Raw genomic sequence first — 72,089 nt, forward strand, 5'->3', positions numbered from 1 at the left:
ACTAACCACGAGCATCTCGCTTTGAGTATTCGCGAGTTGCGCCGAGTCGTGAAATCAAAACAACACGATGTACCTTATGGGGGGGGGGGGTTCTTGTATTTGTTCTTGTATTTGTACGAGCTGTTGTTTGTTTATGTTACCGATGTTTACGGGGAGCGTTAGTGCAGCGGGTTAGCGAGGTGTACTATGAAGCCATAAATCCTGGTATAATTCCTGCTCATGGCCAACACCAGTGGCAATTATCTGAACCATTCCTGGACCTACCCTCGGCCTCAAATGAGTACTTGGTGCATTGTGAAAACATCAGCACTGGCAGAGACAAACCCCATATGCTGTGCTGGCCTGCATAAGTGCTCATAACGGCACTTACCCAACAGTCTGTTACATGGGGGGATCTTAGTCTTGGCGTGTATGTGAGAGTTTGTGGACTTTGCATGTTCTTCCCCTGTTGTGCACGCGTTTTCTCAGGGTTCCTAGCTTTCAAAAAAGAACAACCAATTCTAACAGTGAGATTTTACTTGCAAATTACTTAAACAGGGATTACACACCGTGGCAACATCGCCCCCTTCTGTGAAAGCTGGACAGGACCCTCCTGCAAAAGAGTGAGACTTCCCTGAATAAACAAATGTAGCACGGTAATCTTTGAAATAATAAAATAAACTATTCACCCCTAGAGTGGACAAGGTAGCGAGGGTGATTCTAGCAAGCGAGGGAGCTGTACTCGGACGGAACGGACGACGGCTCCCAGCCGACCTCTTCGCCTTTGTGGATCTTGTCATCGTTGGAGGCCGGTCTCAGCTCTGCGAGGATCGCCTCAAACGTGGGGCGCTCTAACGGCGCGTGGCTCCAGCAGTGGTGCATCACCTTGCGGCTGTGGGGCGAGGGGAGGGTGCGGTGAGGGTGCGAGGAAGGTGAATCGCGCACAAGCTCGGACTGCGCTTTCACCTCTTCCAGTGCGCGTTCGTTCTCAGAATGGTTGAATGAGTGCCGATGATGTTAATGACGTCACAGAGGGGGATGAAGGGGGTCAGGTGGCGAGGGGGGTGAGGGGGGGGTGAGTAGGGAGAGGGTCATGAAGGCATAAAATATCTACAGTATAGATTCACACAGTGGCGTCTAAATGCCACTGCATCTCCATATGTAGTGCAGAAACACTGGTCATGTTTATCTTGTAGAGAGAGAAGCAGTCTGTGGGTCTCTACAATGAGGGAAAAAGTATTTGATCCCTTGCTGATTTTGTACGTTTGCCCACTGACAAAGAAATGATCAGTCTATCATTTTAATGGTAGGTTTATTTGAACAGTGAGAGACAGAATAACAACAAAATCCAGAAAAACGCATGTCAAAAATGTTATAAATTGAGTTGCATTTTAATCAGGGAAATAAGTATTTGACCCCTCTGCAAAACATGACTTAGTACTTGGTGGCAAAACCCTTGTTAGCAATCACAGAGGTCAGACGTTTCTTGTAGTTGGCCACCAGGTTTGCACACATCTCAGGAGGGATTTTGTCCCACTCCTCTTTGCAGATCTTCTCCAAGTCATTAAGGTTTCGAGGCTGACGTTTGGCAACGCGAACCTTCAGCTCCCTCCACAGATTTTCTATGGGATTAAGGTCTGGAGACTGGCTAGGCCACTCCAGGACCTTAATGTGTTTCTTCTTGAGCCACTCCTTTGTTGCCTTGGCCGTGTGTTTTTGGTTATTGTCATGCTGGAATACGTATCCACGACCCATTTTCAATGCCCTGGCTGAGGGAAGGAGGTTGTCACCCAAGATTTGATGGTACATGGCCCCGTCCATCGTCCCTTTGATGCGGTGAAGTTGTCCTGTCCCCTTAGCAGAAAAACACCCCCAAAGCATAATGTTTCCACCTCCATGCTTGACGGTGGGAATTGTGTTCTTGGGGTCATAGGCAGCATTCCTCCTCCTCCAAACACAGCGAGTTGAGTTGATGCCATAGAGCTCCATTTTGGTCTCATCTGACCACAACACTTTCACCCAATTGTCCTCTGAATCATGCAGATGTTCATTGGCAGGGAAAAAAGTATTTGATCCCCTGCTGATTTTGTACGTTTGCCCACTGACAAAGAAATTATGAGTCTATATTTTTAATGGTAGGTTTATTTGAACAGTGACAGACAGAATAACAACAACAAAAAATCCAGAAAAATGCATGTCAAAAATGTTATAAATTGATTAGCATTTTAATGAGGGAAATAAGTATTTGACCCCCTCTCAATCAGAAAGATTTCTGGCTCCCAGGTGTCTTTTATACAGGTAACGAGCCGAGGTTAGGAGCACACTCTTGAAGGGAGTGCTCCTAATCTCAGCTTGTTACCTGTATAAAAGACACCTGTCCACAGAAGCAATCAATCAATCAGATTCCAAACTCTCCACCATGGCCAAGACCAAAGAGCTCTCCAAGGATGTCGGACAAGATTGTAGACCTACACAAGGCTGGAATGGGCTACAAGACCATTGCCAAGCAGCTTGGTGAGAAGGTGACAACAGTTGGTGCGATTATTCGCAAATGGAAGAAACACAAAAGAACTGTCAATCTCCCTTGGCCTGGGGCTCCATGCAAGATCTCACCTCGTGGAGTTGCAATTATCATGATAACGGTGAGGAATCAGCCCAGAACTACACGGGAGGATCTTGTCAATGATCTCAAGGCAGCTGGGACCATAGTCACCAAGAAAACAATTGAGATTAGGAGCACTCCCTTTAAGAGTGTGCTCCTAATCTCAGCTCGTTACCTGTATCAAAGACATCTGGGAGCCAGAAATCTTTCTGATTGAGAGGGGGTCAAATACTTATTTCCCTCATTAAAATGCAAATAAATTTAATAACATTTTTTGACATGCGTTTTTCTGGATTTTTTTGTCGTTATTCTGTCTCTCACTGTTCAAATAAACCTACCATTAAAATTATAGACTGATCATTTCTTTGTCAGTGGGCAAACGTACAAAATCAGCAGGGGATCGAATTCTTTTTTCACTCATTGTATGTGAGGAGTCTGTGGGTCGCAACAGCACGTACGGCTGGAAGTAGGACATTCCAGACTAAGAGGGTTCATAATGGCCTTGTCAACGAGACTGAACCAGCCAGCACAACTCACTGCCAATAACACATCACGTAATTCACCCTTAAGCAATTGTTCAATCAATTAATTGAATCACTACAATTAAAATCAAAGAATATCCCAGAACAAACACTTCGCACTCTCCTCCGTCAGCCACCTGCATCCACAATAGAAACGCATCAGTCCAGCAGTGGATAAAACCTGGTGTGGGAGGTATGGGGGGGGCGGCTTACACTTGCGGTGGACAGCAGGGGGGTGGCTGCATGCAGTAGCCATCGCAGATCAAGCGGTAGAGCTTGTCATCGACTGCCATGCGCCAGGGTAAGGGGCCTCTCCTACACCCACACACATCACACACCGAGCGGCACACACGTCACACCAAGGAGCACGCACATCACACACCGAGCAGGTTGCACAGGGCTCCTTTATCAAGACAAACGTGGAGCAGATTACAACTACAACTCTACGCCTGTCACAATGCCCCCCTCTCCCCCCCCCCCCCAGTTTATGGGGGGGCGCGGGCCTCACTCCCCCCTTCGCGTCAGCCCCTACTAATAAATGGTCCGGTTGCATTGTGAATGCACCACTCGAATGACGTGCAGTCCCGTGGCGCACTGTAACGGGCTCGTGATTTACTCACTAAAATTCAACGTAAAAAAATAAAAACGATCCCAAGACATTTAAAATAAAGTATGGCCATCGTGTGTCAGCATCACAGGCGAAAATTGGCATGTAAAAATAAACTTCACTGCGACTCACTCAATTGGGATTGCTCGCAGCAAACAGCACTTGACCTGCTTACAGGTTAGGTGCTGAATAACCGTGTGTCACACAGAGAACAGTTGCCACTGAGGGTGCCCTTTTCAAATGCTTGAGATGTGATTATCGCGTGTAAATGTGCACACTAAAATAACGAAAAAATTCTAAGCGAACTATTATCGTTTCAGGTGGCAGGGTGGTGCAGCGGTGATCTTTGACCCTCGCAACAAGAAGGGCCTTGGTTAATTATCCGACTGGCACTTTGCGGAGTTTTCTATGTTCTCCCCTTTGTTCTCTATGGGTTATCCAGTTTGCTCACATAGCTAGAAAACACACAATCACAATGTAACTGGGTATTGGCCAAGCATCCCAATGCTAAAGTTACCTGGAAATTACTTCATTGGGATGACACTCGGCAGTAGAGCCGGATGATGGCATTGCTGGGGCCCTATGCCATTGTTAAGCTTAAGAGGCCCCTTCTATGAATGCCTGTATATTTTTGTCAGCAGAATGAAAATAACTGCTTTGGAGAGTCTTTTTTTCTCACCGATCTTAATTTTTTTAAACAATTATGTTAAAACTCGAAACATCGTGTCCATTTCTTGTTTCGTATTTAGAGACCCCCCCCTCTCTTAATGCGAGGCTCTAAGCTGTAAGTGTAGCCGGTGTGAGCTCGCCTGTGATGAATCACATGTATAATTGTGCACTCTTATTTTCTATGGGTGGCCAGGATAATTTATTATTATTTAAGTGAATGCAATGGTGATCAGGGGATTGGATCCAGAGCCCCACGTACACAGTAGAGTACAAGGGAACGCCCACAATACAGATTTGAGCTGACCTCCGGATTGAGAAATTGAACTGTGTTGTGACGTGGAGGGTGTTTCTGATCGCTATTGCGACCGTCCTGTCCCGACGGGAGGAGAGAGGACAGGGTGGACCGGCTGCATGAGCTTACTCTCCGGCACTGCACAGCACAACATCGCCTCCCTACTGCAAAAATACTCGGCAGGACCCTCCTTAAAATAAAAGTCTTCGGAATCAGTGAGGCCTGTCCTTGGGAGGACAGGCGTAGTCTTGGTCGTCACAAGCGAACATTTGTTTCTCCACATTAATTTGTATCCCCGGGTTACCATCAGGGCTGGGCGCTGCAAGCTTAGCTTCTGAGATCTGATGAGACTGGTAGCCGTTTTGTAAAAGGTAATTTCGGCATCTGGAGCCCAAGCATGCAACAACTCTATGCAACTTCTTGGTTCTTTTGGTAAAGTCACGTAGAATGGAAATAAAATAATAAAAATAAAACATAATAAAAAATTAAATTCTCACGACGTTTCGGCCACAACACAAGTAGCCTTCTTCAGGTGAAGGAACAGAACTCTAGGACGACAGCGCTTCAATAACTGCTGCTAAGATTCGCAGCGTCTTTTAAGCTAGGTGGGAGAGGTAAAGCGCATTGACAAAGGAGTTTACATATCAAACAGGATAATTTAGCATTGAAATAGCTGTGTTAAAGTGTTGGATCAGCAGGGTGTTAAAGTCAGAAATTAGCATGTAACTGGGAGATTAGCATGATGTTAATGTGAGCGATTAGCATGCGACTGGTCACGGAAATAGCTATGTTAAGTCAAAGTTTCCATCTCAACAGAGGCATTTAGTATATGGACGCTAAAGGACTGCAACTACCCAACTATTATACAATTAACCGATGTGAAAAAAACTAAGTATAAACAACATCAATATAATAAATGTACTCAATATGTTCTTCAATACGTTGAGCTATAAACATAAAGTAACTGAGTATACACTACACTATATAATGAATACCATATAGTAAACGAATTAATAAAACTAAAATATAAACTACATCAATGTTATCAATAAACTCTATATACTCTCCAATCAGCTGAGCTACTAACAATAAGTCATTATACATTACAATGCCCTATGGCGAAAAAATGGGTGGCGGTTTTTTCCTTCTTTCCAACGTTAGCACCACGGAAAGCGACGAGCCTCGTTCAGACGGACGAGTCCATCCATGCTCGGAACGGAGGAGGGGGGAGAAACAGCCACGATGTGCTGCTCTGTCCTGTGTTGCGTTACAACCATGCCATAAACTAGACTACTATACATTGTAACGTTATACCTTCCAATATAAACTACATTGTATAATATCGTATACGCAGCCCAATGTAAGCTCTAACATTATGCATTATATTGATATGTCTTCAACTAAACTTTTTCCTACATTACACTACTATACACCGTAATATACACTACCATAGACAAACCCACCCTTGAATTACACAATGCGTTACTTTACACTACCCTATACTTTAGACTGTAAAATGTTAGACTTGTAATATTACACTATGTATTATTCTACCAACCCTACTGTATACCACAGTGCTGTATATTCACAATACAATTACGATACTATATATTGCCTTATGAATTATGTGAAACATTACAATGTTATACTATTTATTATATAACATGCTATAAACCATACCATTGACCGTCGTGTGAAGAGGCAGTGCCAGCGAATGGACTGCAGTCTGAATGTCACCATAAAATACAATCAATTAAAAACTGAAATTGTTTATAACGTCTTTCCAATGAAATTTTGATTTAAAGCTTTCGTGACTGCAGTAATTCATATGCTTAGTTCTTTCGGTAAAGTCACGTTGAAGGGAAACAACAAAATAATAAAATATATAAAACAATAAAAATTCTCACGACGTTTCGACCATAACACAAACCAATTCCTCGACCACATCAATTCCATACACCCAGCCATCAGATTCACCATGGAGGTCGAAAAAGATGGCAAGCTACCCTTTTTGGATGTCCTAATTAAAAGGAGACCTGATGGTTCAATGAGCCACTCTGTTGACAGGAAAGCTACGCATACGAATGCTTACTTAAAACCGGATTCCCACCACCATTCATGCCAGAAGAACTCCCTCATCAAGACTCTATACCATAGAGCCCAATGCATTTCCGACCAGGAACACATTGCCATCACTCCAGCCATGAAGAAGGATCCTCTTGAGGAGCCATTCAAAACCATCACCTTACCCTACATTGCGGGGGTCACAAAAAAAATCTCCAAAATCCTGAATAAACACAAGATCCAGGTCCGATTCAACACAGTACATAAAATCCGTGATCTGGTTCCGTCTGTAAAAGATGTGGTTCCAGACATACAGTACCCGGGCGTCTACAAACTAAGTTGCCTCTGTGGTAGCAGTTACATTGGAGAAACCAAACGACATATCTGGGACCGCATCCGTGAACATAAAGCAGACTTGAAACACGGTAGGACGAGCACCTCAGCCGTGGCAGATCACTTATAATTCAGTGGGCTCACATGACATTGACTTCTCCAAGACGGACGTTCTCTGCAAGCCATCTGGCTACCATGAGAGATTCGTTCATGAGGCCATCCACATATACAAACACAGAAACAATTTCAACCGAGAAGATGGATTCTGGCTTAGTAACCATTGGAAAGACGTTATAAACCATTTTGGTACTTAATAGATTGTATTTTATGGTGACTTTCAGATCGCAGTCCATTCGCTGCCACTGCCTCTTAATACCTTTCACACGACGGTCAATGGTATGGTTTATAGCAGGGGTGTCCAAACTTTTTTTCCCGAGGGCCACATACAGAAAAATATACGAAGGATTGGGCCACTCACTAGACGTGAGGTATACTGCCTCACTTCTCATGCACTAATATTGTCAAAATCAATCAAATGCAGGTAAATTACGTTTGATTATTGAACATGTTTGAAGAAAAAAAGCCTCCATCATAGCTCTTCATTAGTAGATATTAATTTTATTTTTTACAAAAAGGTTGGCAGGTAATTCTCTCAGTGACAGCCTCAGATTGGTTCTTAGGGTGCTGATCCCCCTTCATTGTCCATATGAAGGGAGAGACAAGAAGACAAATAGGGGATGTGGATATTTCAAGCTTATTACACAAATAAATTATTGGGCTTGTTAACACATCAACTAACGTTTGTTAAAACAATTGTCATCAACTTTAATTGACTGAATTTATAAAGTAATTGGGCTTATTAACAAATGAAAACGGTGTGTATATTTTTAACTCACCTGTAATGGGAATAATGTTATGCTCAGTGGGAGCAGTGATGCTGCACTTTGGTCTGAAGGATAGCTGGCAGGTCAGGAGTAAGTTTGGTGGTTGAGATGCGAAGGACGTCACGGAGATGGCTGTCGGTCGTTCTGGTTCTCAGCCTGCTTTTGTTTAGCGTTAACAGAGAGAATGTCTGCTCACTTATGTATGTTGAGCCGAACAGACTCATCATTCGTTTTGCATGGCGTCTCGTCGGAGGAAACTTGGCCTTTTCCAAACTCCGGTAGAAGTCAGGTAGGGAGAGAAGCTGATGCTGATTCTTCAGAGAATCATCACACTGAATTTCGATCAGTTCTAATTGCAGACTCTCCTCCACTTCTTTTGCATCCATTGAAAACGGAGCCGCAAACAGTGTGATTTCCTTCTCAATGACAGAAAAATCTTGGAAGCGCTGACTGAATTCTGTCATGAGAGATGTGATCACAGACACATATTCTCCCATTTTTGCAGAGAGCTTGGCATTTGGAAATGCGCATTGATTTCGGTCAGCGTGGGGAAGTGCGCTACATTGAAGTTGCGCAGTTGTGACTCGAAGAGACGGAGCTTCGCACGGAATGCTTTCATGTGCACATACAGCTGTGGTACCAGCTGCTCTTTGCCTTGTAGTCTCGTGAGATCAACTAAAAAAGCCAGGCCTGCCAACCATAAAGGGTCACTGATCTCATGGAGAGGTCTGCCCTTTTCTTTCAAAAACTTTTCGATATTTGATCTCAGGGAATAAAACCACTGCAGCACGGAACCGCGACTGAGCCAGCGCACTTGGGAATGGTAGAGTAGGTCCCCGTATTCAGCATCGACATCAGAGAGGAACGCTTGCAATTCTCTGTGGTAAAGCCCTCGGGCCATAATTTTTTGACATTTCACAACTGTGTTCATCACATCGCCAAGCTGGATTATCTTGGCACAGAGGGCTTCTTGGTAGATGATACAGTGCATTTTAACAGTCTCACCTCCGCTCTCCTGCACCTTGGCACTCACCATAGAAGCCATTCCTTTGTGCTCGCCTGTCATTGCTGGAGCCCCATCCATTGTAATTCCACACAGCTTGTCCCATTTAAGTCCAGCCTGGTTAATTGAATCTGATACAGCTTCAAAACATATCCTTCCCAGTTGTTGTCCCCTTTAGACTCCGAAGATCAAGCAGTTCCTCCGTAATGCAAAAATTCTCATCAACTCCCCGCAAAAAAATTAACAGCCGTGCAGTGTCCGTGGCATCTGTGCTCTCATCACATGCAATCGAGTAAAAATCGAAAGCACAAGCTTTATCTGACACTTGCTGTTTTAAGTTAGCCGACAAGTCTTCAATTCGCCGCACAACCTTATTTCTGGACATACTAACATCGTTAAAATCCTGCATTTTCTCCAGGCACATTCCCACGACTTTAGTGAGGCACTGTTTGATGAAGTCACCGTCTGAGAAAGGTTTCCCGTGTAGGGCAATGAGTTGAGCTACTTCATTGCTGGCTATTGTTGCATTTTCTTGAGCTTTGTTAGCACGGAAAAAAAAAACCCTGCTGCTGCGTTAGCAGGCTAGCTTGCCATTTGCTTTACCTTCTCTCTCCGCTCGGCGCCAGTGTAGGACGTGAAGATCTGATGTTTCGTTTCATAATGCCGTCGTACATTGTACTCTTTCATCACGGCAACACTCTCATTACAAATCAAACAAACACACTTCCCCTTGGTTTCTATGAAAAAACATTCATTTTTCCACCGAGTCTGAAATTTCCTGCACTCGCTTGCAATCTTGCGTCTCTTCGGTTCCGGCATTTCTGGTGACCCTGAGCAAATGTTTTCTTCGATTTCTTGCTTTGTGGAGACGCTGCCTTGTTCAAGACAATAGCGCCATCTAGTGTTTAAATTAAGAAATGCAATACAGTGGGCCATAGTCCATTATATTTTTAAACTTTGATACGGGCCAATTAAAAATGGATGGCGGGCCGCAGTTGGCCCGCGGGCCGTAGTTTGGACACCCCTGGTTTATAGCATGTTATATAATAATAAATAGTATAACATTGTAATGTTTAACATAATTCATAAGGCAATATATAGTATTGTAATTTTATAGTGAATATACAGCTGTGTGGTATACAGTAGGGTTGGTAGAATAATACATAGTGTAATATTACAAGTCTAATATTTTACAGTCTAAAGTATAGGGTAGTCTAAAGTAACGCATTGTGTAATTCAAGGGTGGGTTTGTCTATGGTAGTGTATATTACGGTGTATAGTTGTGTAATGTAGGAAAAAGTTTATTTGGAGACATCAATATAATGCATAATGTTAGAGCTTACATTGGGCTGTGTATACGATATTATACAATGTAGTTTAGATTGGAAGGTATAACATTACAATGTATAGTAGTCTAGTTTATGGCATGGTTGTAATGCAACACAGGACAGAGCAGCACATCGTGGCTGTTTCTCCCCCCTCCTCCGTTCCGAGCATGGATGGACTCGTCCGTCTGAACGAGGCTCGTCGCTCTCCGTGGTGCTAACGTTGGAAAGAAGGAAAAAACCGCCACCCATTTTTTTCGCCATATGGCATTGTAATGTATAACGACTTATTGTTAATAGCTCAGCTGATGGAGAGTATATAGAGTTTATTGATAACATTGATGTAAATTTTGATTTAAAGCTTTCGTGACTGCAGTAATTCATATTCTTAGTTTTTTCGGTAAAGTCACGTTGAAGAGAAACAACAAAATAACAAAATATATATAAAACAATAAAAAATTCTCACGACGTTTCGACCATAACTCAAACGGTCATCATCAGGTGTGTCGGTTTGCATAAATTTATTTTGAAAACGGCATATTTATTTATATATATAAAAGTAACGTTTGCGTCACGCGCAACGATGGCAGTTTGCCAGGACTAGTCCATCTATTTTTTGAAAAGAGGAGGGGGGAGACGAAATTTGTTTTTATGTAAGCTGTCTGAAAGGCACTGTAAGCGTGAACAATCAATCAAGAACTGAAATGATTTATCAAATCTTTCCAATGATTGCTAAGATAGAATCCATCTTCTCGGTTGAAATTGTCTCTGTGTTTGTATATGTGGATAGCCTCATGAACGAATCTCTCATGGAAGCCAGATGGCTTACAAAGAACCTCCGTCTTGGAAAAGTCAATGGCATGTGAGCCTACTGAATTAGAACAATGATCTGCCACGGCCGAGGTGTTGGTCCTACCGTGTTTAAGGTCTGCTTTATGTTCACGAATGCGGTCCGAGATATGGCGTTTGGTTTCTCCAATGTAACTACTACCACAGAGGCAACTTAGTTTGTAGACACCAGGGTATTGTATGTCCGGAATCACATCTTTTACAGACGGAACCAGATCACGGATTTTATGTAATGTGTTGAAACGGACCTGGATCTTGTGTTTATTCAAGATTTTGGAGATCTTTTTTGTGATCCCAGCAATGTAGGGTAAAGTGATGGTTTTGAAAGGCTCCTCAAGAGGGTTCTTCTTCATGGTTTGAGTGATAGCTTTGCGGATTGTATAGTCGGAGTAACCATTAGCCCTAAGAGCTTGGTGTACGTGCTTGAGTTCACTGCTTATGTGTTCCTGGTCGGATATGCATTGGGCTCTATGATACAGAGTCTTGATGAGAGAATTCTTCTGTGATGGATGGTGGTGGGAATCCGGTTTCAGATAAGCATCCGTATGGGTAGCTTTCCTGTAGACAGAGTGGCTCATTGAACCATCAGGTCTCTTTTTAATTAGGACATCCAAAAAAGGTATCTTGCCATCTATTTCGACTTCCATGGTAAATCTGATGGCTGGGTGTATGGAATTGATGTGGTCAAAGAATTTGTCTAGAGCAGGCCGGCCATGTGGCCAGATGACAAAAGTGTCATCCACGTACCTCTTCCATAAGGTTGGGCGCAGAGTGGCAGTCTGGATGGCGTCAGTCTCAAATTTCTCCATGAAAATGTTAGCTATAACTGGAGAAAGGGGGGAGCCCATTGGGGTGCCCTCAGTTTGTTTGTAGAAAGTTCCATTCCAAGTGAAGTATGTATTGGTTAAACAGTGTCTCACCAGGGGGGGTACCTCAGTGTTTAGTCCTTGATGAACCAAGTCTTCAATGATTGCAATGGTGTCAGGTACAGGAACCTTGGTGAATAAGGAAACTACATCAAAACTGACAAGCAGGTCGTCTGGGGACAGGGAAATACCCTTGATTGTTGATACCAGGTGAGTAGAATTTTGTACCGCAGAGGTGGTCTTTCCAGTGAAAGGACGCAGGATTTCAGACAAAAAACGAGCTAGTTTGTAGGTGGGGGAGCTGATAGTAGAGACTATGGGACGAAGAGGTGTATCAACTTTATGTATTTTTGGTAAGCCGTATAATCTTGGTGGCCTGGCAGCAGAAGGTTTCAACGAAAACTGTTTAGATTGATCAATTAATGTGGTTGAATCAGAAATTATTTTGTTGGTTTGTGTGACGAGGCTGTTGGTGGGATCTCTTTTTATTTTTGTATAACTACCATCGTCGAGTAATTCTTTAATTTTGTTGTTGTATTCTATTTTATCCATGATAACAGTAGCATTGCCTTTGTCAGCTGAGAGAACTACAATATCATTCCTCTTTTTTAATTTATATAATTCAAAACGCTCATCTTTGCTGAGGTTGCTAGCTGGCATCTTAGCGTTTTTGAGGGTTGCAGCGATTTCAGATCTTGCTACGTCTGCAGCGATGTGACCCAGGCCCCTGAGAGCAACGTCTACTTGGGCAATTATATCATTAACTGGTATGTGTTTAGGTGTGACTGCAAAGTTTAGACCTTTAGCTAAAACGGATTTCAGACCATCGGAAATAGAACTGTTACTGCGATTAATTACGACTTTATTAACGTCTAACTTTTTGGTGTGTGGGTCCGGTCTTTTGTTTAAGAGGAGGTTAAATTTGGAAATCAGGTTTTCCTTACATTTGGTCGACATAGTAGCAGCTGAAGAGGCAGTCACCAACAGCCTCGTCACACAAACCAACAAAATAATTTCTGATTCAACCACATTAATTGATCAATCTAAACAGTTTTCGTTGAAACCTTCTGCTGCCAGGCCACCAAGATTATACGGCTTACCAAAAATACATTAAGTTGATACACCTCTTCGTCCCATAGTCTCTACTATCAGCTCCCCCACCTACAAACTAGCTCGTTTTTTGTCTGAAATCCTGCGTCCTTTCACTGGAAAGACCACCTCTGCGGTACAAAATTCTACTCACCTGGTATCAACAATCAAGGGTATTTCCCTGTCCCCAGACGACCTGCTTGTCAGTTTTGATGTAGTTTCCTTATTCACCAAGGTTCCTGTACCTGACACCATTGCAATCATTGAAGACTTGGTTCATCAAGGACTAAACACTGAGGTACCCCCCCTGGTGAGACACTGTTTAACCAATACATACTTCACTTGGAATGGAACTTTCTACAAACAAACTGAGGGCACCCCAATGGGCTCCCCCCTTTCTCCAGTTATAGCTAACATTTTCATGGAGAAATTTGAGACTGACGCCATCCAGACTGCCACTCTGCGCCCAACCTTATGGAAGAGGTACGTGGATGACACTTTTGTCATCTGGCCACATGGCCGGCCTGCTCTAGACAAATTCTTTGACCACATCAATTCCATACACCCAGCCATCAGATTTACCATGGAAGTCGAAATAGATGGCAAGATACCTTTTTTGGATGTCCTAATTAAAAAGAGACCTGATGGTTCAATGAGCCACTCTGTCTACAGGAAAGCTACCCATACGGATGCTTATCTGAAACCGGATTCCCACCACCATCCATCACAGAAGAATTCTCTCATCAAGACTCTGTATCATAGAGCCCAATGCATATCCGACCAGGAACACATAAGCAGTGAACTCAAGCACGTACACCAAGCTCTTAGGGCTAATGGTTACTCCGACTATACAATCCGCAAAGCTATCACTCAAACCATGAAGAAGAACCCTCTTGAGGAGCCTTTCAAAACCATCACTTTACCCTACATTGCTGGGATCACAAAAAAGATCTCCAAAATCTTGAATAAACACAAGATCCAGGTCCGTTTCAACACATTACATAAAATCCGTGATCTGGTTCCGTCTGTAAAAGATGTGATTCCGGACATACAATACCCTGGTGTCTACAAACTAAGTTGCCTCTGTGGTAGTAGTTACATTGGAGAAACCAAACGCCATATCTCGGACCGCATTCGTGAACATAAAGCAGACCTTAAACACGGTAGGACCAACACCTCGGCCGTGGCAGATCATTGTTCTAATTCAGTAGGCTCACATGCCATTGACTTTTCCAAGACGGAGGTTCTTTGTAAGCCATCTGGCTTCCATGAGAGATTCGTTCATGAGGCTATCCACATATACAAACACAGAGACAATTTCAACCGAGAAGATGGATTCTATCTTAGCAATCATTGGAAAGATTTGATAAATCATTTCAGTTCTTGATTGATTGTTCACGCTTACAGTGCCTTTCAGACAGCTTACATAAAAACAAATTTCGTCTCCCCCCTCCTCTTTTCAAAAAATAGATGGACTAGTCCTGGCAAACTGCCATCGTTGCGCGTGACGCAAACGTTACTTTTATATATATAAATAAATATGCCGTTTTCAAAATAAATTTATGCAAACCGACACACCTGATGATGACCGTTTGAGTTATGGTCGAAACGTCGTGAGAATTTTTTATTGTTTTATATATATTTTGTTATTTTGTTGTTTCTCTTCAACGTGACTTTACCGAAAAAACTAAGAATATAACATTGATGTAGTTTGTATTTTAGTTTTTAGTAGTTTACTATATGGTATTCATTAGATAGTGTAGTGTATTCCCAGTTACTTTATGTTTATAGCTCAATTTATTGAAGAATATATTGAGTACATTTATTATATTGATGAAGTTTCTACTTAGTTTTTTTTCACATCGGTTTATTGTATGATAGTTGGGTAGTTGCAGTCCTTTAGCGTCCATATACTAAATGCCTCTGTTGAGATGGAAACTTTGACTTTAACATAGCTATTTCCGTGACCAGTCACATGCTAATCCCTCACATTAACATCATGCTAATCTCCCAGTTACATGCTAATTTCTGACTTTAACACCCTGCTGATCCAACACTTTAACGCAGCTATTTAAATGCTAAATTATCCTGTTTGATATGTAAACTCCTTTGTCAAGGCACTTTACCTCTCCCACCTAGTTTAAACGACACTGCGAATCTTAGCAGCAGTCATTGAAGTGCTGTCGTCCCGACAGTTCTGTTCCTTCACCTGAAGAAGGCTACTTATGTTGTGGCCGAAACGTCGTGAAAATTTTATTTTTTATTACGTTTTTTTTTCCATTCTACGTTACTTTACCGAAAGAACCAAGAAGATGAATCCCTGCAGTCACGAAAGCTTTAAATCTGAACTTTACGCAATTAAAAATCATAGTGTAAGATAAGACTACAATCGTTGTCTGCTGTGAGGATCTTCTGTACTCAGGGCCCCGAATGTTTGTGGCAAGTGAAAGTTTGTCTCAGCAAAATATAAGATTTCTCACAGTAGCATACCGTATGACCACACGTCGCTCTGCACCTTGTAGAGCCCATGGAACATGCTTTCTGAAGACATCCACTTTACAGGCAGAGGCACCTAATGGACATGACCGCATGGCCACAAGCACAACAACAATACGTTCAGTAAATTCAGTTCAGGCCGATGCATCGCGATTCGTCATACGTTTTGTGCGTCAGGCCATATTCATCTGGCCAAATTAGCGTCATCTAGCCCTCCACTACCCTGAAGGGTTAAATGTGTAGTGACATCACGGGATGGCACTGTGTAGTGCCGGGCCTAGAGAGGCACGGCGTGCGGTGTATTGACATCGCGGATACCACTCTGGTGTGGGTGTAGTACCGGCCCTAGAGGGGCTCGGTCAGCGCTGATTGATCCCGCTGGATGGCATCACGCTTGGCGTGCAGTGCCAACCCAACAGGATAGGGTGTGGGAGTGCCGACCGTAGGAAACGGGTTACTAAATGCCATGGCACTCTGGTTGACCCGAGAGGACACGTGACCGGTTAAGTCTACAAAGGGGCCCCAAGTGGGGGCTAGGGGTGGTCACGTGGTCGGGGTCCAGATCCTGCTGCTCGATGATTCTAGAAGGTGGTCGTGGCCAAGGGCGGAGCCAGCCACGCCACAGAGAATATAAGCTGGGTCCCCCAGAGGGACCGGCGTTGTTCATCCTGAAGAAACCTTTGTCTACGTTCTACCGAGTCTCCAACACATGGACTGGGACCCGAGCTGTGGTCCCGTTCTGTCGTAGCTAGTCATGTTGTAATTAGTGTAGTTAGCCTGGTGGTCACCACCACAGGTTATTCTGGGCCAGTTACCCCGTGTACCACATGGGGGGGGAGGAGGAAGGGGATTTGTGAAATTGCCCCATATTTTGAACTGTCGGCAGAGCAGGGAGATTGAATCCAATTGCCGACCTCTGGATTGCAAATCCAGGGTGGGAGAGCCATTGAACCACCGTGTGTGGCAGCACCCCCACTCTTTTTTTCTTAGAGGCTGTGCAAAATAAAATAAAAACATTGAGTACAATTAAAGTGATGGGCCTTCTATCCCGATGATGGTGATGACATTGGCGATACTGATAATGATGCTGATGATGCTAAGTAAGGTGAAGGACTCACATTGCCCTTCACCATGTAGTTGGGGTCAGTCTGGACGTCCCGTGCCAGCCCAAAGTCGCAAATCTTTGCGATGTGTCCATGCGTTACCAGCAATTTCCTCGCAGCCAGGTCGCGGTGGATGCACTAAAAAAAAGAAAAAAATTCCCTGTGTGGCCTTCAACAAACTTGGGGCAACTTCTGTGAAGGTCGGCCACGGTACACGACGGGGTGGGTGCCCAGCAACACGCCCGGCCGCCTTTGTCTCCCCAGTGTAGATGTTTACACACCGCACCAGGTACTCATTTGAGACTGAGTCCACCTGGGGAGGCCCAAGACCGGTTCAGATAATTGTCACTGATGTTGGCCGTGAGCGGGAATCGAACTCTGGCCGTTGGGTTCGTAGCACAGTGAACTAGCCACTGAGCGACCACTCGCTACCCAGACAGCCATATTAAGGGCAACAAAGACGTGCACCACAGACACAGTCAAATACAAAGACACAGTTAAACACGCACAGTCACAGAGACACAGTTAAACATACTCTTTGGTTCTTTCGGTAAAGTAACATAGGTATAAAATAAAACAAATCACGACGTTTCGGGCGCTAAACCCTGTTTGTTTGGTATGCTTCTCTCTCTGTGTCCCCTGTTGTATCTGTGTTAGTTCCCCCCTACTTGTGTGTCTGTATATACATCTGGGGTTATGTGTTTCCTCTCGTAAATTTAGCTCTTCTGTACCTAATGATGGCTGCTTGTGTTGCAACCGAAACGTCGTACGCTATTATGTTATTTTATTATTTCTTATTTATACGTGACTTTACCGAAAAAACAAAGAGTAATTCCTGCAGTCACAAAAGCTTCGAATCAAGTCTGAACCACCTCTACGGGGAGGTATGAGGTTTGTGTCTTTGTGTTGTCTCTGCTTGTGTATCTGCCTTTGTGTCTTGGCTTGGATTTGTGTCTCTGTGCTGTCTCTGCCTGTGTGTGGACCTTGGTGTTTCCGAGTGTGTGCTGCTGCACCCCCTTTGCTCCATGCATACCTCATGCTAAATTGTCCCATTGTCTCTCAGCCTTACCTTCTCTGCCTATTTAAGGCGACTTCACTGTGTGCGTGTCTGTGCTGGTTCACTCTACTTGGATGTCTATGTGTGTGTGCGCGGTCTGTATTTTAAATTTCATACTTAACTTGCAATTTAGCAATCTTTGAAATAGCGTAATCAACCAGACTATGCGTTAATTGTGTTTTGACCGACCGTCTGTGTTGCTTTATATGGTTTCCAAATTTTGCTAAACCCTGTTTGTTTGGTATGCTTCTCTCTCTGTGTCCCCTGTTGTATCTGTGTTAGTTCCCCCCTACTTGTGTGTATGTATATACATCTGGGTTTATGTGTTTCCTCTCTCTCGTAAATTTAGCTCTTCTGTACCTGATGATGGCTGCTTGTGTTGCAACCGAAACGTCGTATGCTATTATGTTATTTTATTATTTCTTATTTATACGTGACTTTACCGAAAAAAAAACAAAGAGTAATTCCTGCAGTCACGAAAGCTTTGAATCAAGTCTGTAGTGCCTCTTGTTAAACAGTGCTTTAGTTAAACAGGAAAATTAATAAATCCAGCAGGCATGACTTGAAAAGTAACAAATTTACATTTTGGGTGGCACTCTAAATCGTCCGGTAAATCGTGTCGCCAATTATAATGTCTGCGTTTATCTGCGCGTGTCTGTGTACCCCCAGTGGAGGAATACGTGCGCAGCTTGCTGGACAACCCTGAGTTGATTGACCGTCTGGCACTGGCCTCGGAGCAGGTGAGACTCCGTATGCGTGCATCAGCTCTGCCCCCCTCCTCATATTTATGGTGCGGGCCTGTACCCTTGTCCGACCCCTCACTTCCGCGTTGCATCCAGCTGCCTCACTGAAGAAAGGGACACTTGCCTTGCGCTGAGTACGACGTTTCGCTGGTTGTAATCGCCAGGGAAACGATATACTCGATTTGTAAGTGTTGTGGGTTTACTCTCCAATACACTGGCGTGCTGCAGTAGTAACTAATTGACACGTTTTGTTTTACGTAGCAAACCTTACTAATTGGCTGTACCGGGTTAACTACACACATTTACGCGCTCTTACCCAAAAAACCTTTATTATGGATAATATTGGTCGCGAAAGAATACGTGTTAAACAGCTCCCTTTTAGAACGTCTCATCCTCACCAGCAATGGTCAATCAATCAAATAAATCCTAGATTTATAACGTGGAATATTTAGCAAAAAGCAGAGACGGAAGGGTGAAACTCTATAGGTAGCTCTATGATATCCGCTTTTGTGGAACGTTCTCTAACACAGATGGCCGTACTTCTCTGAGATAAATCAGACTGGATCCTTCGTCTCGTTACGTGATGGCGGTTGCAAAATTGTTGTTGACGCGTGCATGTGCCGTGCGTGTGCTGTGTACGTGTGCAGGATGTGGTGGAGTCCCGGGTAATCTTCCCCGAACATCTCCCGCTGTCCCAGCTGCAGCAAGGTGTGCGCTCCGGCCGGTTTGTCCAGGGAACCTTCCTTGCGAGTCGTGAGAATTACCTGGAGGGGACTCTGAGGGTGCGAGGGGACGGTGACAGTGATAAAGAGGTACACGTTTCACAAGCCTGCGTCTGGAAGGAACAATGCTGTTCGATCGTATCTGTGTGAGTTTTAAAAACAAATTTATAATGAAGCAGTGGCATAGCGTTCTTGGCATGAGCAGTAGCTCTTAACCTTTACTGCAAGGCTGCAGTAAAGGTTAAGAGCTACTGGGCTAAAATATTTGTATTTTGAACGTCTTTTGCACCCTACGTAGGTGTCGTAGCCTGGCTCCTGCCGCCCCGGCCTGTGGGTCCTGGTGCAGTTGCACTGCCTGCACACTCGATAGCTACGCCACCACAACCACCGTATATACGTTATTGTGACTACTTTAATAATAGGGGTTTTCCCTTTTTTTCTGGCAACAAAACTGAAACCTTTTACAAGGAATCATGTGTGCATTAACCACAATACTTGTGGTCAAAATGCAAACAAAAAACACACTATGATAATCCATGATAAGGCGATCTAACCCAAAAACCTTCATTATGAATAATATTGGTCGCGAAAGCCTACATGTTAAACACACTATGATAATATATGCATTGTCCTTGAGACTGATTGGTCCACACCAGGGACGGCTTTCTTTTGAGCCTCGACCCAATTGGTGCGAGACCAGAGGATGCCAAAAGGCATACGCATATATTGCAAATATTATCAGTGTGTTTTTCTTTGCATTTTGACCACAAGTATTGTGGTTAATGCACACATGATTCCTTGTAAAAGGTTTCAGTTTTGTTGCCAGAAAAAAGGGGAAAAACCCTATTATATTTTGGTACTGGCAAAGCAGGTCTAATGATGGTTGTGACTACTTTGTTAACAAAATGAATGGTCTATTTCCACGTCCAAAATGTAACGTTAAATAACAATTAGGTACATTGGCCCTTTGTTGGAGAAAAAACTCAGTCCAGAAATCGCCCTGCTTGAACATATGTTACTGAAAAACATTGGTTTCAGAAGATTGATGGGCTCATAGTCCTACATTTTAAATTGTTTATTCGTGGTATTAAAACTCTTGTACAGTAAAACCTTGGATTGCGAGCATAATTCGTTCCGGAAACGTGTTTGTAATCCAAAGCACTCGTATATCAAAGCACTCGTATATCAGTTGTGATCACGTGACGCTCGGCAGTACAAAGCTGCTCGTATTGCAAGACCCTCGCTCGTTTATCAAATTCATATTCATTAAAAATTTTGCTCGTCTTGTAAAACACTCGCAGACCAAGTTACTCGCAATCCAAGGTTTTACTGTATATGCTGCTCTCTAACAGCACTTGGCCCAGCGGTCTGTTCAGGCTATACGGGGGATCTTTTTTGTCTCCGTGCAGGTGTTGATCCAGGGGCTGCAGCATTTAAACCGCGCGATGCACGACGACATCGTGTGCGTGGAGATGGTCCCCGAGGAGCGCTGGGTTGCCCCCTCCTCGCTGGTCCTGCACGATGAGGGCGTCGCAGGGGACGTTGCAGAAGAGAATGAGGAGGATGTGGTGAGTGGAGCTTCAACACTGCTGAACCAAAATCAAACCCAGACACCTGCAGTGTGCGTGTCTCTCTCCCCGTGGTCGCATGGATTTTTCTCCAGGTCCTCCGGCTTTTCCCTCCACAGTTACAATCTGACATGCACTTAGAGTATTTGGCTGCTATCAATTTCAAATGTGATAAGATACTTCATTGAACGATCATTTGTGGCCAGGTCACTTAAAAAGAGCTATGTAGCTCTCAGGGTCCTTACCTGGTAAAGTTAAAATAGTTTATAGTTTTTAAATAGTTTTAATATAGTTTAAACAAAGAATAACAACAAAGACTCAACCACTTCAAGAGAGACCTTAAACATAATGAACACCGTGTGACCAGACAACAATCCACATTAGAGATGCTGTTAGCTTGATTTTGCGTTTATTAAATGACTTTACCTTACATTACTTCAAAATCAAGTCAGGAGTGCTAATCATTTCGTTATTTTTTTGTATGTACGTAGGGGTTATTTGACCATACTTCGGTGCGGGTTGGTGAAGGGGGGGGCATAGATCAGGAGCATAGAAGGACAGGACAACAGTTCATTTTGCTGTACTGCGCTCTGCTGCCAGCCATTTTGGCGCAGAGCCTATACCACCTGTTATGCATATCCAGGCTCAACACGGCGTCGCTTCCACGGTCTGAGCTGGGTCACAGGGTGGCCTCTATATTGAAAAGTAATTTCTTTAGAACTGCTTTTTGTATTTAGATTGTTGTCCTTTCCGCGCACCTCCGATTAGCATGATTGGCTGTGTACGGTGCGAAATAAGTTCTACATGCATACATACCACAGTGACAAAATGCAAAACATAATAAAGTACAGCAATGAAGTTAATTGAAATTGGCACGAAAACACCCGTGGTTTATGAAAAGTCGACAATTTTTCACAAACATAAACAAGTGTTAGATATTAAATCGCATGTAGTGCAAGTTGGCTTGGGCAGATTATTTATAGACTGATCATTGCACAGTTATACTTATAAAAACGTTACGTAAACATTAAACACATATAGGGTGACTGATGTGCTAAGCAGGTAAGAGAAAATGTCAATCAGTGAAATCATAAAGAATCGAGAGATTAAGCATTACATTGTGAATTAGATGGGAGGGTAACCTTTGTTGTAGATAATATTGGTCGCAAAAGCCTACGCGGTTTTTTTTTTAACGTGTGGTATCTGATGGGTGTGTTCCGGTTGATTCTATCAATTGCCAGAACTGTTTTAACTTATCAATATTTACGGAGGACGCCTCACTGTGATCTTTTGTCATTTTAACAAAGCGTCAGTCTCATTATTGACATTGATGAGACACAGCATGAAACCACATCCGCAGGTTAAGCGCTATTGTTTTGGATTGCTCCTTCCCCTTCAAGCCAAATTGTATTGTGTTACGCAGTGAGTTGGAAAAAAAATATAGTTAATTCATTATTTCAGTGTGTGAGAGAGACGCTACTGTGGTGAGTGCTCATTTGAGTTTGCGTTGTCATCTCCCGGTGCTATCCCAGCTGCTGCTGCTGCTGTCGTCGCTCTTGCTTAGATTACGCAACACGATGTTTGTCCTTTGTTTTGGTCTCCAGCTGAAAGCCGAAAGTGGGAAGATGCGTCGGCCCACTGGCAAAGTGGTCGGCATCATCAAGCGGAACTCGAGGCCGCTGTGCGGCATGCTCATGCCCAGCCCAATCAAGGAGGTGGGCTGATCTGCATGTGTGTGTGTACGTGTGGGGAGCGGTAATGTAGCGGTTAGCGCGCTGCGCTACGAATCCTGGGACCCGAGTTGGATTATATTTATCGCTCATAACCAATAAACAGCGCCAAATGTCTGAACCTGTCTTGGGCCCTTCCCTAGGTCGACTCGGCCATAAATGAGTCTCTGATGTGGCATGTAAACATCAGCGCTGTGAAGACAAAGGCGGTCGGGCATGGTGCTGGCCGTACCCACCCCGTCGTTTGCCGTACCAGCTTGAATAGGTGTGTGCTGACGGCACTTGCCCAAACAGTTTGTTGAATGCCTTACTGGGGGCTCTTTGGGCGTGTTGCAGGCCACCCGCCACCTGTTCACGCCCGTGGACCGCCGCATGCCACGAGTGCGGGTGGAGACAAGACAAGCAGCGTCCCTGCAGGCCCACCGCATCGTGGTGGCCATCGATGGCTGGCTGCGACACTCCCGCTACCCGAACGTACGACTGCACCGTGACGCCCCGCACGCCGTGACACCTCATCCGTCCGTCCCGTGGTCGGCATCGTCGGGCTCATCCTTCTGTCTCTTGACGCACGGCCATGCGGCTCTGTATGCAATACAGCCGTCGAACCCAAAACACGAACGGTGACATGGTGAATTGGAAGTCAGGGTGGATGAGCTGGCACCACTGATTTTTTTGTTTGAAAGCATGGCAAACTCACCTGTGATTCAACCTAGGTTATTAAGGTGTTGTAAGTTGATAGTCTCAGCCCAGTCACCAATAACTGCACCAAAAACGATATTAAATTTGGTCGTGCACTTCGATTGTTTAATTTCCATCTCTGAGAAAACTACTGCTTTTGACTGCCATGTGATGAACATTACTTTGATTGGCAGAGTGGTTGGAAAAGCACTGCCCCCCTACAATTTGGACCGCATTTCACTTCATTGGATCTTAGAAGTAGCTCTGTTATGTGTGCTCCTGTGGGTCGTCCTTGACCACGAAGGGTGGTATAGATTGCTTGTCTTGTGTGATACCATTAACACAATGAGAAAAAAAATTGGGGAAAAGCTAAATATATTGTTAAGATGGATTATTTGGGTTGTATCTTTGTTTAAACAGATGCCGGTTAATATTCTACATCATGAACGTTAGGTACAAGGTTGGCATTGTGGTTGTGCTTTTCATACCTATTTGCCACTGCACAACCGAGCGGCACCATGGCTGGCACGGTTTAGTAGGCTGCAGGTTGTTTATTCATTGCAAAAGCGGATCCATGCCATGAACGGTCAATGCTTTGAACAAGTCTAGGCACGTGCAGATGACGCTGTGGTGCCACGTCCCCGTGGTGTACCGACTGCCGTCACCCAATTAACGTGTCGCTAGCCCCGCCCCTGGCCCTGCTCGGCCCCCGGATAGATTTGGATGCCTTGTGGGGCCAGCATATCACGGTTTGGTTCCGGTTCGACACGGCAAAAAGCCAGTGGGTGACCACAGACACCTCGAGAGATCTGCGCCGTCTGGGTTCCAATGTATCATTGGAAAAGGGATACCGGTGACGATTGGCCACGTATGTGCATATGCATGTTGAACTTCTTCCGTACCATACGTAGACAACCGTGCTAATCGTCGGTGTGCTTGTGCAGGGCCATTTTGCGCGCTCTCTGGGCGAATGTGGGGATAAGGAGACGGAGACAGAGGTGCTGCTGCTGGAGCACGACGTGCCACACCAGCCCTTCAGCCAGGCCGTACTTGCATGCCTGTCCCCTCCCACGTTCAGCATCACAGCAGAGGTACGCATGAGACGTGTGACGATATGTCAATTCATCGATTGAGTTCAATTCTTACGCCTGCGGTGTGTTGGTGTGTTTGGTCGTGCATGTGAGAATCCTTTACTTCAATGTTCTTTATTACAAGGCCCACGGGCCACTCGTAGCCTCTGGGTGGCCTTTGGTGTGGCCCATGACGTGTGGCCCCCGACAATAGACAAATGCGAAAACACCCCCCATCATCATCATCGTGCTGTCAAACCTCAATAGTTTCAAGATGTTTGGCCTGCGTAGAATACCTTCTAGAGGGCCTCTCTGGAGCTCTCCCTCCAGTCGAGGTCCTTCCGCTGCACTGGCATGAACGAGAAGCCACGGGGCTCTACACCTTTACCGCAGACCGTATATAGAAAAGCCGTCGACCTGAAAGAAAGTCGATGGCTCGGACACATCATCGTAAGAAGAGAGGAAATTCACATCGGAGGAAGGAAGGCGACGGACTTATGGAAGCACCAGGGCGGAGACCCGAGAGGCAGGCCTCGAGAGATGCGAATCAAAGTGGTGAGCCAGGATGTGGAGGACTCTGCAGTAGCCGTGGAGATGGTCCAGTACAGAAATGAATGGAGCAAGGGGACTACAAACTTTTTTCCTATAACGCTGTACTTGCGTTCCTGAAGAACACCGAATTGTCGAAAAATCGCATAATAAATAATATAGGGTAAAGCACAGTCCGCGATAACACGTGAGATGCGTACGCAGGCTTAACAAAGACTTGGGTACGTGAGTAGCATCTAGAAGCATCCAGAAGCATCCCGCCTTGTGTGATGCTACACCGAGGCAACCGTACAACCGCTTATTCTGCCTCGCACAACGCAGTTCTGTTCACTCGATCGCCTTTTATCCAATTCGCATCCATGTTATGAAAAAAATGTGTTCCCTAATGCATTCATCGCATTATATCTAATTCACGATATGAAAACACGCGGAGTTATAGGAGAATGGACTGTACTTTCAAAATATTCAGTCGCCTATTGAGAAGCTAGAACGCCATTAGAATGAAGTTGGTTTACCCATGTATGGCTCACCCTGTGTTTTGTTTGTTGTAAGGCAGCGTTTTGTTGAACCTGGTGCTGTGTGTGTCCCGTACAAGGACCAGGCTGGCAGGGAGGACCTCCGTGTGTTGTCCATCTGCAGTGTGGATCCTCCAGGCTGCACAGACATCGACGATGCCCAACACTGCAAACCGCTCGACAATGGGAACGCCGAGGTATTCATTTGGTGGTGGTAATCGTGGTCACGGTCGGGGTAATTCGTGCCTATTCCTTTCATGGTTTTGTCAATGCTAGCGGAGGTGACAAGGGGAGTTTAATGACACAATGATAAGTGCACTGCACATTCATCCTGTCAAGCTGGTTTAGTTCCAGTCATGGCTAACACCGGTACAGAGTGATATCTAAAAAAACTGCCCAAGTTCTCCCCTTCACCACCTGCATTGACCATCGTAATAAAGCAAGGTCAAATGACAATCGCGACCCATTATGGCATGGAGAAGCCCTCATCCTGCAGTGGATTGACAAAGGGGTGGACAATATTCCTGTTTTTAAGTTTCCAAACATTGTTGCCTTAGTGCCCGTATTCTTGGTCTCTGCTCGGCTCAGGACTGACTTCAACATGGCTCGGTTCTGGCTTGATCTGCTCCGTTGCCTCCAAAGAAGCATGAGTGGCTCAGCTGTGCCTTGGCTCACGCTCAGCTCACAGAAATTCTGAGCGTGGCTGGGAGCATGCAGGGATATACGAGGAGGCACAAGGGACACAGAGGCTCAGGGCTGGAACCATGCTTAGAGGCAGCTCGGGTTTTAAGAATTGCTTTGATGTGGCTTATTGAGAATTAGAATCAGAATATTTATACTGGAGGAATCCGATGAGCTATAAAGCTATTTTTCACATGTCCAGTAGAGGCGGGTAAGAACGTTACAACAGCAAACAGTACAAAAACATAATAGTAGTGCAAAGTACAAGAAAGACAAACAAATAACCCAAACACAAACAAATACAACGAAACCATCCCCATCCTACCAGGCAAAGCCCACTGAGGTATTGATTTATTTTTGATTAGTGACCTGGCCACAAATGAATAGCTGAACAAAGTGGCCCATCATTTGGACATTTATAGCAGCCAAAATAATAGAAATAATCTCAATGCATGTTGCGCGAGAGCCAAGCCTGAGCCAAGCCATGGCTAAGACCCCACTGGCCTAAGTGTCCACGTCACTGGCCGAATGCCTGGTTCACAATGAATGCACCAGGTGGTAATGGGTGTGCATTTCATTTCACATTATTGTGCTTTGGTTGGAGTGGCTATGGTGGAGGTTATGCATGCATGTGTAGTGAGCAACTTCCGACAGACGTCTAGTAGAAGGCGTCTTATTTATTAAAAGCACACAGGGCGATACACTTCGTAACGCGGCTACACCTAGGCTGTACAAACACGCAGCCCATCTCCGTCCTGCGTAGCTACGCTGGTTGGTTGACGAGCGTAGCGGCGGAGACAGAGCTGCTCTTGCAGAAGAACCAGCCACGTGGTCGAAGACGAAGAGATGACGACGGTAGCGACGCAACCAGGACCCAGACCCCACGCTAACAGCCCCGAAGTTCTGATTCGGTGCTCTTTATATCTGCCTGGAGTGGCCAAGCTCCACCTCTGGCCACGCCCCCATTCTAGAACCTTCTAGGCCCTTCGGGATGGTTCCCGGAGCTTCTCGACTGACTCCGCCGTTGACCTTTACCCCAGATACGCCCCTTCATAATAAGGTATTATGTAATGCAGCTATAACCTTAATTACCCTTACAGGCCGGCAGGTATCACCCTGTCATTACACATCCATGCATGTGAGGGTGGTGACGGTGTATTAATGTGTGTTCTAGGTTGGGGTACACATCGCCGATGTGAGCTACTTTATCCGGCCGGGGAATGCCTTGGATGAGGAGGCATCTCTGCGTGGTACCACAGTTTACCTGTGTGAGAAGGTGAGATGTGGATTTCTTCTTGCCACAATATCAAGTGTTTTACAACCCGCCGATTTCATCCTTTCATTCTTAACTTTACGACATGATGTAAAATATTATGATGTAATGATCATCGCGGTACCAGTTTCCCCACAACTGTAATTGTAGTTGACATTTTCACCACATTTTTTTGTGTGCTTTTCAGTACTTCCCGTATGAATAACAACAATGCTAAATATCTCTCATGATGTTTTAAACGAGGTGATTTTGTGGATTTCTTATCATATGATGTACCGTCACATCATGAGCGACAGGCTATCGGCGCAGTGTAACACTCGTGCCTTGCAGCAAGGAGACGCTGGGTTTGATTACTCAACTCTTGTGCCTTTTTGCTTGCTGTTTTGTTTGTTCTCCCCCCTGTTAGTGAATGGGTTTCCTCTGGATTAATCAGATTTCCTCTAAATAAAACCCATACAATCTTAACTGGCATTCGCGAAAACATCCCCTTGCTGAACAGTTACATGCAGGTGATTTAATCATGTGTGGGTTTGCTTGCAAAACACTCGTTGAGTTGGTGCATATGTATTTGCCAGATTGTGTTTATTGATAGAGAAGTGGTTGCGTTTATGTGTTTGTGCACCTGCAGAGGATTGATATGGTGCCAGAGTTATTGAGCTCAAACCTGTGTTCCTTGAGATCCAACGTCGACCGGTGAGATGCACCAACAACTGTGAACTCGCGAGTGCGCACATTGCAACCCATACTCAGCAGCTAACGTGCGTTGTTGCCAGGTGCACATGTAATCCCATGATGCGTGGTACTGCAAAGCTTTTGCAGTCGAACAATGGTTGCTACGTATATATTCCAGTTGAGTAATTTGTAACAACCCAAACCGGTATTTGGCCAAACATCCCGCTGCTGAAAGAATGACTCGACTACCAAAAACTTGGCAAGACCCTCCTGAAAAAGAGTCTCGAGACTTTGCGAGGCTTTCCTGAGTGAACACCCTGCACCACTCCAATGTCGACGACTCCGCCACTCGACGGTGAATGGCCACGATGCATGTGCTGTGCGCGTGCAGGCTGGCGTTCTCGTGCATATGGGAGATGACTCCAAAGGCTGAGATCGTGAGCACACGTTTTACCAAGAGCATCATCAATTCCAAGGTGATTCCCTCCCCCCCCCCACAGACGTTCAGTTTTTGTAAAACTCTCGTTTGCTTTCACGTTTATTGTATCAGTGCCTTGCTATGTTAGTGCAGTTGGGGTTTCCGGATGGCTGAGAGGTCAGAGCGTTGAGCTTGCACCTCTGGGTTCACAAGTGGAGCGAGATGAACCGGGTTCACAAGTGGTAGTATGTATGTTGAACTTCTTTTGCACCGTACCTAGCCAACTGTGCTAATCGGAGGTGCGAGGTAGGACATGAAAGTAGTGAGTTGATGGTCTCTGTCCAGTCAACAATCACTGCACAAAACACAGAACATGCCAATTCGTCACGAGTACAGCACACCGGTGTGTTGTACCAGTGACGAATTGGCCACGTTCTGTTTATGTGACAACCCTTACTAGTCGGCTGTGTCGGGTGGTGGCGGGTTTAACGACACATTTATGTATTTACACAATCTAACCCAAAAAACCTGTATTATGGATGATATTGGTCACGAAAGCCTACGTGTTAAACTCACTGCACAAAAGACCACCAAATTACATTGCACTAAATTTGGTTAAATTCCAGCTTTGAGAATTCAAAAAATATAAATTTTACTGTCTTTGGGTGAGCGTAACCCTCAGTGGTCATCGGGCGCCACGTAGACATCTGTTGAGTTCTGGCTTGGGCTTGGATCAGGCGTGGGCATTGTGTAATTGCGAGGACCCCATGGTTCACCCGTGGTGTGTTCATCGTATCCCCGCAGGCGTCTCTGACGTACACAGAGGCTCAGCTAATGATGGACGACGCCGGGCGGAAGGACCCGGTCACCAGCAGCTTGCGTGGCCTCAACTCCCTGGCCAAGATCCTCAAGCAGAGGCGCATTCAAAACGGGTAACTCATTGTCAAGATCCTCATCCCCTCCACCGCCTCTGGAGCGCTGAGCAGTATTAATGGGTGCACCACATTTAGTCGATCGGCAGGTCGCCTGTGGCGCGGTAAAGTGTGGTTACTCCCGTGTCGTCTAAGACATCCGGCCAGCGTGGAAGAGTAGGCTAAAATACATTGAGAGGGACTGTAAAAGGGTGTATCTCTAGAGGGGCCCCCTCTTATGGGAGCCCCCTTCCAGCAGTGGCTTGAGCAAGCAATTGCAAAGCTGCACCTGTAGGTTTTTTTGACCCCATGATGCATGAGGCTTGGGTGAATACCATGCACAAACAAGTGTTTTTTTTTCAGTAAAGTCACGTAGGTAAAACTATAAAATAAAATAACAACTAAATTAAATCACGACATTTCGGGCGCAACACAAGCGTCCTTCTTCAGGTGGGACAACCACAGCCAGAAACAATTGCTGAAGTGGGCAAAAAAGGGCTGTTGTAACAGGCTATATAGGTAAGAGAGTGGGGGGGAGCAAGGGGGGAGAGATAGAGAGGGGGGTGTGGGATAGGGGAAGTGGGGTGCTGCTAGAGGGATTAAAGGGGCGAGCACGGCAAAATGCCGGGGGGGGGGGGAGAAGTGAGCGGGGCTGGGAGTGGGAGGCTGAAGAAGCTGGAGATGCGGAAATGAAGGCAACAATAAAGAAGTTAAGGTTTTACCTGGTTAATAACATCCTTCTAGATTGGAGTGTTACAGGCTGCTGCGGGGCTACATTGTGGGCAATAGAGGACAATGCAGTGACATAAATTGTTTTACTCTACTTAATGCTCCCATGTCTGTGCTCCCCCACCTTTGCCAGCGCGTACTGACCACCACGGTTTAGTACGGTAAAACCACCCCACGACTCGCATGACATGGGGGTGGCCCTCATCCAGCAGTGGATTGACTTAACGAGCTCTGCATGTTCAACTCAAATATCTGAGTTTGTGAAGTGTCTTATATTAAGATTCTGTGTTGTTTTGGCTGGACATGATAATCGCTCATGTCCCTTCTCCACCCGTAGGGCATTGACTCTGGCATCCCCTGAGGTCCGATTCCACATGGACAGCGAAACCCATGACCCGATCGACCTGCAGACCAAGGAACTCAAGTGAGTCTCGTCAAGAAGACACCTCCCATGACTGCAATCCGACTGTTGTGCAGACCTCTCTATCAGAATCAAAATATATATTTCTACTGGAAGAATCCGATGAGCTATAAAGCTCTTTTTTCACAGATGTCCAGTTGGGGCAGGTCACAACGTTACAACAACAAACAATATAAGCACACGTTAGGATTGCAAAGTATTGGAAAGGTAAACAAATAACTTAAACAAATATACAAATAAAACTAAACTATTTTTATCTTTTTAAAACATCTTACCTGACCACAAATGATAGCTGAACAAAGTGGCTTATCACGTGGGAAATTTATTATCAGCAAAATAATCTAAGATAAAGATTCTTGACCCTTGTGATTGATGTGTTGTGGTGGCGGAAACTGGTGCGTGTACACAGGGAGACCAACTCGATGGTGGAGGAGTTCATGTTGCTCGCCAACATCTCCGTGGCAGAGCGCATCGTAGACGAATTCCCCGAGTGTGCGCTGCTTCGACGCCACCCGGCGCCTCCGCCTTCCAACTACGACATCTTGGTGAAGGCGGCGAAATCAAAGGTAGAGTTAGAACCCCTTTTAACGACCACCCTTGTTAACTAATCGCTTAACAACGGACCTCCATAGAGCTCAATGTGTAGGCTTAACCGACCATTTCCCTGTTAACGACGGGCTGTTGTAGGTACAGTAAATATGAATTAATGCCACGTAGAAGGGAAACAATAAAATAACAAGAATATAAAAAATTAAATTCTCACGACGTTTCGACTGCAACACAAGCAATCATCATCAGGTGTGAAAACCACAACAAGAAAATTTGAAAAAAGTGGCAGTTATTTTTAATGTTAGCACCACGGAGAGAGATTTGACAGTTTGTTCAGATGGACGAGTCCATCTATGTTCGGAAAAGAGGAGGGGGGAGACGAAAAATAATGGATGCGGTCTGAAAGCCACCTTGAGCGTGATCAATCAATTAAGACCCGAAATGGTTTATCAAATCTCTCTCCGTGGTGCTAACGTTAAAATAACCGCCACTTTTTTCAAATTTTCTTGTTGTGGTTTTCACACGTGATGATGATTGCTTGTGTTGCAGTCGAAACGTCGTGAGAATTTTATTGTTTTATATTTTTATTATTTTATTGTTTCCCTTCTACGTGAATTTACTGAAAGAACCAATAATATGAATTCCTGCAGTCATGAAAGCTTTAAATCAAAATGAATTCATGCATTTATTAACAGTGTTTATTTTAATATGATGTGTTTATAATGTTAGTATCTTTATGTATTCATATCCATTGTTTAAATATTATAAAGTACGTGTTTTGGGTGAACAAGGGAAACTTTCGATGCTCGTGTTCGTGGAACCAATTACCGTCTTTAAGAGGGGTTCTATCGTCTCTAGATTGCTGTTAACCTTCCTTCAATATCATCCTCCTCGCAAGGAATTCAGAGGTCGCCGGGTGGCTCAAATTTTTGTTTGAGGTCTTTTGGTTTAACCGGGTGAGAACTCAAGAGACCATAATAGTCTCATTTGCAAGGGTCACCTGGGTCACCCTATGACCCAGAGATTACAGCTGGGACCCTGGCTTCAAAATCCAGCAGCCGCATTGAACACACTGTGTTATCAAGTGTAGGGAGTTGAAGGACTCGGCTCGTTGCCCAGCTACTCCACAGAAATAAGCAACAAAAAACCATCACGATAAATGTAGTACTGTATTTAATTTTAGATAAATTCCAGCACTGAAATGTTGAAATATCAGGTCGACTTATTGTGATGAACATTGTGCTCAAAATGGGTGGGAATGTGCTACCCCCTACTGTGAAGCAGAGGTGCCTTGAAACGATGTCAGTATTGGCCTGAGCGAGCAATTGCAGGGCTGCACCTTTTACCTTTATCTTGAGATGTAGCCGTATAGGTTCCACTCGCCCTTAGAGGCAGAACAACTCAAAAGGTGTGACGAACCACAGACAACGCTGGAAGGCAGCCAGGCACTGTGCCAGATGTAGATTAATCCACTTGCTGTACTGCCTTCTCCTGGCAAGCCAGGTTATGGAAACCTGAATACCCACAGGAAGTGCGCTGAATAACGTTTTCTTTCCAATACACCACAACCCTTGCTGCTTCCCCAGCACTGAACTACAAGCCACGTGCGGGATAGTCACCTCACAAACGCCGGTGTGCCCGATTTTTTTGCGCAGAACATCGAGATCCAGGTGGACTCGGCTAAGGCGTTGGCCGAGTCCCTGGACCGGGCGGCGGTGCCGGGAGCGCCACCATACCTCAACACTCTGCTGCGCATCCTGGCCACGCGCTGCATGATGCAGGCCATCTACTTCTGCTCCGGCATGGAGCCCGACACCCACCACTACGGGCTCGCCACCGCCATCTACACCCACTTCACGTCGCCCATTCGACGGTGACGTGCTCTGGCGTCAGGCACACGCGTGAAATCGACCTTCGCGATTATTGAGGGGACTATGTTGTTGTCTTGGTGTGGTCTGGGACTGTGTTGCCTTTCCCAAGTTTAGGAATTTATTAATTAATTGATGTACTTATGCAATGTTAATTTGTCATTATGGCACACCTCCGATTAGCACGATTGGCTACGTACTTGTATATCTTTTTTCTATTATTTACTTTTAGTGATTTGTTTACCTTTCCTATTCTTAGCACTCCTATCATCTACCTACTGGACATCTGTCAAAAAGAGCTTTTATCGCGAATCGGATTTCTCCAGGATAAAGATTCAGATTTTGACTTATTTTTCTAAAAGGTCCTTTAAACGGGAAGTTTGGCCAATTCCTTAAATGGTTGTTTGGCTTGTGTTGGAGAAAAACTAGAGGATTCGGAGAACACCGACGCCTACAAGGAGGGTGACAGTGTTCCACGTGCAGAATCAAGAATCCATTGCCGTGTTGCAGCGGCGGCCAAAAGTGAATTGCAATTCTGCCATGGATCGCTAACGATTTTGTTGTGGATCTTAAATAAGAACACAGATATGAGCAGGCAGCAATTTGCGTTACATCTGATGACAAATAAAAAGTCCTCAACAAAGAATTAAATTCATACATTAACAAAGATAATTTCCACCAGCAGATGGTGCTAGAACGTGGTATGGCCAGAGTACAGTATTCTTTCAGGGTTAAATCCATCTGAGTCATTGTTTGCGTAGCTTTCTGGTGGATCGTGAAACCCGCTGAGATCCAACAGAATGAATCGCGGTGCTTGGTGGATTAATACCGCTGCTCCGTTGGCATCTCGTGGCCATACCGCAGCCTGTATCTACTGTAAATTTAATCTTCATATTAAATAGAGGCTACAACAAATGTGAATATTGTTGTTGTTGTCTCCCTGTACCGTTACAGATACTCGGATGTGATTGTGCACCGGCTGCTGGCCGTGTGCGTGGGCGCCGACCCACGTACCCGGCGCTCACCGACAAGCAGAAGCAGCAGCAGCTCTGCAACAACCTCAACTACCGCCACAAGATGGCGCAGTACGCCCAACGCTCGTCTGTAGCTTTCCACACGCAGGTGGGAGGCGGAAGTGTGGGCCACGTGGAGCTTGCACGGCGTGTGCTTAGGCACCTGATAATGAGTCCATTCGTCTCTTGAAAACCATTTTTAAGGTCACGAAAGCAGGCATCGTATTGTGCGTGTAGTAAGAATCAATTGTTTTCTATTCACACGCTTACGTGTGGTGGTGCCGTGGCTGTACTGGTTGGCTACACTTGACATTGCTTTTCAGCATTCTTCTGTGTTTGCTGAAAAACCTCGTCACTTGGCACATTTGCCCATGATGTGACAACTTTATTTGATTGGCTCTGTCAGGTGATGGAGGATTATAGTCAATACAATTGACATTGTACCTTCACGATTGAACTCAAAATAATCCCCATGACATGATGCCAATAGCACAACTGGAATAAATTAGCGGGGGGATGCGGAAAATTACCTTAAATTTTGTTAAGTAATTATGGGCTTGGTAAGTGATGCGCGTGTGTCTGCTCTTGGCCACGTAGCGGTGATTAACGGCTGTTGTTGTTGTGGTCTCAGTTGTTCTTCAAGAGCAAGGGAGTGGTGAGCGAAGAGGGCTTCGTGCTGTTTGTGCGCAAGAACGCCGTGGTGGTGCTCATTCCCAAGTACGGCTTGGAGGGGACGGTTTTCTTTGACTCCAAAGATCTCAAGCTCAACGTTACCTTCGACGAGGAGGTAGGGCATGTGTTCACTTAACCGGGAGGCATTGGCATTTCCCGAACGGCTGAATTCTGCATTTAAACCCAGGACTGGCTTAATGCACTGGGACCCAAGCCCCCTGACCATCTCTCTACGATTAGGTTTCTATCAGACACACAGACACTTGGTTTAAGGTGGAAGAATGCAGTGAGATACGAAGCTCCGTTTTTTTTGCCATTTGGCAGTGTGGACTATTACAGAGGAAGTTACACCGGTGGATACATTAGAGCCGGATGGCTCACAGGGCTATACCAAAATAAACTGAAACTGAATTAAATGATGTAAATGCGTTTCAAATATAAAACGGTCACAATTAAATTTGCTTTGGAAATAACTGCCATGACGGAGCCCGTATTGTCACGGAGAGGACATCACATTAAAAATACAGTAAAATCCCTCAGATCCGGAAGAATTATAGAGAAAATCTAATGCTTTCTGTAAACAATGAGAAACTCGAAGGGCAGAAAAGTACTTGTAGAATAAAAACAAATAAGGGAAATAGTAGTTGATGCAAAAAGTGATCTCTAGATGGCAAAAAGCACATTTGTGATCAGTGGATCCGGTCCTTTCCAGCATGCCTTGTATGCCGCATTACATTGTCACTCTGCGTGGATAATGCACACAGCCTAATTTGGACCAGAAGCTCAAAAGGGTCAACATTTGCAGCCATATTTTAGGTATGTTCTTAACTGCAATTGTACACTCCATATAACCTAAGGGGGGTTGCATCTACTCCTTAATGATGGCCAAATAAGGCTTTAAAATTCCTTGGCTGGCCCGCACATCACGATCCCTCGGTTGGTTTGGTCATTGCAGCCATCGGCTTCTCATGCCTGGTTTTCAGCTCGCGGTGAGGTGGCCCAAGCGGTATTGCATTCGCTGTGTGTTGTGGAGGTTTGCGTTTCAAACTCGGTGGCCACTCCGGTTAATACTGTGGTGTGTATTAAGCGTAAAATATTTACAGGCTATCCGCTTTAACAGTGGACGTTAAAATATCCTGTAACGTTATTCGTGTGCCAGCATCATGGTCCAAGGTTGGCAAATTACATACAAATTACTTATTTGGGGAGCACATATTAATCATTCGCCTCCTTTTACAAAAACGTAGCAGTGACCTTGAATGCAAACGTTTTGAGAATCAGTGAGGCTTTTCTGAGTGACCCTTGTAATTGTATGAATAATAACGTTGGGTTCACGTCAATCCGTACTTGTATGCAGGGCACTTGGCAGAGAGCAGTCAGCGGTAGTGTAGCGGTTAGCGTTCTGTGCTACAATCCTGGCGACTTGGGTTCGATTCCTTCGCACGGTCAACACCAGTGATGATTATCTGAACCGGTCCTGGGCCTTCCCTAGGTTGACTCGGAACTCAATTGAATGCCTGGTGCGGTGTGTAAACATCGCCACTGGGGAGACAAAGGCGGCCGGGCATGGCGCTGGCAAACCACCCCCTTGTGTGCCGTGCCGGCCTTCATCTGTGCTCCTCGCCAACAGCACTTGCCCCAACAGTCTGTTAAGGCTACATTAGAGATGTCTTTGTGTTTTGTGTAGGGCCTCACACTGTGCGTGGAGGGCATCGCGCTGAACATGTTCGACCGCGTGCGCGTGTCGCTGGATTCGTCCAACCTGCAGCACCAGCGGATCCGCATGCACCTCGTCCGCCCGGAGGTACTCACCGTGCGGCGCGACGCGCAACCTCGGAATACTACCGATTTGTATTGTGACCATGCTGCTGTTGCTGCTTGCTGCGCCAGCAGTAGTGCACAAAAAACAAACGCTCGCCGCATCGGAACGTCAGCGGGCCGAAAATTAATGGCACAAGCCACAGCATAGTGCCGGTCTTCATCACGTGTTGCGATCGAAACGTCGTGGGTTTTTTGCTTTTATTTTAATTTATTTTTATTTTATTGTTGTTATTTTCTATCTACGTGACTTTACCTGAAAGAACCAAGAATATAGTAAGGATTGTACCCTGGTCGCCACGGATGAAGAGGCCGAGCGGGCTCGGTTCAACTGTTGCCAGGTACCTCCACCACTCAGCTCGCAGCACACACACACAGTGTCCACTATGTAAAAATCAGGCTAAACTAAACCTTTCTAGAAGTTACTAAAATAATGCTATAAAAACAATGCAACAGTGATCATGAGACATGTGATTGAAAGTTAACAATAGCGACATATATAACATATATTACTAAACCTAGCATCCTTCGCTAGCTGCTTGAGTCAATCCATAATAGCAGGAGTAACAATTATGTATGTTGATTAACTGCGAATAACCCAATCAATAACAGATATCCATTGTAATTTACATCAATACATTACCCCCCCTCCCCCCCGTCTTCGTATCGGATCTGCTTACAAGCGACGACGTCACATTTATCCCCCGTCTACGTCTATTAAAGACCGAAACAGGGGAAGGATTTCACCACAACTCTGGCTGTCACCTGACGAGGCGGGTTGTTGTTGTAGTTACAGGCGAAAGGTCACGGTACTTGAATTGTAAATGTTGTGGGTTTACTCTCCAACACACCGATGTGCTGAATTAGTCACTAATTGGCATGTTTTGTTTACGTGACAAACTTGACTAAGATTTACGCGAGCTAACCCAAACAAACAAAAACACCCTCTAATAAGTAAATATTTGTATTAATTCCATGAATGGACCTTGGCCTGGGACTGTGGGGATTGAGAAGTTATGGATGCAGCTTCTGTTTGTGCTGCCATCAGAATGACCAACAAATAAATAAATAATACACACGGATTGGTGACTACAGTACTAGACCCCCAGTGCTTTTATATTTAAAAGTGTATGTGCTTTGTGGTTGCTTTATTGCGCGTGTGTACGTACTGTGTAACACTTGTTTGAACGCAGGTGATGGGGTTGTCCATGTTGGGTGTCATTACAGCCAAAAACAAGCAGCAGTACGAAGACCAGGACGCCGTGGCCGACCATGAGGACGGAAATTGGCCTCGCCCGGTTACAACGTACGACAGCAGTACAGGTTTCCCTCCACACATGCACACACCTACGAGTTTCCCACTACAGATTACTTCATTGGGATGACACTCGGCAGCAGAGCCGGATGATGGCATTGCTGGGGCCCTATGCCATTGTCAAGTTTAAGAGGCCCCTTCTATGAATGCCTGTATATTTTTGTCAGCAGAATGAAAATAACTGCTTTGGAGAGTCTTTTTTTCTCACCGATCTTTATTTATTAAGCAATTATGTTAAAACTCGAAACCTCGTGTCCATTTCTTGTTTCGTATTTAGAGATCCCCCCCTCTCTTAATGCGAGGCCCTAAGCTGCAAGTGTGGCCGGTCTGAGCTCGCCTGTGATGAATCACACGTATAATTGTGCACTCTAATTTTCTATGGGTGGCCAGGAGAATTTATTATTATTTAAGTGAATGCAATGGTGATCAGGGGATTGGATCCAGAGCCCCACGTACACAGTAGAGTACAAGGGAACGCCCACAATACAGATTTGAGCTGACCTGCGGATTGAGAAATTGAACTGTTTTGTGACGTGGAGGGTGTTTCTGACCGCTATTATGACCGACCCGTCCCTACGGGAGGAGAGAGGACAGGGTGGACCGGCTGCATGAGCTTACTCTCCGGCACTGCACAGCACAACATCGCCTCCCTACTGCAAAAATACTCGGCAGGACCCTCCTGAAAATGAAAGTCTTCGGAATCAGTGAGGCCTGTCCTTGGGAGGACAGGCGTAGTCTTGGTCGTCACAAGCGAACATTTGTTTCTCCACATGAATTTGTATCCCCGGGTTACCATCAGGGCTGGGCGCTGCAAGCTTAGCTTCTGAGATCTGATGAGACTGGCCGTTTTTTAAAAGGTAATTTCGGCATCTGGAGCCCAAGCATGCAACAACTTTATGCAACTTCTTGGTTATTTTGATAAAGTCACGTAGAATGGAAATAAAATAATAAAAATAAAACATAATAAAAAATAAAATTCTCACGACGTTTCTGCCAAAACACAAGTAGCCTTCTTCAGGTGAAGGAACAGAACTGTCGGGACAACAGCGCTTCAATAACTGCTGCTAAGATTCCCAGCGTCTTTTAAGCTAGGTGGGAGAGGTAAAGCGCCTTGACAAAGGAGTTTACATATCAAACAGGAGAATTTAGCATTGAAATAGCTGTGTTAAAGTGTTGGATCATCAGGGTGTTAAAGTCAGAAATAAGCATGTAACTGGGAGATTAGCATGATGTTAATGTGAGGGATTAGCATGTGACTGGTCACGGAAATAGCTATGTTAAAGTCAAAGTTTACATCTCAACAGAGGCGTTTAGTATATGGACGCTAAAGGACTGCAACTACCCAACTATCATACAATAAACCGATGTGAAAAAAATAAGTATAAACAACATCAATATAATAAATGTACTCAATATGTTCTTCAATACGTTGAGCTATAAACATAAAGTAACTGAGTATACACTACACTATATAATGAATACCATATAGTAAACGAATTAATAAAACTAAAATATAAACTACATCAATGTTATTAATAAACTCTATATACTCTCCAATCAGCTGAGCTACTAACAATAAGTCATTATACATTACAATGCCATATGGCGAAAAAAAGGGTGGCGGTTTTTTCCTTCTTTCCAACGTTAGCACCACGGAGAGCGACGAGCCTCGTTCAGACGGACGAGTCCATCCATGCTCGGAACGGAGGAGGGGGGAGAAACAGCCACGATGTGCTGCTCTGTCCTGTGTTGCGTTACAACCATGCCATAAACTAGACTACTATACATTGTAACGTTATACCTTCCAATCTAAACTACATTGTATAATATCGTATACACAGCCCAATGTAAGCTCGAACATTATGCAGTATATTTATATGTCTTCAACTAAACTTTTTCCTACATTACACGACTATACACCGTAATATACACTACCATAGACAAACCCACCCTTGAATTATAAAATGTGTTACTTTACACTACCCTATACTTTAGACTGTAAAATGTTAGACTTGTAATATTACACTATGTATTATTCTACCAACCCTACTGTATACCACACTGCTGTATATTCACAATACAATTATGATACTATATATTGCCTTATGAATTATGTTAAACATTACAATGTTATACTATTTATTATTATGTAACATGCTATAAACCATACCATTGACCGTCGTGTGAAGAGGCAGTGCCAGCGAATGGACTGCAGTCTGAATGTCACCATAAAATACAATCAATTAAGAACTGAAATTGTTTATAACGTCTTTCCAATGAAATTTTGATTTAAAGCTTTCGTGACTGCAGTAATTAATATGCTTAGTTCTTTCGGTAAAGTCACGTTGAAGGGAAACAACAAAATAATAAAATATATATAAAACAATAAAAATTCTCACGACGTTTCGACCATAACACAAACCAATTCCTCAACCACATCAATTCCATACACCCAGCCATCAGATTCACCATGGAGGTCGAAAAAGATGGCAAGCTACCCTTTTTGGATGTCCTAATTAAAAGGAGACCTGATGGTTCAATGAGCCACTCTGTCCACAGGAAAGCTACGCATACGAATGCTTACTTAAAACTGGATTCCCACCACCATCCATGTCAGAAGAACTCCCTCATCAAGACTCTATAGCATAGAGCCCAATGCATTTCCGACCAGGAACACATTGCCAGTGAACTTAAGCACGTACACCAAGCTCTCAAGGCTAATGGTTACTCCGACTACACAATCCGCAAAGCCATCACTCCAGCCATGAAGAAGGATCCTCTTGAGGAGCCATTCAAAACCATCACCTTACCCTACATTGCGGGGGTCACAAAAAAGATCTCCAAAATCCTGAATAAACACAAGATCCAGGTCCGATTCAACACAGTACATACAATCCGTGATCTGGTTCCGTCTGTAAAAGATGTGGTTCCAGACATACAGTACCCGGGCGTCTACAAACTAAGTTGCCTCTGTGGTAGCAGTTACATTGGAGAAACCAAACGACATATCTGGGACCGCATCCGTGAATATAAAGCAGACTTGAAACACGGTAGGACGAGCACCTCAGCCGTGGCAGATCACTGTTATAATTCAGTGGGCTCACATGACATTGACTTCTCCAAGACGGACGTTCTCTGCAAGCCATCCGGCTACCATGAGAGATTCGTTCATGAGGCCATCCACATATACAAACACAGAAACAATTTCAACCGAGAAGATGGATTCTGGCTTAGTAACCATTGGAAAGATGTTATAAACCATTTTGGTACTTAATTGATTGTATTTTATGGTGACTTTCAGATCGCAGCCCATTCGCTGCCACTGCCTCTTAATACCTTTCACACGACGGTCAATGGTATGGTTTATAGCAGGGGTGTCCAAACTTTTTTTCCCGAGGGCCACATACAGAAAAATATACGAAGGATTGGGCCACTCACTAGACGTGAGGTATACTGCCTCACTTCTCATGCACTAATATTGTCAAAATCAATCAAATGCAGGTAAATTACGTTTGATTATTGAACATGTTTGAAGAAAAAAAGCCTCCATCATAGCTCTTCATTAGTAGATTTTAATTTTATTTTTTACAAAAAGGTTGGCAGGTAATTCTCTCAGTGACAGCCTCAGATTGGTTCTTAGGGTGCTGATCCCCCTTCATTGTCCATATGAAGGGAGAGACAAGAAGACAAATAGGGGATGTGGATATTTCAAGCTTATTACACAAATAAATTATTGGGCTTGTTAACACATCAACTAACGTTTGTTAAAAAAATTGTCATCAACTTTAATTGACTGAATTTATGAAGTAATTGGGCTTATTAACAAATGAAAACGGTGTGTATATTTTTAACTCACCTGTAATGGGAATAATGTTACGCTCAGTGGGAGCAGTGATGCTGCGCTTTGGTCTGAAGGATAGCTGGCAGGTCAGGAGTAAGTTTGGTGGTTGAGATGCGAAGGACGTCACGGAGATGGCTGTCGGTCGTTCTGGTTCTCAGCCTGCTTTTGTTCAGCGTTAACAGAGAGAATGTCTGCTCACATATGTATGTTGAGCCGAACAGACTCATCATTCGTTTTGCATGGCGTCTCGTCAGAGGAAACTTGGCCTTTTCCAAACTCAGGTAGGGAGAGAAGCTGATGCTGATTCTTCAGAGAATCATCACACTGAATTTCGATCAGTTCTAATTGCAGACTCTCCTCCACTTCTTTTGCATCCATTGAAAACGGAGCCGCAAACAGTGTGATTTCCTTCTCAATGACAGAAAAATCTTGGAAGCGCTGACTGAATTCTGTCATGAGAGATGTGATCACAGACACATATTCTCCCATTTTTGCAGAGAGCTTGGCATTTGGAAATGCGCATTGATTTCGGTCAGCGTGGGGAAGTGCGCTACATTGAAGTTGCGCAGTTGTGACTCGAAGAGACGGAGCTTCGCACGGAATGCTTTCATGTGCACATACAGCTGTGGTACCAGCTGCTCTTTGCCTTGTAGTCTCTTGTTCGGGGTGTTGAGATGATCAGTGAGATCAACTAAAAAAGCCAGGCCTGCCAACCATAAAGGGTCAATGATCTCATGGAGAGGTCTGCCCTTTTCTTTCAAAAATTTGTCGATATTTGATCTCAGGGAATAACACCACTGCAGCACGGAGCCGCGACTGAGCCAGCGCACTTGAGAATGGTAGAGTAGGTCCCCGTATTCAGCATCGACATCAGAGAGGAACGCTTGCAATTCTCTGTGGTAAAGCCCTCGGGCCATACTTTTTTGACATTTTTCACAACTGTGTTCATCACATCGCCAAGCTGGATTATCTTGGCACAGAGGGCTTCTTGGTAGATGATACAGTGCATTTTAACAGTCTCACCTCCGCTCTCCTGCACCTTGGCACTCACTATAGAAGCCATTCCTTTGCGCTCGCCTGTCATTGCTGGAGCCCCATCCGTTGTAATTCCACACAGCTTGTCCCATTTAAGTCCAGCCTGGTTAATTGAATCTGACACAGCTTCAAAACATATCCTTCCCAGCTGTTGTCCCCTTTAGACTCCGAAGATCAAGCAGTTCCTCCGTAATGCAAAAATTCTCATCAACTCCCCGCAAAAAAATTAACAGCCGTGCAGTGTCCGTGGCATCTGTGCTCTCATCACATGCAATCGAGTAAAAATCGAAAGCACAAGCTTTATCTGACACTTGCTGTTTTAAGTTAGCCGACAAGTCTTCAATTCGCCGCACAACCTTATTTCTGGACAACACTAACATCGTTAAAATCCTGCAATTTCTCCAGGCACATTCCCACGACTTTAGTGAGGCACTGTTTGATGAAGTCACCGTCTGAGAAAGGTTTCCCGTGTAGGGCAATGAGTTGAGTTACTTCATTGCTGGCTATTGTTGCATTTTCTTGAGCTTTGTTAGCACGGAAAAAAAACCCTGCTGCTGCGTTAGCAGGCTAGCTTGCCATTTGCTTTACCTTCTCTCTCCGCTCGGCGCCAGTGTAGGACGTGAAGGTCTGATGTTTCGTTTCATAATGCCGTCGTACATTGTACTCTTTCATCACGGCAACACTCTCATTACAAATCAAACAAACACACTTCCCCTTGGTTTCTATGAAAAAAAAATCATTTTTCCACCGAGTCTGAAATTTTCTGCACTCGCTTGCAATCTTGCGTCTCTTCGGTTCCGGCATTTCTGGTGACCCTGAGCAAATGTTTTCTACGATTGCTTGCTTTGTGGAGACGCTGCCTTGTTCAAGACAATAGCGCTGTCTAGTGTTTAAATTAAGAAATGCAATACAGTGGGCCATAGTCCATTATATTTTTAAACTTTGATACGGGCCAATTAAAAATGGATGGCGGGCCGCAGTTGGCCCGCGGGCCGTAGTTTGGACACCCCTGGTTTATAGCATGTTATATAATAATAAATAGTATAACATTGTAATGTTTAACATAATTCATAAGGCAATATATAGTATTGTAATTTTATAGTGAATATACAGCTGTGTGGTATACAGTAGGGTTGGTAGAATAATACATAGTGTAATATTACAAGTCTAATATTTTACAGTCTAAAGTATAGGGTAGTCTAAAGTAACGCATTGTATAATTCAAGGGTGGGTTTGTCTATGGTAGTGTATATTACGGTGTATAGTTGTGTAATGTAGGAAAACGTTTATTTGGAGACATATCAATATAATGCATAATGTTAGAGCGTACATTGGGCTGTGTATACGATATTATACAATGTAGTTTAGATTGGAAGGTATAACATTACAATGTATAGTAGTCTAGTTTATGGCATGGTTGTAACGCAACAGGACAGAGCAGCACATCGTGGCTGTTTCTCCCCCCTCCTCCGTTCCGAGCATGGATGGACTTGTCCGTCTGAACGAGGCTCGTCGCTCTCCGTGGTGCTAACGTTGGAAAGAAGGAAAAAACCGCCACCCATTTTTTTCGCCATATGGCATTGTAATGTATAACGACTTATTGTTAGTAGCTCAGCTGATGGAGAGAATATAGAGTTTATTGATAACATTGATGTAGTTTGTATTTTAGTTTTTTTATTAGTTTACTATATGGTATTCATTAGATAGTGTAGTGTATACCCAGTTACTTTATGTTTATAGCTCAATTTATTGAAGAATATATTGAGTACATTTATTATATTGATGAAGTTTCTACTTAGTTTTTTTTCACATCGGTTTATTGTATGATAGTTGGGTAGTTGCAGTCCTTTAGCGTCCATATACTAAATGCCTTTGTTGAGATGGAAAATTTGACTTTAACATAGCTATTTCCGTGACCAGTCACATGCTAATCCCTCACATTACCATCATGCTAATCTCCCAGTTACATGCTAATTTCTGACTTTAACACCCTGCTGATCCAACACTTTAACGCAGCTATTTCAATGCTAAATTATCCTGTTTGATATGTAAACTCCTTTGTCAAGGCGCTTTACCTCTCCCACCTAGTTTAAACGACACTGCGAATCTTAGCAGCAGTCATTGAAGTGCTGTCGTCCCGACAGTTCTGTTCCTTCACCTGATGAAGGCCACTTGTGTTGTGGCCGAAACGTCGTGAGAATATTATTGTGTTATTTTATTTTATCAATTTATTATTTTATTCTCATTCTACGTGACTTTACCGAAAGAACCAAAGAAGATTAACAAAGATAATTTCCACCAGCAGATGGTGCTAGAACGTGGTATGTCCAGAGTACAGTATTCTATCACAGCGTTAAATCTATCTGAGTCATTGTTTGCGTAGCTTTCTGGTGGATCGTGAAACCCGCTGAGATCCACCAGAATGAATCGCGGTGCTTGGTGGATTAATACCGCTGCTCCGTTGGCATCTCGTGGCCATACCGCAGCCTGTATCTACTGTAAATTTAATCTTCATATTAAATAGAGGCTACAACAAATGTGAATATTGTTGTTGTCTCCCTGTACCGTTACAGATACTCGGATGTGATTGTGCACCGGCTGCTGGCCGTGTGCGTGGGCGCCGACCCCACGTACCCGGCGCTCACCGACAAGCAGAAGCAGCAGCAGCTCTGCAACAACCTCAACTACCGCCACAAGATGGCGCAGTACGCCCAACGCTCGTCTGTAGCTTTCCACACGCAGGTGGGAGGCGGAAGTGTGGGCCACGTGGAGCTTGCACGGCGTGTGCTTAGGCACCTGATAATGCGTCCATTCGTCTCTTGAAAACCATTTTTAAGGTCACGAAAGCAGGCATCGTATTGTGCGTGTAGTAAGAATCAATTGTTTTCTATTCGCACGCTTACGTGTGGTGGTGCTGTGGCTGTACTGGTTGGCTACACTTGACATTGCTTTTCAGCATTCTTCTGTGTTTGCTGAAAAACCTCGTCACTTGGCACATTTGCCCATGATGTGACAACTTTATTTGATTGGCTCTGTCAGGTGATGGAGGATTATAGTCAATACAATTGACATTGTACCTTCACGATTGAACTCAAAATAATCCCCATGACATGATGCCAATAGCACAACTGGAATAAATTAGCAGGGGGATGCAGGAAAATTACCTTAAATTTTGTTAAATAATTATGGGCTTGGTAAGTGATGCGCGTGTGTCTGCTCTTTGCCACGTAGCAGTGATTAACGGCTGTTGTTGTTGTGGTCTCAGTTGTTCTTCAAGACTAAGAGAGTGGTGAGCGAAGAGGGCTTCGTGCTGTTTGCGTGCAAAAACGCCGTGGTGGTGCTCATTCCCAAGTACGGCTTGGAGGGGACGGTTTTCTTTGACTCCAAAGATCTCAAGCTCAACGTTACCTTCGACGAGGAGGTAGGGCATGTGTTCACTTAACCGGGAGACATTGGCATTTCCTGAACGGCTGAATTCTGCATTTAAACCCAGGACTGGCTTAATGCACTGGGACCCAAGCCCCCTGACCATCTCTCTACGATTAGGTTTCTATCAGACACACAGACACTTGGTTTAAGGTGGAAGAACGCAGTGAGATACGAAGCTCCGTTTTTTTTGCCATTTGGCAGTGTGGACTATTACAGAGGAAGTTACACCGGTGGATACATTAGAGCCGGATGGCTCACAGGGCTATACCAAAATAAACTGAAACTGAATTCAATGATGTAAATGCGTTTCAAATATAAAACTGTCACAATTAAATTTGCTTTGGAAATAACTGCCATGACGGAGCCCGTATTGTCACGGAGAGGACATCACATTAAAAATACAGTAAAATCCTTCAGATCCGGAAGAATTATAGAGAAAATCTAATGCTTTCTGTAAACAATGAGAAACTCGAAGGGCAGAAAAGTACTTGTAGAATAAAAACAAATGAGGGAAATAGTAGTTGATGCAAAAAGTGATCTCTAGATGGCAAAAAGCACATTTGTCATCAGTGGATCCGGTCCTTTCCAGCATGCCTTGCATGCCGCATTACATTGTCACTCTGCGTGGATAATGCACACAGCCTAATTTGGACCAGAAGCTCAAAAGGGTCAACATTTGCAGCCATATTTTAGGTATGTTCTTAACTGCAATTGTGCACTCCATATAACCTAAGGGGGGTTGCATCTACTCCTTAATGATGGCCAAATAAGGCTTTAAAATTCCTTGGCTGGCCCGCACATCACGATCCCTCGGTTGGTTTGGTCATTGCAGCCATCGGCTTCTCATGCCTGATTTTCAGCTCGCGGTGAGGTGGCCCAAGCGGTATTGCATTCGCTGTGTGTTGTGGAGATTTGTGTTTCAAACTCGGTGGCCACTCCGGTTAATACTGTGGTGTGTCTTCTTTGGTTCTTTCGGTAAAGTCACGTAGAATGAGAATAAAATAATAAATTGATAAAATAAAATAGCACAATAATATTCTCACGACGTTTCGGCCACAACACAAGCGGCCTTCATCAGGTGAAGGGACGAGACTGTGTTGTGGCCGAAACGTCGTGAGAATATTATTGTGTTATTTTATTTTATCAATTTATTATTTTATTCTCATTCTACGTGACTTTACCGAAAGAACCAAAGAAGATGAATCCTTGCAGTCACGAAATCTTTAAATCGAAACTGTGGTGTGTATTAAGCGTAAAATATTTACAGGCTATCCGCTTTAACAGTGGACGTTAAAAGATCCTGTAACGTTATTCGTGTGCCAGCCTCATGGTCCAAGGTTGGCAAATTACATGCAAATTACTTATTTGGGGAGCACATATCAATCGTTCGCCTCCTTTTACAAAGACGTAGCAGTGACCTTGAATGCAAACGTTTTGAGAATCAGTGAGGCTTTTCTGAGTGACCCATGTAATAGTATGAATAATAACGTTGGGTTTACGTCAATCCGTGCTTGTGTGCAGGGCACTTGGCAGAGAGCAGTCAGCGGTAGTGTAGCGGTTAGCGCTCTGCGCTACGATCCCGGCGACTTGGGTTCGATTCCTTCGCACGGTCAACACCAGTGATGATTATCTGAACCGGTCCTGGGCCTCGCCTAGGTTGACTCGGAACTCAATTGAATACCTGCTGCGGTGTGTAAACATCGCCACTGGGGAGACAAAGGCGGCCGGGCATGGCGCTGGCAACCCACCCCCTTGTGTGCCGTGCCGGCCTTCATCTGTGCTCCTCGCCAACAGCACTTGCCCCAACAGTCTGTTAAGGCTACATTGGAGATATGTCTTTGTGTTTTGTGTAGGGCCCCACGCTGTGCGTGGAGGGCATCGCGCTGAACATGTTCGACCGCGTGTGCATGCGCGTGTCGCTGGATTCGTCCAACCTGCAGCACCAGCGGATCCGCATGCACCTCGTCCGCCCGGAGGTACTCACCGTGCGGCGCGACGCGCAACCTCGGAATACCACCGATTTGTATTGTGACCATGCTGCTGTTGCTGCTTGCTGCGCCAGCAGTAGTGCACAAAAAACAAACGCTCGCCGCATCGGAACGTCAGCGGGCCGAAAATTAATGGCACAAGCCACAGCATAGTGCTTGTTGCCATGCAACCCAAACTGTGGGACCGTATAGTAAACCCATAGAGACACAGAGATACATAGGAGATACAGAGAGACCCATTATGATTTTTAGAGATTCATAGAGACTCATACAGATACATAGCAGTGCATTAAAAACAAGCTCCTGTACGATTGTGGCCATGCAACCCAAACTATGGACTACATTTTACACCACTGTAGTCTGCGCTCCTTGAATGGAGGGGGTGGCAAGATGACACAAACTCTCTCCTGAGGCTCTCCCGTAGCTATCAGACCCATACATTGGCATTTAGCCCCTGAACGTAATACCCTTATAACACAGGAATAAAATATAAACTCCGGTCTTGGATGGAAAAAATATATGTATAGCTAGCATTTTGAGCTGCAGTCTGTTGTCCTATACCTCCTGTAACTGGCAAATTGGATATAACGCGATGATGAATGTATGAAGGAACGCATTTTTTGTATAACGCGGATCCAAACTGGATATAACTCGGTTGAATGAATGGAACTACGTCGCGCGAGTAGGAATAAGCGGTCGTAACGGCTGCCTCGGCGTAGCATCACACAAGGCGGGATGCTGCTGGATGCTTCTAGATGCTACCCACGTTCCTTAGTCTTTGTTCAGCCTGTGTTACGCATCTCACGCGTTATTGCGGACTGCGCTTTACCCCATATAATATATTATTTATTATAACACGATTTTTCCAAAACGCGGTGTTCTTGAGGTACGCAACTACCGTATTATAGAACAGACTGTATATCCAAAGACTATGGGACACTATCCCTACCTATATCAGTTGTGACTGTCCGTGTGTTTAAATCCAGCTTGAAAACATCGTTATTAATTGGCTTTTCCTGGATTCTGATTGGTTATTACTGTGAGAGGAATCATTATGATTAGCTTTTATTGCATTTTGCATGCTGTGTAAAGTGTCAGTATCACTGTCATTATTGTTATTATCGGCTTTTACTTTATTTCTATTGGCTTGTATCTATACTTGAGTAGTTTTTTAATGTCCAGTGCTTTTTTGAGATATTTCGATATGCAAGGTGCTGTATAAAATAGATTTTTATTATGGCCCTAGTTCATTGCACAAGAAGGGCCATTATCTGAAACGTGACCTATTTAAATGATGAATGCGAGTTCTCAAGATACCAAGCTAAGTCAAGGTGTGGGAGCCTTGGTAGATATCAGATTTCTTAACAAAACTCCATGAGTCTGTTCTGCATGGGTTTCCTCCGGGTTCTCTGGTTTCCTCCCATATCTAAAAATAAGCATGCGTTGAAACTGGTATTAAGGTAGTTTACGTATCGCCATGGGCGGCAGGGTGGCACATTGGTAAACCCTTGTGTCTTGCAGCAAGAAAACTGGGTTTGATTCCCAACTAGAGTGTGTTACTGTGTGGAGTTGTCATCTTCTCTCCCCGTGTTCCTCAAAAGTCTTCAGACTTGGCGAAGTTTTTCAGTGTTAATAAGTGTAATGATAACGTATCACATTTGTTGGAAATACTCGCATATGTGTGTGTGAGAGCATTGGTGTAGTGGTTAGCACGCTGCGCTATGAACCCGGCAACCCAATTCCCACTCACCGCCAACACCAATGAGGATTATCTGAACTGCTGTTTTGCCTACCCAAGGTCAACTCTTTCTTAAATGAGTACCTGGTGCAGTGTGTAAACATCAGCACTGGGGAGAGGTGTTGGCCACTTACCCCCTCGTGGGCCATGCCGCCTAACAGCAGCACAGTCTGTTAAAGGCTTATTTGGGTGACTATCTTTGTTGTACGTTTGTGCCATTTGTGTGTCCGCTGTCACAGATTCCAGGCTACAACCCTGCGGAGTCCACCCCATGGGGCTCGCCTTCTCCCCGGCCTAAGAAACCCAGACAGCACTAGTGTATCGTGGATGCGGTGTCAACAAGATGTCGGAGGAGGTGCATGAGTGGGCACACACTCTGGGTTTTACATCTGTAGAGTTAATTAAGTGTACATTGTGCTCGCAAGCAGAGGTGAACAATTTAAAAAAAAAGCAGTGGCGGTTATGAGAAATGTTTCCCTGAAGTAACAGACGGTTTGCACTCTGAACTTGCAATCCAGAGTTCACCGGTTCTTCGTTCTCCTGGCGCAGCGGTTCAAATGGTAGCGCATTTTTTTTTTAGAATGTTTACCTTGCCAACCAGTACAATCAGCCAATTAAGGTGTATACGCGTCAAGATGTATGAAAGGTTTAGGATATCTTATGCCCCACTTCTTTGCCAGCCAAGACACTGACCCCCTTGTGATGAAGGTGATTTCACAAAAATATTGGTTACTGAATCGGTGGTGTGTATTGACTAACGCAGCAGTGTCCAACCCACAAAGCACTGTGATCCATTCTGGTATATCTCAACATGTTCCGTGATCTACCAGCAATATATGACCAACAGTTACCTGGATGGATTTAACCGACTAATAGAACACTGTAGACATGCCAAGTGCTAGTGCGATCTATTGGTTTAAAATATATATTATTAATCCATTAATTCTTAGTCGGGGATTTTGTTTTGCCATCTGCTATAACAAGAATTGCTTTATATTAGAGGTGTTTATTCCTATTTGTCCTGAGATCCACAATCAAAATCTTTTGCGATCATCCACCCATGGATCGCGATTCACATATCGGCTACCACTGATCTAACAGTTGAAAACCAGTTTAACACGTAGGCTTTCGCGACCAATATCCATAACACTGGTTTTTTGGGTTATATCGCGTAATAAATATTTAAATGTGTCAGTAAACCCGCCACCACCCGACACAGCCAATTCGAAAGGTTTGTCACATTAACAGAACATGCCAATTCGTTACTAGTAACATCACACCGGTGTCTTGGAGAGCAAAGCCCCAACATTTACAATCTGAGTACAATGTTTCACCAGTAATTACAACCAGCTTCATCAGGCGACAGCCAGATTCGTGGAGAATCCTCGTTCCTTAATGCGCATGCATAATGTGTGTTGATTAACATATAAATAACCCAATCGGCAATGGATACCCATAGTCATATGCATTCATTGATTCCCCTCCCAATTCGCGAAAGAAGTGCTCACAAGTGATGGCTGTCGCCTGATGAAGCTAGTTAGTGCTGGCGAAATGTTGTACTTAGATTGTAAATGGTGTGGCTTTGCTCTCCAACACACTGGTGGACTGTACTAGTAACGAATTGACATGTTCTGTTTACGTGACAAACCTTACTAATTGGCTGTCGGGTGGTGGTGGGTTTAACAACACATTTATATATTTAAACGATCTAACACATAAAACGTGTATTATAGTTAAAAACCTACAATTGTGCCAGGTTTGGCCTGTCGCAGTGGGCCATTAGGGTGGCCACTCGGAGGGCAAAGCTCTGGGGAATCCGAGCAAGAGCTTCGAAGTATGATTGTGCACGGTGACACCCGCAGGGGTCTCGTGATGGATGGCAAATGGAAGATTTTTTATCGCGAGAGGATTCCCTGCAAGGGATGTTAGGTTACTTATTCTTGTGAGGATGCCATTTACTGTATGAAGGGGCAGCGGTCAGCTGCATAGAACAGAGTATAAAATTCCCCGAGCTGTTGCTGTTTAAATCGTCCGTTTAACGGAGAATTTCACCTCAGGTTTTTTTACACAGCTGCCCCACCCCTCATCGGACTCTGTGCAATCACACAAGGAATGTTTTTGGAAAAAATGTCGGTGTCAGAAAATTTTAAGGTTTAATCGTTTACAAATGCGCATTTCGTTACAGCTTCTCTTGTCCTTTAGACGTGCAAAGATAATTTCTGACAAAATATTGACACGTTTTCAAATTTTTTCGTAAATGGTCGTAACTTTACTCACGTATATACAGTACTTGGGCAATAATTCTGAGCTCCTGGAGTAATGGTAAAGATTTAAGCGAGTTGATGTCTTTGCGACTTTGTGTAAATGTGTTTAACATTTTTTAGCTGAATCGTATATTTACAAGCATGTACACATGAGTTATACGCGTTTATATACAAAATTAAACCGATTTATTTTCCATGCATCTTCTGTTATTTTGGTTACTTTAAGTTACGTTTTCCACTGCTGGATGAACATCTCGCCACGTGATGTTGGATGTCAGGTTTAGTTTGACCATACTTCACCATGCTGGTCACTGTTGGATGATAATAATGTCCACTTGCAATGCACCACTGCGCAGTATTCACTTGCCTTCGAATCGAGTCCTGCACCGCCGTTTCACATGCAAATTTGATTCTCAATCCCTGGGCCACCTTGCTCCTGATTAGCATGCGATTTGCCACATTTCGATCTCGGAGGTGATTAAATGCGCCGGCTTCCAGGCTTGTTGAGCCGCTTGGAGCCCAATTAACGAAAATTGTTGCCAAAGCAAAAGCGTGAGCTCGAATGTTTGTCCGTGTTCTTTTCAAACCACCAGTCGAACGCCGGCCTCTGCCCACTCCGACCATGCGGAGGCCCTGGCCGTCGGGGAGGCCCTCATGGTGCCTCACGGCAAACGTGGGGCCCGGGTGGGCGCGTCGACGGTTGATCGCGTACAGGCGGTGCAACTCCCACAAATTAAACATCACACCTTGCTGATCTCGTGTCCAGGAGCATAAACGATCATCACGCAAACTCTGGTCATCCTCGCAGCAGCAGCTCTTGGCCATCGAACAAAGACGATCACCGCTTCCTTCCGATATTAGAAGCCACGAGCTATGAACGACTCGGAGGTTCGAGCAACCACAGCCGGGTGGGAAGGCAGCAGCAGCCCAGGCGGTGAGCCAGCTCCAAAATCCCCCAAGCACTGAAGTTCTCGATTTAGTACATTGAAAAACACGACGGTAAGTGAAACAACGTAAATCGAAACCAATTTTGCCATTCACTTGAGGGGCCGTCCATGAATGACGTCACGCAATTTTTGACCTCTCGTCACTCGGCGTCGCAAAAAGTCAGACCCCCCCCTCAAATATGACGTCACACAGGTCTGCCCCCCCCCCAAAACCATATTTCCATTTTGAAAATAAAACATGCTTCAACTATTGTCATTGTAGTGCGTGGCGCTGCACTAATGTTGTAGGAGTGTTATAACAATTAGTGTTATAACAATTCTATACTTAAAGTTGCGCATTTTGATGTGACGTCACATTTCTCAAACCCCCCCCCTCCCCCTCGTCACACATCGTCACAAATGTCTGACCCCCCCCCCCCCCAAGGTGCATGACCGCGTTACCGTGTTCATTCTGTGAAGGGATGAGGAAAAGGAAGAGGGAAAAGCATCCAGCGTCGCTGCATGCAGGCAAGGTGTTTATCACACAGTGGTCAAAATATAAAAATACATATATGTAGTGGGTTCCACGGAGACTGGAGACGTCTTTAGAGGCAATGCAGTTTATTGGTAACTATGAACAGAACTCCCCTTAACTCCCACTATCTAGGGAGGTACAGCCTCCGGGCTAGCGTGCCCTCGCACTGATCAAACCTGGCTCTCAGCCCTCTGGCTATCTGTGCCCTAGGGGAGGCTAACTGACCCGACCCAGCCAAGGTACGGGTCCTGACCACTGGTCCGCGCTCGGCCCCGACCCTTATAAGGATGTCGGGTCCTAGGGTCCTAGCTAGGCTGGTCTTCTGTTCTTCCTCTTCGGAACACTGCCCCGAGCTGTCCCAGAGGTGCCCCTTTAATACACCTCTCGGGGGCTCTCCGCCCCCGGTACCGCCCCCTCTCTAGAACCTTCCAGGGGGCTCTGGAAGAACCCCCCAACCCCTCACCTGGGGCCTGCCTCTCTCTGTCCTTCCCCAGCTCAGGGTGGCACCCCCTATGGGCTTGTGCCCGCAACTGCAGGTAAGTATACCGACGGTATAGGATGTGCATTTATTACGCTACATCTATGCGAGAGAGGTTGTGGACAAGAGTCTGCTCTGCGGGAAGCAAGCATTGCCATACGAATGAGATGAGCTCGCGTTCGATGCGGGCAGTCTTGAGGACGACCGTCGACAGGCACGCGTGGAGGCACGCCGTGGTCACAGCGCAGCGCCGACTCGTGTAGGTGGTGATGGCTCAGTTGTAGAGAGGAATGCCGGAGCTTCGAGCAGATGTAGCCGAATGTAGGATAGAGCATCTTGAGGAGCGTTGCCCTCGACCCCCTCCGGGAGGCCGTATGGTTTACTTGGCACTCCCATCCCTTAGAGTCCAGTCTGATGTAAGCCTCCTCAGGTTCCAGCAGCCTGGCTTCGTAGGTCTTCATTGCACCGCTCTGCTCGTCTAGCATAGTCTGAAGGGTCATATGTGGCTGCCTCCTGAATCTTCAACCTCCTGCAAACCTTACTCGACATCTCGTTGAGGACCCGAAGAAGGGCAGTATTCTCTTTGTTTTTTTTTTACAAAAGGGCTTGTAAGAGCTCTCGTTCCTCCCACCGGGATCTCTGGTGTCAACTTGAACGGGGGGGGGGGGGGGGGGGAGACAAAGCTATGGCTTTTTTCCCAGGGGATCTGTCTTCCATGGAGCACAAAGATACAGGCGGAAGGTCCCTTTGGCCTAGCCATGAGGTCAGGCTCGAGTTGCTTACTGAGGACCCTACACCTAAGGAGGCTGTGGATCGCCCTAGGAAGCTCCAAAGTAGAAAACCAGCTTTCCAAGGCCCCCTATAAAGTGCCTGAGGCCAGGTAGAAAAATAAGAAAACTATCAAACAGGAAAGCGAGTGGTTATGTTGGGTCGAAAAAGGTAATGTTCTAATGTAGGGGTTGGAGCGGTCATTGCTGCTTACTCGGCCATGACGTCACTGCAACTCGTTTGATTTACACTTTTAAAATACAAAAATCACGACGTGTACTGAACATATTATTCCGAATCGGTTTTACCACCACTACCACCATGACACAGTGGCAAGGCTGGCACATCGCAGTGCAGCTGCTAGGCTGAATCATATGAATAAATATAATAAAATCTATAAATATCCTTTATGTACCCAGGAGAGCCACATTGAGTCTCGAGACTCATTATTAGCTCCGTGCTGCATTAAGATGTTTGGACAATTTCAAGCATCAGGGTTCGGCACGTAGGAGGAAACCGGAGAAACGTGCAGATGTTGTGAAGCTGGCTTGGTAGTAGAAGTCAGTCCAGAACATTTGGCCCCACACCTATCACTGTAACGAATCAGTGTTCTACGGTGGCATTCTAAGCGAGGACTGATTGTATTAAAATCTACTTTGATCTACTAATCGTAATGTATCAATAATGTTAACGTGTAACATGCCCCACGGTTTTTCTTAATCTGGAAGGAGAGAACAACGGATGATCTGTGTGCTGATGATGTTGGTGATGATCTCGTAATGGCTGTTCACTTCGAGGAGTGGGAGAGTCTGATGGTGAACCTGGATCGTGCCAATAAGAGGTAGGGCCTTACCATTCGCCCTACCAAATAAATCAAAGCAGTACCTGCCTTGATATTTTGTATGTCTTCAAGGACTCCACCCCCTCAACTCCGCATGATAGGTAGTTGTGGAAAGAGTGGAGGTATTCCCATATCTGGGCAGTTGTTCATGACCAGCTCCAATTTCAGAGCGAAGGTCTTACTCTGAATTCGTTCAATGGCATATCCTTTTTTCAGCTGCATAGCGCTGTATAAAAGTTACATGGCCTATCACTTCATAAAAAGCTCTGGTTCTTTTCTGCCAAACTTGTCCTCTCCCTCCCAGCTATAACCTCCCGAAAGCAACATGTGACCTTTGTTTTGGCGTGACAAACACCAGTGAAAGCAAAACACCGAAAGTGTAATGACTACACGTAATGCAAGAATCTCAGTTGTATTGAATCTCAGTTGTATTTCTCAACGGGTATTGAATATGAAGTCCCAGGAGGGGGTGTCGATGCATCTTCCAACAGCATCCCTGGTGGTGCTGGGGAATGTTGGTGGGAAAAGCCATTAGGCTGATGTATTTAAACATCGTATTCTGATTTATGTGGAGACACAAAAAGCGAGTTATGCTTCTACAGTATTTGCTTGTGCAAAGCATGGACAATCATTGCCACAGAGAAAGAATCAGCTCGGTGGCTAGGAGATGTTAACTACCTCACCTGGTATGGAGGAGGCCGAGGGTTTGATCCCGACTCTGATGCCTTTATAAGGAATACCTTGGATATCGAGGTGGTTACATTTTTGGAAAGTGCAGCAAAAGCCAAAAGCGTGATATTCAATACTTAAGCTTGACCTAAATAATGAGCTTACATACACGGCAACCAAAAATAGACACATCACAATAGAAATGTGCTGTACTGAATGCCAAATTTACTACTATAATGAGCCAAGAATGTCTGTGTCCCGCGCGTGACGTCACTCCACGTCGAGCAGGCCCCCTCATTAATACTCATGAATAGACTAATCTCTCACAATACAAAGGCCACTGCCACAGCCATTGACATGCTAATCTCACAATACAAAGGCCACTGCCCCAGCCTCTGTGGTTGGACCATCTCTAGCTCCACCCACCTACCTTGATGCACTCATCTCAGGCCTATATAAGACCTTGTCTCAGCAACTTTCGGGTGACGTCACTCCACATCGGGGGGGGGGGGGGGCGAGGTGCCTCCTCCCCCCTCCTCAGCGTCAACTTAGAAACTCACTACAAAGGCAGAACCCTCACGTCATGCGATCTCCCTAACGCTATTGAGACATCGAAGTAAAAAGGACGTCATGATGAACAAGGGATTATAACCTTTAAATGAAATAGGTCTGTCACCGCGGCCTTACAAATTGCACACAAATGGATGCAATTAATATCATTTCGCGGTCTGATTTACTGCAATAGATTTACTGCAATACACCCATCCTTGGACGGGCAAAAGGCTAGTAAACAAATAATCCCCTCGCCCGCTCCCCACCACAATATCACACAATGATATAGTACTTCCTTGTACAGTATACCCGCTAAAGACCAAAACTAATCCCCATGATAGGTAAATTGATTTACATAGAGCTTGCCGGCGATAGGTCTAAACCACGAACTATGAACTCGTGATATTCAAGGGTCTCCCGTATTTGGAGTGTGCATGTTCTCCCCATGGTCACGTATCCTTTTCTCCAGGTCCTTCGGTTTTTTTCTCCACATCTAAAAACATGCGTTAAGATAATTACTGCTATAAATATTCACATAAGCCACTACGTTGAGCAATCATATGTGGCCAGGCTGCTTCTGGAAAAGAGCTATATATCTCGGTGGGCCTTACCTGGTCAAATAAAAATAGGTCGCTTACAGGAGCTGAATGGATTGCCACATCACAGGGACGCAAGGAATCGCAGCATGGAGAGGGCTTGATCCTGGTTTATGTTTTGCAAATAGTAAACGTAAGCGTGCACTTCCAAATGAAGGTGTTTAAAGTATCTGTTTATCTTCTTTGGTTCTTTCGGTAAAGTCACGTAGAATGAGAATAAAATAATAAAATAAAAATAAGACTATAAAATTCTCACGACGTTTCGGCCGCAACACAAGCGGCCTTCTTCAGGTGAAAGAACATAACTGTCGGGACGACAGTGCTTCAATGAGTGCTGCTGAGATTCATGGCGTCTTTTAAGCTCGGTGATAGGTGTGAATGACCTAGAAAGCAGGAGAATTTAGCATTGAAATAGCTAGGGATTAGCTTGTGACAAAAATAGATGTGTTAAAGTCAAAGTTTACATATCAACAGAGGCATTTAGTATATGGACGCTAAAGGGCCTCCAACTACCCAACTATCATACAGTAAACCAATGTGGGAAAAAACTAAGTCTATATTACATCAGTATAATAATTGTACTTGATATATTCTTCAATAAGCTGAGCTATTAATCACAAAGCAACTGGGTATACACTACACTATATAAACAGGTCCCTGCAGGGTGGGCTGGTAGGAACATTGGAATTTTGTCTATTGCAGGTTGGTACACTCAGTTTACAACTTCGTTCCTTCCAGTATTAATACCATATAGTAAAACCAATGAAAACCAAAATATAAACTACCTCAATGTTTTGATTTAAAGCTTTCGTGACTGCAGTAATTCATATTCTTAGTTTTTTCGGTAAAGTCACGTTGAAGGGAAACAACAAAATAATAATATATATAAAACAAAAAATTCTCACGACGTTTCGACCATAACTGAAACGGTCGTCTTCAGGTGTGTTGGTTTGCATACATTTATTTTTAAACGGCGCATTTATTTATTTATAAAAACGTTAGCGCCACGCGCAACGATTTGGCAGTTTATTTAGGACTAGTCCATCTATATTCTGAAAAGAGGAGGGGGGAGACGAAATTTTTTATAATGTATGCTGTCTGAAAGCCACTGTAAGCGTGAACAATCAATTAAGACCTGAAATGGTTTATCAAATCTTTCCAATGATTGCTAAGATAGAATCCATCTTCTCGGTTGAAATTGTCTCTGTGCTTGTATATGTGGATAGCCTCATGAACGAATCTCTCATGGAAGCCAGATGGCTTACAAAGAACCTCTGTCTTGGAAAAGTCAATGGCATGTGAGCCTACTGAATTAGAACAATGATCTGCCACGGCCGAGGTGTTGGTCCTACCGTGTTTAAGGTCTGCTTTGTGTTCACGAATGCGGTCCGAGACATGGCGTTTGGTTTCTCCAATGTAACTACTACCACAGAGGCAACTTAGTTTGTAGACACCAGGGTATTGTATGTCCGGAATCACATCTTTTACAGACGGAACCAGATCACGGATTTTATGTAATGTGTTGAAACGGACCTGGATCTTGTGTTTATTCAAGATTTTGGAGATTTTTTTGTGATCCCCGCAATGTAGGGTAAAGTGATGGTTTTGAAAGGCTCCTCAAGAGGGTTCTTCTTCATGGTTTGAGTGATAGCTTTGCGGATTGTATAGTCGGAGTAACCATTAGCCCTAAGAGCTTGGTGTACGTGCTTGAGTTCACTGCTTATGTGTTCCTGGTCGGATATGCATTTATAAATAAATAAATGCGCCGTTTAAAAATAAATTTATGCAAACCAACACACCTGAAGACGACCGTTTGAGTTATGGTCGAAACGTCGTGAGAATTTTTTAGTGTTTGATATATTTTATTATTTTGTTGTTTCCCTTCAACGTGACTTTACCGAAAAAACTAAGAATACCTCAATGTTATCAATAAACTCTATATACTCTCCAATCAGCTGAGCCACCAACAATAAGTCGTTATATATCACAATGCCATATTGCAAAAAATGGCGGTTTTTCTTCCCATCAACGACCAGCACCACGGACAACGAACGAGCTTCGTTCAGACGGACGACTCAATCCATGCTCGGGAATGGAAGAGGGAGAGAGACAGCCATAATGCGTTGTTATACTCCATGTTATAAACCATACCATTAACCGTGGTGTGAGAGGTATTAAGAGGCAATATCAGCGAAAGAGCTGCGGTCTGACGGTAACCGTAAAATACAATTAATTAAGAACCATTGTAAAGATGTTTTAAACCATTTCGGAACTTCATTAGATTTATTGGCTGGTTGGGGAGGCTATATTAAGTTTGCGAGGTCTGAAACTCCAGGCCAAACATAAACTTCCGTTATCTCCGAAAAAGTAAGATGGATTGATGACCAAGCTGTGGAGGTCTGCCTAAATTCATGAGATGTCCATTGTTTCACAAGAGATAGCATGACTCGGATAAGAAATACACTATTAATTCTTATACACTGGTCCATGCATACAATTAGTATATTAGTGGACTACGTTAGAGAAGGAGAAGATCAAGGGAGTAGAGGAGAAGAGGAGGGCCGGGGTGCCCGGAGCCCAGAGAGTGCCCAGAGGGGCCAGAGAGCCAAGGGCAACCCTCATATTTATGTTGGCTGGATAGCATGTGCTCCCGTGCATGTGAGATTGCTCTCAACAGAAGTCGTTCCTTGCACGAGAATGGCTGAAACGCTGAGTAACCACTCAGAGGTATAGTGGTTAAGCAGTGGAGACGATATAGTGGAAAAACAGTGGAGATTTCTGAAATATAGAAGACTTAAAGTGTGTTGCTAAAAAAATCTTGGAGGAAAGAGAGGATACATGTGTGCCTCTTGGAGAAGGAAAGGCATTGCTCAAAACTGTGCTGCAAGGTCATGTGCCATGAATCACATGAGTTTAGAAAAAACGTGACTGTAAACCAACAAGCTTGTGAATAATTATCATGGTGAAGACACCTCTATACGTTGGATACTGAAGGAAAACCATCGTGCTACGCATCGTCAAAGCACAACAACACCTGACATTTGAGAAGTACAATTTCATCGTTCTACACATCGTCAATACCCTACAACACCTGGAAAGTCACCAGCTGCATCAAGCATCTGACTGTTGTATCGTTCGAAAGACACTGTGTGTAACGACTTTACATCCACCGGCACAGCGGATTTCTAAACGCCTGCCATGTCACCTTCTCAACACTAGCGTCAGAGACCGTCTGATACAGACTGAAAGCTGATTTCCTTTGTTGCACTGTTTGTCTTTTCATGAATGTCATATTGTGCACTGGGTTATGCCTTATTAACCTAAATTCTGAATTTAGCTATTCATGTATTTCTATTACAGTATCACATATTCTTTGGACCAAGTGTCAATTGCCTATTTGATGACTGGTACTCTGATTATTTTTTACAAATAAGGAACTTGTTTTATTTAAAATGTGTATGTGTGTGTGGTTGAACAGTGTAACAAATCCATACGTTACATGTGTAGTGTTGCAGCGCCGACCTGGGCAAGGCCTATGATACAATCAGTAGGCCAGGGCTCTGGATTGTTATTCGTGTTTTCAGAGTCCCTTACCATCTGCTCACAATGAGTAAGGACCTTCACGATGGTGGGCAGGCCCGGATAAAGTTGCGTGCCCGGGAGTCAGATCAATTGCCTGTTTACAGTGGGGTGTGACAGGGATCTACAGTGAGGGAAAAAAGTATTTGATCCCCTGCTGGTTTGTACGTTTGCCCACTGACAAATACATCATCAGTCTATAATTTTAATATTAGGTTTATTTGAACAGTGAGAGACAGAATAACAACAACAAAATCCAGTAAAACGCATGTCAAAGATGTTATAAATTGATTTGCATTTTAATGAGGGAAGTGAGTATTCGACCCCCTCTCAATCAGAAATATTTCTGGCTATCAGATGTATTTTATACAGGTAATGAGCTGAGATTAGGAGCACACTCTTAAAGGGAGTGCTCCTAATCTCAGCTTGTTACCTGTATAAAAAACACCTGTCCACAGAAGCATTCGATCAATCAGATTCCAAACTCTCCACCATGGCCAAGACCAAAGAGCTCTCCAAGGATGTCAGGGACAAGATTGTAGACCTACACAAGGCTGGAATGGGCTACAAGACCATTGCCAAGCAGCTTGGTGCGAAGGTGACAACAGTTGGTGTGATTATTCGCAAATGGAAGAAACACAAAAGAACTGTAAATCTCCCTCGGCCTGGGGCTCCATGCAAGATCTCACCTCGTGGAGTTGCAATGATCATGAGAACGGTGAGGAATCAGCCCAGAACTACACGGGAGGACCTTGTCAATGATCTCAAGGCAGCTGGGACCATAGTCACCAAGAAAACAATTGGCAACACACTACGCCGTGAAGGACTGAAATCCTGCAGCGCCCGCAAGGCCCCCCTGCTCAAGAAAACTCATATACATGCCCGTCTGAAGTTTGCCAATGAACATCTGAATGATTCAGAGGACAACTGGGTGAAAGTGTTGTGGTCAGATGAGACCAAAATGGAGCTCTTTGGCATCAACTCAACTCACCGTGTTTGGAGGAGGAGGAATGCTGCCTATGACCCTAAGAACACCATCGCCACCGTCAAACATGGAGGTGGAAACATTATGCTTTGGGGGTGTTTTTATGCCAAGGGGACAGGACAACTTCACCGCATCAAAGGGACGATGGACGGGGCCATGTATAGTCAAATCTTGGGTGATAACCTCCTTCCCTCAGCCAGGGCATTGAAAATGGGTCATGGATGGGTATTCCAGCATGACAATGACCCAAAACACACGGCCAAGGCAACAAAGTAGTGGCTCAAGAAGAAGCACATTAAGGTCCTGGAGTGCCCTAGCCAGTCTCCAGACCTTAATCCCATAGAAAATCTGTGGAGGGAGCTGAAGTTTCGAGTTGCCAAACGTCAGCCTCGAAACCTTAATGACTTGGAGATGATCTGCAAAGAGCAGTGGGACAAAATCCCTCCTGAGATGTGTACAAACCTGGTGGTCCAACTACAAGAAACGTCGAACCTCTGTGATTGCCAACAAGGCTTTTGCCACCAAGTACTAAGTCATGTTTTGCACACGGGTCAAATGCTTATTTCCCTGATTAAAATGCAAATCAATTTATAACATTTTTTACATGCGTTTTTCTGGATTTTGTTGTTATTCTGTCTCTCACTGTTCAAATAAACCTACCATTAAAATTATAGACTGATCATTTCTTCGTCAGTGGGCAAACGTACTAAATCAGCAGGGGATCAAATACTTTTTCCCCTCAATGTATGTGAGGAGTCTGTGGGTCGCAACATCACGTACGGCTGGAAGTAGGACATTCCAGACTAAGAGGGTTAATTATGGCAATGTCAACGATACTGAACCAGCCAGCACAACTCACTGCCAATAACACATATCACATAATTCACCCTTAAGCAATTGTTCAATCAATTAATTGAATCACTACAATTAAAACCAAAGAATCTTCCAGAACAAACACTTCGCACTCTCCTCCGTCAGCCACCTGCATCGACAATAGAAACGCATCAGTCCAGCAGTGGATAAAACCTGGCGTCGGAGGTATGGGGGGGGCGGCGGCTTACACTTGCGGTGGACAGCAGGGGGGTGGCTGGATGCAGTAGCCATCGCAGATCAAGCGGTAGAACTTGTCATCGACTGCCATGCGCCAGGGTAATGGGCCTCTCCTACACCCACACACATCACACTGAGCGGCACACACGTCACACCGAGGAGCACGCACGTCACACACCGAGGAGCACGCACATCACACACCGAGCAGGTTGCACAGGTCTCCTTTATCAAGACAAACGTGGAGCAGATTACAACTACAACTCTTCTACGCCTGTCACAATGCCCCCCTCTCCCCCCCCCCCACAGTTTATGGGGGGCCGCGGGCCTCACTCCACCCCTTCGCGTCAGCCCCCCCTAATAAATGGTCCGGTTGCATTGTGAATGCACCACTCGAATGACGTGCAGTCCCGTGGCGCACTGTAACGGGCTCGTGATTTACTCACTAAAATTCAATGTAAAAAAATAAAAACGATCCCAAGACATTATTTAAAATAAAGTATGGCCATCGTGTGTCAGCATCACAGGCGAAAATTGGCATGTAAAAAAAAACTTCACTCCGAATCACTCAATTGGGATTGCTCGCAGCAAAGAGCACTTGACCTGCTTGCAGGTTAGGTGCTGAATAACCGTGTGTCACACAGAGAACAGTTGCCACTGAGGGTGCCCTTTTAAAATGCTTGAGATGAGATGTGATTATCGCGTGTAAATGTGCACACTAAAATAAAAAAAATCATAATTATAAGCGAACTATTATCGTTTCAGGTGGCAGGGTGTTGCAGCGGTGATCTTTGACCCTCGCAACAAGAAGGGCCTTGGTTAATGATCCGACTGGCACTTTGCGGAGTTTTCTACGTTCTCACCTTTGTTCTGTATGGGTTATCCAGTTTGCTCACATAGCTAGAAAACACACAATCACAATGTAACTGGGTATTGGCCAAGCATCCCAATGCTAAAGTTACCTGCAAATTACTTCATTGGGATGACACTCGGCAGCAGAGCCGGATGATGGCATTGCTGGGGCCCTATGCCATTGTCAAGTTTAAGAGGCCCCTTCTATGAATGCCTGTATATTTTTGTCAGCAGAATGAAAATAACTGCTTTGGAGAGTCTTTTTTTCTCACCGATCTTTATTTATTAAGCAATTATGTTAAAACTCGAAACCTCGTGTCCATTTCTTGTTTCGTATTTAGAGATCCCCCCCCTCTCTTAATGCGAGGCCCTAAGCTGCAAGTGTGGCCGGTCTGAGCTCGCCTGTGATGAATCACACGTATAATTGTGCACTCTAATTTTCTATGGGTGGCCAGGAGAATTTATTATTATTTAAGTGAATGCAATGGTGATCAGGGGATTGGATCCAGAGCCCCACGTACACAGTAGAGTACAAGGGAACGCCCACAATACAGATTTGAGCTGACCTGCGGATTGAGAAATTGAACTGTTTTGTGACGTGGAGGGTGTTTCTGACCGCTATTATGACCGACCCGTCCCTACGGGAGGAGAGAGGACAGGGTGGACCGGCTGCATGAGCTTACTCTCCGGCACTGCACAGCACAACATCGCCTCCCTACTGCAAAAATACTCGGCAGGACCCTCCTGAAAATGAAAGTCTTCGGAATCAGTGAGGCCTGTCCTTGGGAGGACAGGCGTAGTCTTGGTCGTCACAAGCGAACATTTGTTTCTCCACATGAATTTGTATCCCCGGGTTACCATCAGGGCTGGGCGCTGCAAGCTTAGCTTCTGAGATCTGATGAGACTGGCCGTTTTTTAAAAGGTAATTTCGGCATCTGGAGCCCAAGCATGCAACAACTTTATGCAACTTCTTGGTTATTTTGATAAAGTCACGTAGAATGGAAATAAAATAATAAAAATAAAACATAATAAAAAATAAAATTCTCACGACGTTTCTGCCAAAACACAAGTAGCCTTCTTCAGGTGAAGGAACAGAACTGTCGGGACAACAGCGCTTCAATAACTGCTGCTAAGATTCCCAGCGTCTTTTAAGCTAGGTGGGAGAGGTAAAGCGCCTTGACAAAGGAGTTTACATATCAAACAGGAGAATTTAGCATTGAAATAGCTGTGTTAAAGTGTTGGATCATCAGGGTGTTAAAGTCAGAAATAAACATGTAACTGGGAGATTAGCATGATGTTAATGTGAGGGATTAGCATGTGACTGGTCACGGAAATAGCTATGTTAAAGTCAAAGTTTACATCTCAACAGAGGCGTTTAGTATATGGACGCTAAAGGACTGCAACTACCCAACTATCATACAATAAACCGATGTGAAAAAAATAAGTATAAACAACATCAATATAATAAATGTACTCAATGTTCTTCAATACGTTGAGCTATAAACATAAAGTAACTGAGTATACACTACACTATATAATGAATACCATATAGTAAACGAATTAATAAAACTAAAATATAAACTACATCAATGTTATTAATAAACTCTATATACTCTCCAATCAGCTGAGCTACTAACAATAAGTCATTATACATTACAATGCCATATGGCGAAAAAATGGGTGGCGGTTTTTTCCTTCTTTCCAACGTTAGCACCACGGAGAGCGACGAGCCTCGTTCAGACGGACGAGTCCATCCATGCTCGGAACGGAGGAGGGGGGAGAAACAGCCACGATGTGCTGCTGTCCTGTGTTGCGTTACAACCATGCCATAAACTAGACTACTATACATTGTAACGTTATACCTTCCAATCTAAACTACATTGTATAATATCGTATACACAGCCCAATGTAAGCTCGAACATTATGCAGTATATTTATATGTCTTCAACTAAACTTTTTCCTACATTACACGACTATACACCGTAATATACACTACCATAGACAAACCCACCCTTGAATTACACAATGCGTTACTTTACACTACCCTATACTTTAGACTGTAAAATGTTAGACTTGTAATATTACACTATGTATTATTCTACCAACCCTACTGTATACCACACTGCTGTATATTCACTATACAATTACGATACTATATATTGCCTTATGAATTATGTTAAACATTACAATGTTATACTATTTATTATTATATAACATGCTATAAACCATACCATTGACCGTCGTGTGAAAGCTATTAAGAGGCAGTGCCAGCGAATGGACTGCAGTCTGAAAGTCACCATAAAATACAATAAATTAAGAACCGAAATGGTTTATAACATCTTTCCAATGGTTACTAAGCCAGAATCCATCTTCTCGGTTGAAATTGTCTCTGTGTTTGTATATGTGGATGGCCTCATGAACGAATCTCTCATGGTAGCCGGATGGCTTGCAGAGAACGTCCGTCTTGGAGAAGTCAATGTCATGTGAGCCCACTGAATTATAACAGTGATCTGCCATGGCTGAGGTGTTCGTCCTACCATGTTTCAAGTCTGCTTTATGTTCACGGATGCGGTCCGAGATATGTCGTTTGTTTTCTCCAATGTAACTGCTACCACAGAGGGAACTTAGTTTGTAGACGCCCGGGTACTGTATGTCTGGAACCACATCTTTTACAGACGGAACCAGATCACGGATTTTATGTACTGTGTTGAATCGGACCTGGATCTAGTGTTTATTCAGGATTTTGGAGATCTTTTTTGTGACCCCCGCAATGTAGGGTAAGGTGATGGTTTTGAATGGCTCCTCAAGAGCATTCTTCTTCATTGCTGGAGTGATGGCTTTGCGGATTGTGTAGTCGGAGTAACCATTAGCCTTGAGAGCTTGGTGTACGTGCTTGAGTTCACTGGCAATGTGTTCCTGGTCGGAAATGCATTGGGCACTATGGTATAGAGTCTTGATGAGGGAGTTCTTCTGGGATGGATGGTGGTGGGAATCCGGTTTTAAGTAAGCATCCGTATGGGTAGCTTTCCTGTAGACAGAGTGGCTCATTGAACCATCAGGTCTCCTTTTAATAAGGACATACACAAAGGGTAGCTTGCCATCTTTATCGACTTCCATGGTAAATCTGATGGCTGGGTGTATGGAATTGATGTGGTCGAGGAATTGGTCTAGAGCAGGCCGGCCATGTGGCCAGATGATAAAAGTGTCATCCACGTACCTCTTCCATAACGTCGGGCGTAGAGTGGCAGTCTGGATGGCATCAGTTTCAAATTTCTCCATGAAAACGTTGGCCCCCGTGGTGCCTCACCACAAACGTGGGGCCCGGTCAGCCGCGTCGACTGTCGTGATCGCGTACAGGTGGTGAAACTGCCACACATGAACCATGATACCTTGCTGATCTCGTGTCAAGGAGAATAAACCAGCAGCCCGTCGCTAGCAATGGGAATGATCGGTAAGGGAACACATTGGGCTCTACAGAGGCACTCCACTATTATACACCACTACTATACAGTAAACATTGGGCTCTATGGAGGCCTGTCGTTAAGGGATTACTCGTTAACATGGGGTGGTCGTTAAGAGGGGTTCTATTGTATATAACAAGTTTAAATATTTAATAAGTTAATAGAGAGTACTCAACTGAGATGGCGGAGGAGTTTGCTAAACTCACAATACAAAGACCACTGTCCCAGCCTCTGTGGTTGGACCATCTCTAGCTCCACCAACCTACCTTGATGCACCTATCTCAGGCCTATATAAGACCTTGTCTCAGCAACTTTCTCTCTCACCTGACCTGAAGACGATTGCTTGTGTTGCGATCGAAACGTCGTGATATTTTTATTATTTTTTATCTACGTGGCTTTACCAAAGGACCCATAGAATATAATCATAAACAGGTTACGTCCTCTACATGGACCCCCCCCCCCCCTCATTATTAATCATGAACAGGTGACGTCCTCCAAATGGACACCCCCCTCCATTGATAATAATTAGCGGGTGACATCACTCCACATGGGGGGGGGGGCGAGGTGCCTCCTCTCCCCTCCTAAGCGTCAACTTATAAACTCACTACAAAGGCAGAACCCTCACGTAACGCGATCTCCATAACGCTATTGAGACATCTAAGTAAAAACAACGTCATGATGAACAAGGGATTATAACCTTTAAATGAAATAGGTCTGTCACCGCGGGCTTACAAATTGCACACAAATGGATGCAATGAATATCACTTCGCGGTCTGCTTTGCGCTTGCAAGTTTCAGATTTACTGCAATACACCCATGCTTGGACGGGCAAAAGGCTAGTAAACAAATAATCCCCTCGCCTGCTCCCCACCACGATATCACACGATGATATAGTACTTCCTTGTACAGTATACCCAATAAAGACCAAATCTAATCCCCATGATAGGTAAATTGATATACATAGAGCTTGCCGGCGATAGGTCTAAACCACGAACTATGAACTCGTGATATTCAAGGGTCTCCCGTATTTGGAGTTTGCATGTTCTCCCCATGGTCACGTTGGGATAATGACTGCTATGAATTTTCACATAAGCCACCTCGTTGAGCAATCATATGTGGCCAGGCTGCTTCTGGAAAAGAGCTATGTATCTCAGTGGGCCTTACCTGGTCAAATAAAAATAGGTTGCTTACAGGAGTTGAATGGATTGCCACATCACAGGGATGTGAGGAATCGCAGCATGGAGAGGGCTTTATCCAGCAGTGGATTGAGTGTTCTTGTTGAAACGTGTGTATTTAATATTTCTCTGATGTTCTTTTAGTCTCGTGCTGATCATTTGTCCTGTTTGCCCAACATAACATTTGCCACAAGTGCAGTTAATCCTGTACAAACCTTCTGTTGATAGCTTAGGTAATACATATTTTATACCAGAAGTCGAGTTCAAGAAACATAAGTACGTTTATATTTCAACTGAAATGTATATATACATATATAAATATACATGTCCATACAACCACGTCTCAATGTCTATGTCTGGGAGAACACGCTAGTTTCTCCCTCTGTGGAGTCTCCACCACTTTTCTTTCTTCTTGTTTCCCAGCTCCTCGTCTTGGTGCTCCTTCCCTCTGTCTCCTCCTCGTTCATTCTCCTCTTCATCTTTCTCCAGCTGCCGTGTGCAGCACATGAAGCTCCAAATTGCCCAACGCCAGAAACTGTTCTTTCTCTCTCCCTTAGAAGATGGGATGTGCTTAATCTCTTTCTTCTCTTCCTGAACACTCTCTGCCCTCCAAGGTTGCTCACATCTTCCTTCCTCTTTCACCACTTCCTGCTTTGTATCATCTTCAATCGTGTCGACCTCCTTCAGCTCTACCTCATTTGCCTCTAACTCAATAGCTCCTACTTCTTTTGCGTCTACCTCTATTGCCTCTACATCATTCGCCTCTACCAAAATCGCCTCACTCTCCTCCACCTCAATATCCCCTACCTTCACTTCTACCTCAATCACCTCTACGTCATTCGCCTCTAACTCATTCGGCTCTACCTCCATAACCACCTCCTGCTTGGCCTCTCCCTCAATCTCCTCTACCTCTTTTGCCACTTCCTGGATGGCATCTACTTCATATGCCTCAACCTCATTTGCCCCTTCCTGCTTTATTTCCTCCACCACGTTCTCAACTTTTGTTGCCATTTCCTGTTTGGCCTTTAGCTCATTCTTGTCTACCTCATTGATCAAGACCTGCATGGCCTTTTCTTCGATCGTGTCGACCTGAATTGCCTCGACCTGTTTCACCAATTCCTGCTTTGTATGTCTCGCAATCCCTTCTACGACATTGGCCACAACCTCTTTCACCACTTCCTGCTTGGCCACTGCATCTACCTCAATCACCGCTACCTCTACCTCACTCGCCACTTCCTTCTTGGGCTCTACATCATTCCCCTCTCCCTCAATCTCGTTTTCCTTCATCTCTTCTACTTCGCGAAATTTCATCTCAGTCCTTCGTAGCTTCCTATTCCTACGTTTCCTCTGAACACCATCCTCTCCTTCTTTCTTTGTCTCCACAACATCATCAACTTTCTTAGCCACTTCCTGTTTGGCTATTCCCTCATTCCCATCTACCTCACTTGCCTCTACCTCTTTCCCTAAGTCCTCCTTGGCATCTCTCTCAATCCCTTCTACGACATTGGCCACTACCTCTTTCACAAATTCCTGTGTGGCCACTGCATCTACCTCAATCACCGCTACCTCTACCTCATTTGCCTCTACCTCACTCGCCACTTCCTTCTTGGGTTCTCCATCATTCCCCTCTCTCTCAATCTCGTTTTCCTTCATCTCTTCTACTTCCCGAACTTTCATCTCAATCCTTCGTAGCTTCCTATTCCTACGTTTCCTCTGAACACAATCCTCTCCCTCTTTCTTTGTCTCCACAATATTCTCAACTTTCTCCGCCACTTCCTGTTTGGCCATTCCCTCATTCCGATCGACCTCATTTGGCTCTACCTCTTCTGCTAATACCTGTTTTGCATCTCTCTCAATCCCCTCTATGACATTGGCTGCTACATCTTTCACCACTTCCTGCTTGGCCACTGCTTCTACCTCAATCACCGCTACCTCTGCCTCATTCGCTAATTCCCGCTTGTCATCTCCTTCTAATACCTCTACCTTATTCAACTCTACCTCATTCATCACATCCTCCAAAGCCACTGCCTCAATCATCTCTACCTCAATCGTCCCAACCTCCACCACTTCCTGCATGGGCTCTCCCTCACTCCCCTCTCTCTCAGCCACCTCTTCTTTCACTGTCTCCAGAACTTTCTTCTTGTTCTTGTGTTTATTCCTATTCCTACGTTTCCTCTGAACACCATCCTCTCCCTCTTTCTTTGTCTCCACAACATTATCAACTTTCTTAGCCACTTCCTGTTTGGTTATTCCCTTATTCCCATTTACCTCACTTGACTCTACCTCTTTCCCTAAGTTCTCCTTGGCATCTCTCTCAATCACTTCTACGACATTGGCCACTACCTCTTTCACAAATTCCTGTGTAGCCACTGCATCTACCTCAATCACCGCTACCTCTACCTCACTCGCCACTTCCTTCTTGGGCTCTCCATCATTCCCCTCTCCCTCAATCTCGTTTTCCTTCATCTCTTCTACTTCCCGCACTTTCATATCAGTCCTTCGTAGCTTCCTATTCCTACGTTTCCTCTGAAGACCATCCTCTCCCTCTTTCTTTGTCTCCACAACATTATCAACTTTCTTAGCCACTTCCTGTTTGGCCATTCCCTCATTCCGATCGACCTCATTTGGCTCTACCTCTTCTGCTAATACCTGTTTTGCATCTCTCTCAATCCCCTCTATGACATTGGCTGATATATCTTTCACCACTTCCTGCTTGGCCACTGCTTCTACCTCAATCACCGCTACCTCTGCCTCATTCGCTAATTCCCGCTTGCCATCTCCTTCTAACACCTCTACCTTATTCAACTCTACCTCATTCATCACATCCTCCAAAGCCACTGCCTCAATCATCTCTACCTCAATCGTCCCAACCTCCACCACTTCCTGCATGGGCTCTCCCTCGCTCCCCTCTCTCTCAGCCACCTCTTCTTTCACTGTCTCCAGAACTTTCTTCTTGTTCTTGTGTTTATTCCTATTCCTACGTTTCCTCTGAACACCATCCTCTCCCTCTTTCTTTGTCTCCACAACATTATCAACTTTCTTAGCCACTTCCTGTTTGGCTATTCCCTTATTCCCATTTACCTCACTTGACTCTACCTCTTTCCCTAAGTTCTCCTTGGCATCTCTCTCAATCACTTCTACGACATTGGCCACTACCTCTTTCACAAATTCCTGTGTAGCCACTGCATCTACCTCAATCACCGCTACCTCTACCTCACTCGCCACTTCCTTCTTGGGCTCTCCATCATTCCCCTCTCCGTCAATCTCGTTTTCCTTCATCTCTTCTACTTCCCGCACTTTCGTCTCAGTCCTTCGTAGCTTCCTATTCCTACGTTTCCTCTGAACACCATCCTCTCCCTCTTTCTTTGTCTCCACAACATTATCAACTTTCTTAGCCACTTCCTGTTTGGCTATTCCCTCATTCCCATCTACCTCATTTGCTTCTACCTCTTTCCCTAAGTCCTCCTTGGCATCTCTCTCAATCCCTTCTATGACATTGGCCACTACCTCTTTCACAAATTCCTGTGTGGCTACTGCATCTACCTCAATCACCGCTACCTCTACCTCATTCGCCTCTACCTCACTCGCCACTTCCTTCTTGAGCTCTACATCATTCCGCTCTCTCTCAATCTCGTTTACCTTCATCTCTCCTACTTCCCGAACTTTCATCTCAATCC

The 72,089-nt window shown here is 44.6% G+C and overlaps 1 protein-coding gene across 1 annotated transcript; it reads left to right on the plus strand.

Moving 5' to 3' along the window:
• Nucleotides 1–15,721: 15,721 nt before the first annotated feature.
• On the plus strand, nucleotides 15,722–52,147 carry LOC142929672 (exosome complex exonuclease RRP44-like). The gene is made up of 19 exons (XM_076071377.1): nucleotides 15,722–15,728; nucleotides 18,409–18,479; nucleotides 19,130–19,294; nucleotides 20,614–20,772; nucleotides 22,377–22,487; nucleotides 22,839–22,976; nucleotides 24,125–24,271; nucleotides 25,395–25,511; nucleotides 27,170–27,271; nucleotides 27,897–27,961; nucleotides 28,332–28,416; nucleotides 29,163–29,290; nucleotides 30,336–30,422; nucleotides 30,829–30,985; nucleotides 32,624–32,841; nucleotides 45,104–45,272; nucleotides 45,796–45,951; nucleotides 47,813–47,935; nucleotides 49,925–52,147. The coding sequence occupies exons 1-19, from the start codon at nucleotides 15,722–15,724 to the stop codon at nucleotides 50,000–50,002; spliced, it is 2,283 nt and encodes a 760-aa protein (XP_075927492.1). The 3' UTR covers nucleotides 50,003–52,147.
• The last annotated feature ends 19,942 nt before the right edge of the window (nucleotides 52,148–72,089 follow it).

This window comes from Petromyzon marinus, chromosome 33, assembly GCF_048934315.1.
Source record: "Petromyzon marinus isolate PM22_M1 ecotype Great Lakes invasive population chromosome 33, UKy_Petmar_22M1.pri1.0, whole genome shotgun sequence".
Lineage (NCBI taxonomy): Eukaryota > Metazoa > Chordata > Hyperoartia > Petromyzontiformes > Petromyzontidae > Petromyzon > Petromyzon marinus.

Excerpts from the sequence above, each read along its gene's own strand:
- LOC142929672 (XM_076071377.1), top strand. Across the intron at positions 20,773-22,376 it reads AAGAGAATGAGGAGGATGTG|CTGAAAGCCGAAAGTGGGAA; the intron begins GTGAGTGGAGCT and ends TTTGGTCTCCAG. Across the intron at positions 47,936-49,924 it reads TGCACCTCGTCCGCCCGGAG|ATTCCAGGCTACAACCCTGC; the intron begins GTACTCACCGTG and ends CCGCTGTCACAG.